The sequence below is a fragment of the Triticum dicoccoides genome, chromosome 1B (assembly GCF_002162155.2).
Source record: "Triticum dicoccoides isolate Atlit2015 ecotype Zavitan chromosome 1B, WEW_v2.0, whole genome shotgun sequence".
NCBI classification, from domain to species: Eukaryota; Viridiplantae; Streptophyta; class Magnoliopsida; order Poales; family Poaceae; genus Triticum; species Triticum dicoccoides.
Genome location: NC_041381.1, coordinates 482004475 through 482064732, shown reverse-complemented (window position 1 = coordinate 482064732; position 60258 = coordinate 482004475). Strand labels below are relative to the sequence as shown.

General features: G+C 44.9%; 2 protein-coding genes and 2 long non-coding RNA genes across 10 annotated transcripts; 3 read left to right on the top strand and 1 right to left on the bottom strand.

Moving 5' to 3' along the window:
• Positions 1–1333: 1333 nt before the first annotated feature.
• LOC119342930 lies at positions 1334–4010 on the top strand. Of its 2 annotated transcripts, XR_005165812.1 has the most exons (5): positions 1334–1535; positions 2592–2695; positions 3049–3130; positions 3303–3387; positions 3492–4010. It is a non-coding gene; the product is annotated as an uncharacterized LOC119342930 (long non-coding RNA). The 2 variants fall into 2 exon arrangements; XR_005165811.1 differs by having other exon boundaries at positions 2592–3130.
• Positions 4011–6748: 2738 nt separating this feature from the next.
• On the top strand, positions 6749–7459 carry LOC119342916 (small EDRK-rich factor 2-like). Its single transcript, XM_037614208.1, has 2 exons — positions 6749–6888; positions 7047–7459. The coding sequence occupies exons 1-2, from the start codon at positions 6882–6884 to the stop codon at positions 7241–7243; spliced, it is 204 nt and encodes a 67-aa protein (XP_037470105.1). The 5' UTR covers positions 6749–6881; the 3' UTR covers positions 7244–7459.
• Positions 7460–22634: 15175 nt separating this feature from the next.
• On the top strand, positions 22635–26504 carry LOC119342893. 6 transcript variants are annotated; one of them, XR_005165791.1, is made up of 4 exons: positions 22635–23050; positions 23186–23408; positions 23555–23632; positions 23813–25695. It is a non-coding gene; the product is annotated as an uncharacterized LOC119342893 (long non-coding RNA). The 6 variants fall into 6 exon arrangements; XR_005165790.1 differs by having other exon boundaries at positions 22648–23050; positions 23555–23938; positions 24798–25695; XR_005165798.1 differs by having other exon boundaries at positions 22648–23050; positions 23555–25013; positions 25362–25695.
• A 10648-nt stretch (positions 26505–37152) lies between these two features.
• LOC119342879 (LEC14B protein-like) lies at positions 37153–44421 on the bottom strand. The gene is made up of 10 exons (XM_037614186.1): positions 44235–44421; positions 42759–43208; positions 42529–42648; positions 41889–41966; positions 41400–41576; positions 40115–40192; positions 38982–39154; positions 38721–38876; positions 38563–38623; positions 37153–37733 (listed from the first exon to the last, which is right to left on the bottom strand). Exons 2-10 carry the CDS (start codon positions 43128–43130, stop codon positions 37569–37571), a joined length of 1380 nt encoding a protein of 459 aa, XP_037470083.1. The 5' UTR covers positions 43131–43208; positions 44235–44421; the 3' UTR covers positions 37153–37568.
• Positions 44422–60258: the final 15837 nt, after the last annotated feature.

Below are 60258 nucleotides of genomic sequence, written 5' to 3'. Positions count from 1 at the left end.
GGCAAGGAGCAGGAGCTCTCGTCAGGGCCACAGCTCTCCCATCAGCCCCCTGGGCTAAAAGCCCATCATCAGTATAGATAGATCGTCTCAAAAAAAATCCCAAAGAAGCTGGAAAAAAGGCTGTCTTGGCGGCCGCGGAAACGAACACGGAAACTCCCACGTGACGCGCACCGAGTTCGCGTCACCCGCACGCACCGCCCTATAGGCTGGATGGACGGCTCTGCTTTTATCCCCTCCTTTTATTTATTCCATTTACTAGTAAAATGTCCGTGCGTTGCTACGGTTTGGATAATAGAGAAGAGTTCCATCGAGTGCAACATGTAATTTTTAAATTAAGTAGAAAATATCAAATGCTTACATATGCTTCTCTGGTAAGTACAATGCTTCCATCCCAATGTAGCACACAAGTATGAATTCATGCAATTTTTTCCTTTGAAGTGCTAGCAAATCTATGTTGAAGCTTGTCGAAAACTGTCAATTCTTATTTATTATAGTAGCCAATAGACATCCTACAAAGAAATTAATACACTCTAAACTGTTGGTGTTCATTGGTTCAACTATCAATACTCTCTTGTGTTCAGACTTACAATCATGACACATGTGTAGCCGGTGGATCCTATGCATGGAAGCATTGCATATATATCAAACAATATTTACCCATGTAAGGCACTGAATAGAAAGAAATGAGCTAACAGAACATACAAAACACCTTATTTCACAGTTACATGCTAGAGATATTTTTTTTCAAAAAGGAGGAAATCCCCCGGCCTCTGCATCGCAATGATGCATGCAGCACAGAGACATACCAAACCTTTTCATAGTGCTGCCCCGGTGACCCTATATCTAGATTCTAGAGCTTAACTCTAGTTTGATTGTCACACTGACCATATAGTATGTTCTTCATGAAGAATTATCCTAAAATTACAATCCAAAAAATTCTTGTAAACTGGTATCTCAAGAAAATCACTTGATTCAAGAAGAAATAGATAAATAGAAATAATAAAGGAGCTTGACATATACAGATTAGTCTGAATTTTTTTGAACTCTTAGATTAGTTTGAATTAGTACTACTTAAAATGTTATCATTCCGGTAACATTAGAAGTACCGACCACAAAATTACTCCATATCCTAGTGGTTGCACGTGAGCCGTAGGATTTGCGTGAGACAGCCTGGCGACACGATGCAGTTTCCGATCGGCACAATTTGTCGTTTCCAGTCTTTTTTCCTCACTCATCAATTCGTCCCCATCCCTTTTCCTCTTTCTGCCATAGTGATAAGGTTCGTCAACACAAAATCGGCTTCCGGTGGAGGGCAAGCTGCTCGACGGCGATAAATCGCGCGACCAAGACGGGGGAGAGCGACGCCGTGCGGCGAGGAATTTCAGTCGCTGTTGCGTCGATAGCTCGTGCGACCGCGGCGGGGAAGAGATACGTCCACGCGACGAGGGAGCCTAGCCGCTCGCTGCTGACAGCTCGCGCGACTGCGGCCTGTGCAGCAGAGGCGCGTCCGCACGACTACGGAGCTAAGTCGCTAGGTGAGTCCCTCCAAAAACTACGCTCGTGTTGTCCTCCCTCTGTTTTTACCCGCTCCCTCTGTTGTCCTCCCAGTCGTGTGTGGGGTGGTGCTGGGGGAGGGTGTGGAGAGGAGAGAACTGGGAGAGGAAGAGGCACGCACATCGGGAGACATTTTTGTTCATCAATCCCGTGGTTTGAGTAGTTACATAGCAACAGCTAGGCTATGTGGATTCACGGGGAGCATTCAGATGCAATTTTCCTATCCATCAAATGGATTTCATTTATTTGATGGACAATTTTTGGGGGATTCACATAGCTAGCGACCATGGGGATATATGCAGGGATTGGGATTGAGAGGCAAACTTTTTTTGCAGACAATGGATTGGCAATTTTATTCAACATATCTGGGGCTATTTATTGATTCTGTGCATCATTGCTAGCATTTGTTAGGCAATTATATGCTAGGCAGATGATATTTTCCAAAATAACACTTCGGGGTAAGAACAAGGTTGTGTGAACTGAACTGAACAAGGCAAGACATTTCAATTATATTTTTTGTATAGTGGCCTGAGCAAGGTTGCCTGCACAATCATATATGTTGCTGCATGTAGCACTGCCTGCTGTGAAGTTTCGTTAATATTGGTATTCCTTTCAATATTGATTGAAGAATCATCGCAAAGAGTCATTGCCATGGTTCTCACATGCCTGAATCTGTATGGGAAATTTTCAGAGTTCTTAAACATGCATTAACTATGCAATTATACTTGGTATGCTGCATGTACTGGTTCGTTCTTGCAGGCCTGAATTAGTACAGGATTTTTTTTATAGAGTCCTTAACATGCATCAGTTATGCAAGTATATGTTAAACAGAGGAGGGGCATTTTATTCATCAGATGGGGGCCATTTTAATTTGGATTTGGCTGACAGAGTAGGAACTTTTTTACTGTCATTAAAACCTCCCCCCCCCCCTCTTATTTTGCGTCATCCCCCGTATACATGCCTATTTGTTCCCCTTTACCATCTGCAGGGCTAACTGGTCACGACCACTACTCTTTATTTTCACTTTTTTGTCGCAGCTGAAGGCTTACGTCCAGCACAACAATGGATGCAACCTGTTTGTGGGACTACCGGAGACTTAGAAGTTCAATTCAACAAAGCTGCCAACATCTTTCCTGCAAACGTACAAAAACTCAAACCGTCACCCCCATCTCGTTTTGGTGTCCTTTCTTTAAAGCATGGCAAAAAAATGTGTCGCCTCTGTTTTATATAGACCAATTTTTCACTGGGACAGAAATATTGCCTACAACGGCAAACTAAAGTAGCCTGTAATAGTAAACCATGTGTTGCAGAAATGCACACCATGCTGCCTGCATGGCAAAGCACAAGAAGATTGACTTGTTCCATTGGTCTAATTTTTGACAGATTTATAACTCAATCAGTTCTAAACAAAAAATATGTTGTTCAACTACAACATGACCACTTGCTAAATCCTAGATGTTATCAATAAACAATAACGCTAGATTGATTGTGCAGTTTACAGAATTGGTGAAATTTGCACTCCATCTTCCAATATCCAAAGTGGTCAAGTTTAATTAATTAGAGCTGGGTAAAGAAGGTATGTGACCTAGAAATTCAAACACTAAGTCTGGCTGACACAACTCCTTTCACTTGCGGTCATGCCGATTTCGTAGGTCTGGAGTTGTCAGTTCTGGCTGAACTTTGTTTTTTGTGTTCCTGCATACACCGACCAAGTGCCTCAATGCGGTCATGCTGATTTCTTGCACCAGGTGAGCCCGACCAAGAGGAGCTAGCCAGATATGGAGTTCTCATTGCCGCCATCCTCCGTTGCCCATCAGGCCTGGCCTTTCATAGGTGTGTGTACTGCATGTTTTCATTTTCAGGTCTGGCACCAATCTGCAGAGGAGCTTGCCAGATTTGGAGTTGTTGCCGCTAACCTATGTTGCCGCCTTCTGTAGGTGTGTACTCCAGATCATGTCGCGCCGCTGTTCTGCAGGGCCGGCCGTCCGGCTCAGGCCGGCCGGCCCTCTCCGGCTCTTCCACTCTCTCTTGGTCTCTCCCCTCCCCTCCAGCCGTCTCTCTCGGCCTCTCCCTCCCCTGCAGCAGCAGGGCGCTGGGCGGAGGAGAGACCGAGAGGGCCGGAGGCGGAAGGGAGAGTCGGAGCCCAAGGGCAGGGGAGGGAGAGCCCGAGAGAGCCGGCCGAAGGGAAGGGGAGGGACTGAGGGAGAGTGGAGGCGTGGGCAGCCGCCGGCGCGAAGAAGCCTCCTGCAGCGTGCCCTCTCCCCCTTCTATGTCACTGGATAAGATATAAGAAAGGAGCGCGGGGTTGAATTCTAAAAATTCAGGGGTTAATGTATAAAACCGAATCGTTTTTTCAGAATACCACTTAAAGAGGGACTGCGGGTTTAATTTTACAAAACATAAGGACTTTTTGTAAAATGTGCAACGACGGACGACCAGAAGCATTAGCTGCTTTATTAGTACTAGTATAGTATAGTACTAGTATAGTACTAGTACTAGTACTACTAGTACTAGTATAGTACCAGTATAGTACTAGTACTAGTATAGTATAGTACAGATGCCCGTGCGTTGCAACGGGCTAAAAATATCGTAAAACCTGCTCCGTATGACAGTACGGGCCATATCTTATATCCAGTTTTGATAAACATCGGTAATAAGTTAATAATGTTATTGCTTTTCGGAGTAATTTTTTTGGAGTTTTGTGCATTAAAAAAAAAGCGTGAACATATTTAAAAGCATGAAGGTTTGGAAAGCAAGAAAAATTCACTCTTTATCTTAAAAAAACACGTACGCTCTGTGTCCGCACTTAAAAAAAGGATTGTTAGTGCCCAGACATACTATAAAGTTGAGAAAATCGTCGGGATGTCCTTTGATGGCTTCTCCTTCATCTTGGCATTATCATCGGCATGGAAGAGGAATGATGTAAGTGTTTTTAGTGGGATATACAGATGGTGAAATTGTTTAATCCAAAAGTTTTTTCTTAGAATTTTTAAAAGATTTAAATGCAAATGAATTTATTTTGAATGGAAGAGTAGTGGTGCATTCAAATGGGATTGTTTATATACATTTTTTTTGTTGATATTCGAAAGCAAATAGGTTTTTACTATGCTGATTTTTTATAGAAAATGTTGGTTCCTAGGTTTGCAAGATTATGTTCCATTCTTTTTCATTTGCACTATTTGAACTTGGCCCAAAGATCGAACCTCACACACTCCCCATCATCAACATAAAAAGGAAAAAAATTCTAGTAAATTTTATGTGGAGGCCACGCCGTGTATGCCTTGTCTAAAATTTCACTCACTTTTCATTATTGTATCTGATAATGTGTTCATAAGATGTGGAAGGCATGAATTTATTTTTGGTGGAAGAGTAGTGGTGCATTCAAGTGAGATTGTTAATATATAATTTTTTTTGTTAATATTCAATTACTATGTTGATTTTTTTTTTAAAAATATTGGTTGCTTGGTTTTCAAGATTATGTTCTGTTAAAAAAAGGTGCTCATTCAGGATTTTATTTTTTGCAATCGGTAGCACACACACCTGGAAATATCCAGCAGCTTCTGGTCGGTGGAGCCATTAAAAAAAGCAGCACCAAAAGAATCCCCACCGAGAGTTATCCTGCGTGGAGTCCTCATTACCAGAGGAGCGCTGGCTCGTCTTCTCCGCCCCTACCCCCTTCCAATGCGCGATGTGCTGCAGCCACACACACCCTGGTGGTGCTCTGCTCCAGCCATAACCCCCTCCACAACCAATGAACACTCCTCCCTCCCGCCCTGATGATCCTCGGTGCCAGGAGAGGACGCCGGAGCTGGGCGAAGCGCCTTGCTTGGGGCCTAGCTCTGTCCTATCCGTCGAGCGAAGCGCCAGGTCCGTCGTGCAGGCCGTGCTCCCCCGGGCCGGGCACTGTCTTGTAGTCGCCTTGCTTGGGGCCTAGCTCGCGATGGTGACCATGCCCGGATTCGCTCCGTTCCCATTTTGATGCGGCTTGTTTTAATCCTCCCCATCTGCTTTTTTACAGATGTTGTTGATTCAACGGACAGACCTGCCGATCTGATTTCCCAGGCCGTCGCCTGTCGATTGATCCGATTTGGTTTGGACCTATGGCTGTTCTGTTAGCTGCTGATTGCGCGCTTATCTGATTCAGAGTTCTTCCTTCGAACTATGGATTGCGTGTATTCTCCCCTCTTTTCCCTCTTTGATTATAAGCTCCTTCGTTCTGTTCCTCCTTCACTGGTTGATTTCTGATGCGGCAAAGTCGCTCGCGTATATAAATTGATTGGATTGGATGCACATGAGCGAGGTGGGACTATTTTTGAGTTCTAATCCTCACAGAGAAGTGCGGGAGCCATGGAGGGGCGCGCTGGAGGGAGCAGCTTGGGTTCTTGCCGCCATGCTCGCCATGTCGTGCCATCTCTCGTTTCTCTCCTTTTTCTTGGTTTTCCCCTCTCTCTCTCCCCCTCATGCTTCCTCGTTTTCTTTGAGGAGCACGGCGGCGCAACCATGGCGCCACCCAGGAGAACCCCAACGCCTTGCAAGGTCCATCTGCCGCTCGCCTGGATCCGGACGCCGTCGTCGTTCCACGCATCCAACTCGTCTGCCACCACCCTGTGCAGACCTCACTCAATCGGATCAAGCGAGAGAGCCGCCTGCCGTCGTCCCACACGCTCGTTGACCCACCTCGATCCAGAGATAGGGGTGGGCCCGCCAGCGGGGTAGGCGGTGGCGACGCACGGCGGCGACCTGCGGGCACGGTGGGGGCGGGATGGGCGGCGGGCTGGAGGTGGGATCGGGAGGCAGACATGGCCGAGGAGGACGGGTCATGGCTGTTTCTTTTTTTCTTTTATCTCCCATGTACGGAGTACCAGTTTGTGTTTGTAACAAATGCAGGGGGTTTTATGCAAAAACTAAACATTTTTAGTTTGTGTTTGTAACAAATGCAGGGGGTTTTATGCAAAAACTAAACATTTTTCCAGGGTGTCACTTAAACAGGGACTGCGGGTTGATTTCAAAGAAATAGAGGGGGGTTTTCGTAAAATCGCGCGCGACGACGTACGACCAGAAGCCATCGGTGCTTTATTAGTAGGTAAAGATAAAGATAAAGAGGGAGGGAAAGATTTATTAGGCGCCGAACGTTCGAGAAGGCAGAGGCGCTTCCGGAAGCTACCCCGCGGCCCTACATATACAGCGCCACACGCCCCACCCCCGTCTCGACCTCACGATCCAAGCCAACAACAATTATACTACGACCCGACCCGACCCGACCAGCGCCCTCCCTCTTTCCATCAATCTTTCTCCCGTCCCCCAAATCTCTCGATCTCGGAGCAGCGATGACTCATATCCTTCACCGCGAATAAAATTGCCTTCTCTGTTCATCTAATTTTCGTTGATTCTTGTCTAGAATTGGCCGGATTATTACTTTATCTGTTACCGTGTGCGTGTGTGTTTTGGTTGGATCTGTACGTGTTGTTCCTTGACCTTGCTGGCGGCTGCACGCGGCGACCAGAGGGAGCGGGACAGGCAGAGGGCGCAGGCGCGGAAGCCGGGGGCCAAGGGCCGCGACGACGGGCTCACGCCGGAGCAGCGACGAGAGAGGGACGCCAAGGCGCTGCAGGAGAAGACAGCCAAGAAGGCGGCGCAAGCCACGCAGGGGGCCGACGACGCCAAGAAGAACGCCGCCGGCAAGAAATAGTAGTTCGGATCCGGATACCGGCCCAGCGGCATATTGGATCTGTTCTGTCTGTCTCGTGAATTGTCATGAAGTGGAGAGATGTTCTGATGTAGAATTTCTGTGCGATGTGGTTGCGCCCGGCTTGTAGCACAATTCTTTCGGCGCCTCCAGATCGGGCCCGTGTTGTTGATGCGTAATTCGTGAATCTTTGATGCAATGAGATTAATTTCGTCGTTACATCCTCTAAAGCTTTTCCGGAATTCCTGACCAGCGTCTTGTTCTCCTCGGTTTGACAAAGATTCTGGAATTCGACGTGGAGACGCCCCCTTCCCGCATCAGATGCCGCCGCCCGCCTCCTCAACTCATGGTGGCCGCCGAACTGCCAGATCAGGCCAGAGCGGCCCTGGATCGGGGCTGGCTCCTCTCTGGCGGCTGGTGGGCCGGGGATCGCCGGATCCGCCCGGATCTGGCCGGCGCGGCCCTGCTTCGTCGCCCGGCTAGGGTGTTCGCGGCGTGGTCTCCCTGGTGGCGGCGATGTGGGTCGTTCTCCGTGTCTTGATGGGATGTGCGCGGTGGGTGGATGCCGGGGCGGCGGCCTCGGACGGCGTGAACGGCGTGGCCTCTTGACGGGCGACGGCCGTGGGAGCTGGTGGTCCGTGACTTCGGCTGTGCGGGCGGCGAGGTCTCGGTGGACGTCTACTACGGTGGGTCGGGGTGCCCCGTCACCCGGCGTGCCTGCTACGATGAAGTCTGATGCCTTCTTCGGCTGCGGGCGCTCCCCTGGCCAGATCTTTGGTCGGGTGGTTGGGACGGGGGCGGGATCGGGGGAAACCCTTGGCCGTCGGCGGAGGCCACGACAATGGCGGCGCCTTGTGGGCGTCGGTTCCCTTCTTGGAGGCCTTGTCGAGGTCCTATCCCGTCTCTCAATGTGCTCTTCATTTGGGCGAAAGCTCTAGTTCCCCTTGCGGGCGACGGCGTCGTCCCTTCGTCGCGCTCCTTCTTGAAGGCGTAGCCTGGGGTCCCTGGAAGCACGGTGGGCTCTTCGTGGTGCGTGCGAGGTGTTTGGCGGCGGCAATGTGTGCGGCGATTTATCTATTCTACCGCTGATCTTCGTCCTGTGGTAGCGCTCCATCTGCTTGGTGATGTTCTTCTGTAGGTGGTGGTCGTCATTTGGCGTCATGGTGGCATTGATGGCGGAGGGCCTGCCAAGGATGGCACCTCAATCTGCTTGGAGATGGACCTGTGGAAGATGGTGGAGACGACACCTGTGAGTGCATCAGACCGGTTTATGCCCCAGACCCGGTATGTGGCTAGGCTAGGGATTCCGGCTTTCGGTGTTAGGTTTAGGTGAGTGGTCTGGGTAGGGGCCCAGCTAGCACCCCTTCATCATATGGATAGGAGTAGCGGCATATGTTGCCTAGTTGGTGGATTCAGGCTTATTGTTGTAACACTTTGTAAGGTCCTCGAGAATAATCAATAAAGTGGCCGTATGCATCTTCCAGATGCAGAGGCCGGGGTCATCCTCCTTTTCTAAAAAAAGGCTTTTGTCTGATGTTGTCTGGTTTGTGCAGTTTGGTCATCCCAAACTATGGTCCAAACTCTTTCCCTCCTCCGTCCCTCCGCGGTGGCTAGGGCAAACTCTTGTCTCCAAACTTCTTCGATGAGCTCGTGGATTTGCCTTCCTTGTATGCTGTTCCAGCGGCCGGTGACGGGGAGGGAAATTTCGGTGCTTCCGCTCTGGTTCGTTGTTTAGATTAGCGTTTTTTAGTCCTCGCAAATGCGGCGCTTGGATGGATGGCGGCGCTTTTTCTTAAGAGTTTGTCTAATTTTTAGTCCTCGCAAATGCGGCACTTGAATGGATGGCGGCGCTTCTTCTTAAGAGTTTGTCTTTCGGGCGACGGAGTTCCGGGGTAGGTTCTTGTCGTTTCCTTCGGACGGTGATGTTAGGGTTTCTCGTCGTATGCCGAGATTTGGTGTCTGTTGTTTCAGACTTTCTGGCTGTCAAGCACCGACAACGGCTCGTCTTGACGGTGGTAGTGATCGTTTGGTAGTTTTGATATCTTGAGGTAATTTTTATTATGTGTAGGGTGCTTTATAGTGATAATGGCTCGTCCTGGCAGTAGTAATTGTTTGATAGTTTTGATATCTTGATGTAATTTTTATTATGTGTAGGGTGCTTTGTATTTCCGGTGGACTTTTAGTAGATCCGAATCATTTAAAAAAAATGAATGCAATCCTGTATTACGCCTCCGACAACCTGACCCACCCAAACCTTCTGATGATGGAAAGGTCCCCTTGTGAGCGTGGTCCTGTGCCGCCCTCATGTCCCATCAAGGAGGAGTTGCATTCCCCGCTGCGCTACCGCGTCAAGGAGGAGCTGGCGTCACCTCACTGCCGTGGAAGGAGTCCCCCACCCCACGCAACCACGACGTCTAAATTGAACACCACGTCAAGGAAGAGCTGGAGTCGCCGGCACACAGCGTCCAAATCGGACGTCGTGTCAAGGAGCCGCCGCCGCACAACAGGTATGCCTTGATCGATAGGCCGGCGTCGCCCCCCGCCGCAACTGGCACAACTAGTTCGTCAAGGAGGAACTGCTGCCTGCGATCACAAATGAACGTGGGGCGCATCCTCCTATACGGTGCTGGTGGCGGTCCCTCTTTGTCGCGGGTCGTATAGGAGGACGAGTGGCTCGCTTTATGCCTCAGTTGATATGGATCACACGAAGGAGAAGTTTTGAAGTAGGATTGAAGACTACTCCAATAATGTGATCGTCCATTCCTGTCAGACTCAAGGCTCTCCTACCGATGGAGTGTGATAAAAAAACAATGTAACTGATGGTCCGGTCGTGTTGATCAATCCAACATTGCACCACCGAGTGGAGTGAAAATCATGGAGTATGGGCCTATCATCCAAGACCTATACAAGCAACACAATAAGAAGGGCAATGACAATCAATTAGTGGTGCACCATTGCTACAAGGAGCTAGTTGACAATGAGAAGTAGATTTGAAGGAACTACAAAACCACATCGAAGCAGGCAAGAATTAGCATCTCCGTTGATGCAAATTGCGTGGAGTACGAAAATCTTCACACTAGGACGTGTGGTGCCAAATTTGCAAAAGAGAGGAAGAAGCATGGTGCCGCAGACGCTTACTAATAGGAGCTTTGAGCTATGACCGAGAGCACGAAAGCCTTGTCGGCCGAACGAAGAGAAGAAAAGGCGACGAGGCGGAATGTACTCAAGTTCATGGAGGACAAGAAGTGAAGAGCAAAGATGGTGGATCAAGGGAGGAAGACGGATGCGGAGTAGTGTAGAATTCCACTTGAGCACGAGAGGCTTGCTAAAGAGAAGAGGGCCGAATAGCGTGCTATCATGTTCATGGACCGAGCTTGTTGGATGCCACGGCGAGGAATATTGGGAACTCAGTAACGGTCGACAGTGACGATGATAGTGGTGGCCGTGGTGATGGTGATGGTCATGGATCCGAGCTCGATGGATGCCATAGCATTATAAATTCATAGGGCTTGGTCCACGACATAAGGCATGCTATGTGGGAGCATAAGTTGGGAGCTCAAGTTACTGCTGGATGGGAACATGAGTTAGTTCAAGTAGCACGGGTTAGTCCTAGCTGGAAACACAAATTTGTTCAAAAACATTCATCGATACCTATTAACATGAGATTCGGTTTTGAAAATCTCAACAAGAGAAACACAACGTACGAAAACATTTTGTGATTTGGACGTACAACTCAAGAGATAAATAGTTTAAAATAAATAAGTAAATAATAAAAGCACGAACAAACCCACACGTGCTCCCGTACTTGAGAAAGAAACGCACAAAAACTCTAGACTGCGACAAGTGACGCATATACAGTTCACTACTTGTCACCATCAAAAAGATGAGAATGACCTTTGCAAATGATACTTTTTAACTAATCACTTCAAAAACTACCAAAAACTAAAAGAACAAACTACTCTGATCTTTTATGGGTTGGAGTGCGGAATTTTTGGGCCAAAACGTCTATAACCTGCCGTGAAACGAAGCAAAGACAACAACTACCAAAAACTTTTTAAAAAATCCTTACAAATCTTTGTGCATAAGATTTCACGACTATAGCATGGATTAAGCTATATTTACTTCTCAATCGGCCAAGAAATAGCAAACCTGATTCTGAACAGGATACTCACTATTAGGCCAACAACACAAATTAGTACTCCCTTTTTAAACTATCTAATGTTCTAAAGCGTTTTATATTAGTTTACAAAGAGAGTATTTTATTTTCATGGCAGCATGTTGCATGTATCTCTACTCTTATAAAAATCGAGTTGATGATGATGGTGTGCCTGCCATCTTATAATATAGATTGTCCGATCTATATCCGACGGATATAAAGCAAATTATGTCAATTTTGCAAAAAAATACCCGCACCTCTCTCCATAATTACAGATAAGGCCTTCCATCGTTCATCCTTATCTTTCACAACCTAATTGTTGAGCAATTAAAAAAGAAGCCTCTGGAGCAAATTGGCATGGTGGCCACTGCCGGCGTCGTCCATCCCCATGTCTCCACTCAGTCCGACCACCAATCACCACCACGCCCCACTCCTCCTCACCTTGTCTCTCATCTTTCTCGAGATATCATTAATTTTTACACATAGGATTACTCTTACATGGGTCAATCACAACAGATGTTTTGTAAAAAAATGCATTTTGATGTTCCGTGCAATGCACGATCATCTTGCTAGTGTGAGTTAAATGGACTGAGCTTTAGTCCAAAAAGAACAAGCAAAGGAGAAAAGGCGTACAACTCTATTGAATAAAAAAAGAGTCAATTTACATTGATGGTGCTAAAACTTGGCGTAAACGATCACTTTGGTGTTAGAAATTGTGTAGTACATTAAAGTGGTGCAAAAACTTTGTTTTAGTGTGCAAATAAAGTGCTTATCTTGTTTCTATACAGAATCGGCGCTGACTAGGCACATGGGGCCGCTGTCAGACAATGGACCGGAGAGAAGGGGAGTGTGGCCTGATTTTTCGAAATCATCCTTGAAATATTTTTTTCACAAAACCCCCTGTTATCTTGGAGAGGTGACATTTTTTCAACTCCATGACAAGTGGGCCCTGCCTGTCAGAAGAGAGTGCCTACTATGAATTGAAGGCACGACCTACAACTAGCAAGAAATCGGGCTAGCCACTCCACCAATTGCGTTTGCTTGTTCAACATGGATAACGATGGGTATATGTATTTAGAGCAGCTCATGTGGAAATTAAATGGGCTGCAGATAGAGCGGCCCATTTGCACCTGTTCGTTTAAAAAAAAATATTTGTAAAACGAAATTAATAAAAGTCATGTGCAAATATTTGTGTGATACAAATATTATATATAAAAATTATTATTCCTAAATAAAAATACATAAATATATACAAGTGTTTTATATAAAAATATTTACTTAATACAGATATTTAATAAAAATTAAAATACTTACAAAATATTGTTTTTAATGAATATTCATATGAAATTTTAAATTATAAATTATAAATAGTTTAAAATCTGCAAATATTGAACTATACAAACGTGTGTAGAATTATTGAAATGTTTGTATAACTAAAATGATTTTATAAAATTTAATTTTATAAATATCTTTATTATCTGAAATTATATGAACATTTCTCTAATTCATAATTATTATTTTAAATATATGAATTTTAAAATATTACGTGAACAATTTGTAAATATAAGTTATTTAGTTTTTATGTAAAATATGTACAAAAAATATTCAAAGGTTTTTTATTACTGAGATTATAATTTATATTTTTTTTAGGAAATCTGAGATTGTAATTTACATACTTTCCACAAATAAATTCGAAAATCGAACAGGTGCAAGATGGGCTGCACTGCCTGCAGCTCTTTTGTGCTCCACATGGGCCGTTATTAGTTCATAAAAGGTCATTATCTCTACTATTAAAGAAGAATCGAACGTCGTGATGGTTTAACCTCCTACTCCCACCTACAAGCGGTCCTTCCTTTCTCTCGCGCCTAAAAAAAGCAGCCCACTCCGCGTGGACGTGGCCCGGAAAATAGCCCACACTTCTTACACATCCCCGACCGAACACAGAGAGAAAAATTGTCGCTAACTCAGACTCACGTCTCCGCCTCCCCCCAACTCCCAATTTGCTCCCGATCCAGCGATCACGGAGGCGATTGATCTCCCTCCCTGGTCCTTGCTAGTCGTTCGTCTAGCCCGTACAGATCTCGCCGCCGATTCGCCGGGAGATCAGAGCATCCGCGCCTGGTCTCCTGGTCGTGCTTGCGAGCCCGTCCCCCACCATAAACCTCTCGCGTGCGTCCTAGGGCACGTGACCGTAATACACCACTACTAGGGTTTCTCGGGGCGAAGAGGATAACATGAGATATGGAGAGGGTGGCTGGGTTGCTGGAGCAGATGAAGCTTTCGGAGGAGGAGAAGAAGGGGGTGAAGATCCGATGGACGACGAGGGTGAAGGGGAAGCAAGGGGAGATCCAGGCGATTGGGAAGGTTTTGTCTGATCGGCCGTCGCACCCGGAGGCGATAAGCTTCTCGCTGGGCTGCTGCTGGTGCCCGCCGAAGGGGGTGGATTGCAAGGAATTGGGGGAGAACATATTTCTCTTCACCTTCAAGAAGGAATCTGGGAAACCGAAGGCGCTGGAGGAGGGTCCGTGGATGTTCGACAATGATTTGGTTGTTATGGTGGATTTCGTGCCAAGTAAGAGAATAGAGCAATATGTTTTTGACGAGGTTCCAATCTGGATCCGGGTGTTTGGTTTGCCACTTGGGAAGATTGATGAGGACACGGTGGAGGACATTGGCAATCTAGTGGGCAAGTTTGTGCAGATGGGCACGGGGGTTGATGGCTCGGCAATGGGGAGGTACCTACGTATCAAAGTCCGCATGCCAATCACTAGACCAATTATGCGAGGCTTTTACGTGGATGAGGAGGTCGAAAGTGATGAGGAGAGGATGGTGGAAGGAGAGAAGATGAAGGAAGAAGAGATGCATTTCTGCAGTTTTGAATATGAGTTCCTTCTAGATTTTTGCTATGTGTGTGGGATGCTGGGGCATGTGGACAAAGGCTGCTCGGTGAGACTGGAGAAGGGGGAGAAGGCTCAATATGGGAAATGGCTGTGAGCAGATATGGGGAGGCATAGGGGGGAGGAAGGGATACCTTGGAGGAGCAGTTTCCATGGTAGTGGGAGTGGCAGTGGTTCGGGCGGGGGGAGGAATTATGGAAGTGGAAGGGCAGGGGGAAGATCAAGGAGCGATAGCCTCACATGGCGTAAACCGGACTCTAGGTCAAGCGGAGGGGGAACGGAGGACGGCGAGGAGGTGACCAGCCTAAGTAAGAAGGCCATTGCTAGAGAAGGACCGGTGCAACATAAGAGATTGGAGTTCGAGGTATTGGGTAGCGGAGTGGAAGGAAGAGGTGCACGGGGGAAGGGGGAGAAGGGAAGGGAAGGAGATACTACAGGAGATAAAGCAATCGTTGTGACGGGTGCAGATACAAATGTTGCAGACCCTGCGGTTAACTTGGAGAAGGAGAGAGCGAGCCTAGACAAGGGGAAGAAGGCCAATGTGGACCGTGCAAAAAATGAAGGGAAGGAGAAGAAGGAAGGATATGTACCTAAAACCTACAAGAAAGTTCGACGAGAGGATAAGGGAGGCAGAGAGAACAAGGGGCCTACTACAAAGATCAGTGGCTAGAAGAGAGGTGGTGAGATGGTAGAGGACGAGGATGCCATGAAGAGGGGAAGGGTGGACATGGAGGGTGGATGTCAGGGGGTGATTGATGGAACAAACGCAATATCGGCCGGGCTGCAAAAGCAGCCCCGCCGGGAGCAATGAGAGTAGTAAGTTGGAACTGCCGGGGACTCGGAAACGGCCCGACAGTTCGTGGCCTCTTGGATCTCAAGAGGGCGGAGGGTCCCGATGTGGTGTTCTTGTGTGAAACGAAGCTTTTTGAGAAGGAAATGGAGAAGTATCGATGGAAGGTGGGGTTGGTGAATATGTGTGTGAGGAATCCGGACGGGAGGAGTAGAGGACTAGCTATCTTGTGGAAGCGGGGTATAAATCTCTCGCTGCGGTCTATAGGGAGGAGGCACATTGATGTCGATATCACGAAGGAGAATGGAGTGGTGTGGAGATTTACCGGGGTCTATGGGGAGTCGCAAGCTAGTAGGAAGAAGGAAACATGGAGAGCATTGCACCTCCTTCAGCAACAACACCAAGATGGACGACCCTGGTTGTGCATGGGAGACTTCAACGAGATCTTGAGTAACGAGGAGAAGAGGGGTGGAGTAGATCGGGCGGAGGGATGCATGAACTCATTCCGGGAGGCGCTAGAAGGGTACAAGATGAGTGATTTGGGATATGAAGGAGATACTTTCACGTGGCGGAACAATTGCACCAATGCGGAGGGATACATTTGCGAACGGTTGGACAGGGCGACTGCCAATATGGAGTGGTGTACGGTGTTCCCGGAGTTTCGTGTGTGAAATGAGCCGCCTAGGCATTCTGATCACATGCCCATAGTGGTGGACACGGTTGATATGGGGAGTAACAGGAGGGGAGGGAGTGGAGATTTCCGTTTTGAAGCACGATGGCTGAGAAAGGAGGGTTGTGACCTGGTGATTGAGGAAGCATGGAGAAGGGTGTGTGAGGGGGGCGAGGTGGATGTAGCTGCAGCTTTGAAGGGGGTGGCAGCTGACCTGTCGAGATGGATCAAGGAGGTGCTAGGAGACACAGAGAGGAAGCTGAAGGAAGCGAAACGTGCATTGGGAGTGTAGGAAGCGAGATATCATCCTGGAAAAGGTTGCGAAAGAAGTGAGGCTGCGCTGTCTGGTGGATCACTTGGAGGAGGTAGTAGAGATCAAATGGAGGCAACGCGCTCATGCATGGTGGTTGAAGGAGGGTGGTAGAAATATGAAGTTCTTCTTCCGCTATGCCTTGGCGAGGAGGAAAGCCAATCGGATCAGGCGGCTCACGAGGGAGGATGGAGTTGTGGTGGAAGAAGGGAGAGATCTTACTAACTATGCTCAGTCTTACCTTCAGGGCCTGTTTACTTCTAATGGTAATCACGACTATGACGAACTTCTTCGTTCGGTGCCAACAAAGGTCACACGGGCCATGAATGAATGTCTTATGGCGGAGTTCACTGACATGGAGATAAAGGCTGCCTTGGACCACATCGGGGACCTCAAGGCTCCAGGCCCGGATGGCATGCATGCTGTGGTGTTCAAGAAATATTGGCAGTTAAAGGGCAAGAATATTGCAGAGGAGGTGATGAAGGTGCTAAGGGGAGGTGAGCTTCCACATGGTGGAATGATATGAGGTGGTGCTGATACCAAAAGTCAAAAACCCCTCGAGAATAAAGGACCTGAGGCCAATTAGTCTCTGCAATGTCCTGTACAAGATCATTTCCAAGGTCCTCGCAAATCGACTCAAGCTTGTTTTGCCACAGATAATATCAGGCAATCAGAGTGCCTTTGTGCCGGGGCGAATGATCACAGACAACATCTTGATGGCGTATGAGATATCACACTTTCTGATGAACAAGAGAGCGGGCAAGGAGGAGCTGGCTGCGGTTAAGGTGGACATGAGCAAAGCCTATGACCGGGTAGAGTGGTCTTTCCTAGAAGCCATGATGATCTAATTAGGCTTTGCTAGAAGTTGGGTGAAACTCGTCATGAAGTGTGTTACAACTGTCAGGTATCGAATTAGGGTCAATGATGATCTCTCTGAACTGTTTGAACCTTCCAAGGGGCTCCGTCAAGGGGACCCCATATCGCCGTATCTCTTTGTGATCTGCGTTGAAGGGTTGTCAGCCATGCTTAATGACGCACAGAGGAGGGTGGGTGTTTAACGACATCCAAATCTGTCCAGGGGCACCTGCGATTTCGCACCTATTCTTTGCTGATGACTCGCTTTTACTCATGAAAGCCCAGGCCAGTGAAGCTGAGGAGCTACAGCGGATATTGGCAGTCTACGAGCAGTGTTTAGGACAGTGTATAAACCATGAGAAGTCAGCGATCATGTTTAGCAAGAATTGCCGAACACAGTCTAAAGACATAGTGAAAGCCACTCTTCATATTGATAGCGAGGCATACAATGAGAAATACTTGGGGCTACCGGTGTATATTGGACGATCTAAGAAGAAGGCATTTTCCTATATCAAGGACGCCATATGGACTCGCATGCAGGGCTGTAATGAGAGAACTCTCTCCAGGCAAGGGAAGGAAATCCTGGTGAAGGGAGTGGCGCAGGCCATCCCAACATTTGCTATGTCCGTCTTCTACTTGACCAAAACCTTGTGTGAGAAGATCAGCGCTATGATTGCTCGATACTGGTGGAGCCAGCAGGACAATGAGAATAAAATCCATTGGGTGGGCTGGCCAAAACTCACATGGTCGAAAGGGAGAGGTGGGCTCGGTTTTCGGGATATTCATGACTTTAACATCGCCATGCTTGCCCGTCAGGTGTGGAGATTGGTACAAGAACCTAAAAGCCTATGTGCTCAGCTTATGAAGGCCAAATACTACCCCAATAGCTCTATTCTCGAGGCAGAGGAGACTGCACACATGTCATATGCATGGAGAAGCATCTGCCATGGCATTGAGCTAGTAAAGCAAGGTGTTATATGGAGGGTAGGCAACAGTGAGAGTATACAGATATGGGAAGACCCTTGGATCCCGAGAGCCTGGTCGCGCAAAGTGATTACACCGAGAGGGGGTAGCTTGCTGACCAGAGTCTCACAGCTAATTGACCCCATCATAGGTGCATGGGACACACATAGCTTGTACATGACACTTTTTGGGAAGAGGACACAAATCTGATACTCCAAATGCCTCTGCGGGATGGCGCTGTCGACTTCATGGCTTGGCACTTTGACCCCAAGGGTATGTTCACGGTTAGACAGGCGTACAAGCTAAAAAGGGCTATCTCTGAATCTGGTGGGGAAAATGGAGGGCACCCTCAACTGGAAGCTGGCAACCTGAATGATGGTGGGCAGGACAAATGGAAGCGAATTTGGCGCATGCCTTGTCCGGGAAAAATCAAGCATTTCATTTGGAGGATGGCGCACAACACCTTAGCCACCAAGGACATCCTCTGTAGGAGGGGCATGACCATACATGATCACAAATGCTTTCTATGCAATTCACGCAGATGAGTCTGGTAAGCACCTATTTGTGGAGTGCCAGGAAGTTAAGCACGTGTGGCGAGCACTCAGGCTTGAACACGTTCGTCAGCGACTCGAGGTGTGCGACTCTGTGGAGGCAACGTTTGACACCTTGTGGAAGATTCTGGAGAAACACCATATGCTGATTGTTGTGGCATGGTGGCAATGGTGGACACAGAGGAACAAAGTGAGGGAGGGGGAGAAGCCAATGGAGCATGAGCAGTTTGCTTGCAGAGCTGCATGCACGACCGAAGAGTATGAGGGCTATTTCAGCAAAACTGCCAAACCCCATGCAACACCACAACGCTGGCTTCCCCCGCCGGCCGATGTGCTCAAGTTTAATGTGGATGGAGCCCACGTCCCAGGTGCGTAGACGGGTGCTTGGGGGGTGGTAGTCCGCGACAGCGATGGAGAGGTGGTGGCGGCTCGTGCAGGGCGGAGCGACCACGTGACAGACGCGTTTGGCACTGAACTAATAGCGGTGGAAAAGGCCTTGGACGTGGCTGCTGAGCTCGACGCTGTGCACCTCATTGTCGAGACTGGCGCCCTCCTGATGGAACAAGCGCTCAATAAACGAAGTCCAGACTTCTTTAGGCAGGCTCAAATGATTAACGACCTGAAGCTCCAAATGAACCTCTGGTTTGCATCTTGTGAAGTGATTCATTGTCGAAGGGAAGCCAACATGCCGGCTCATCATCTTGCTAAGCTAGGTTTATCTCTCCATAACGGAGGAGTTCTTGTATCGGATGTGGATGTTCCAACTCATGTAGCTGACGCTGTAATGGCCGATTTAGGCCCAACTATTGCGTAATAAAGCTATATGATTGCTATCAAAAAAAAACTTGCTCTCGATCCCGATCCCATCTCTCTCCAGGAAAAGTCACCGCCGCCGCCGCCGCCAGCTCTGCTCGTTGCCCCGCCACCTCTCCAGCCGCTGCCGCGCGCCTTCTGGATCCAGGTGAGGGATGCCTCCCGTCCCTTGCGCCCGCCTAATCACGGACAGCGGCGACGCTGGCCTAATCACGGACAGAGGAAGATGAGGTCGTGGTTCCAAAGCGTGGCGGGTCGGCGCTGTTGATTCACGGCTGTCGACTTCCTTGTTTGCTTCTGGCCGCGGGTGCGGCGCACCTTGTCTTCATGTCACCAAGAAGGTCTGCAGTCCATCACATCATCTAATAACTCCAAACGCCAGCGCGACCATCATCATTCGATGCAAACTTCAGGGCGACCACCAGAAAGATCTTGATATGCCGCCATTATGCAGGAGCAATCGGTTATGATGAGATAGAAACTCCAGAATACTTGCACTTATAGCTATACTGTGTGTCTTTTTTCTTCCGGGCTTCATATTCATTGGTTGATATGATTTCTTAGGTTAGGATAAATGGCAACATATTTGGATAATCTTGGTCTGAAAGCTTGTGCAGAAGAAAAAAATTTGCTTCCCAATCAAGCAGTTCGTCAACAACAATGCCAAGATTAAGTTCAACATGGAAGCCAAACAACTTTTTACAGTGTGCACTCTCACAAGTATTCTGGTTGGTAGTTGTTTCCCTCTCCTGATCGAATGAATTATGGATGTCTCTTGTGCTACTGATAGATTGGTTTGGTGGTTGGTGTGATTTTTCAGGCCTGGTAAACAAGAGGGCAGCCAACTGCTCATAAAGAGAAACCCGATAAGGAGATCTGGACATATAAGGTGAATATCGCTTCTCTTTGAATTCTTTCAGCATGAAACATAGATGTGCACATTCATATAACTTTTATTGTCCGTGTTGCTTCAATACGAATTTTATTATCGGTTCATCTTTCTAACTTTAACCAGTGGTATGGTTGTAGACCGGCAGCAAACTGTAGTACAATAAATCTGGCAATTAATTTGTTGTATTTCCGCATTCCGGTATCAACTACTAAGGAAAGTAGTACAATAAATGATTTTAGCTTGCATCGATTTTTCTTGTTACTATGCCTTTTTCCAAAGGACAAATTAGTTTTAAAGTTAGTTTTATTTTTCACCATTTGACATGTTAATATTTTTGCCGTGTACTGATATACTCCCTCCGTCCCAAAATAAGTGTCTTTGATTTAATATAACTTTACAAAGTTGTACTCAATCAAAGATGCTTATTTTGGGATGGAGGGAGTGCTTGCCTTGCGTTTTTCCTTTCTTTTGGTGCTAGTAAGAACAGATGTCGGTTGATATGCTCTTGTTATGACCCTGCTAAGTACAATTAACTTTGTTTTAAAAAATCACACATATATTTTGATTCATAATAGCATTGTAGGCAAACGATTCGAACACGCGGTTTCAAAATTTAGACAACAATTTTCAGTATAGTATTCTGAGGACTACTAGATGGTTTAAGGTGGCAGCTTCAGATCCGGATAGTTGTTTCATATGTTGCAGTTTTTCTTTACATGAAAATTTCACACGGGAACATTGGCTAAATTTGGTGGGCTTAGTAAATTTCTCTATGGAATATTGCATCACTTTGTGTTGATTTTTTTACACGGTCCTTAGTTGCCAGCATGTAGGTCAATCGTAGTTGTAGGCTTTTAGCGCTTAGTGTTCTTGCAGTTGTGTGATGTCAGGCCAAGCATCGTCTGCAACTTGGAATTTTAAGAAACTGAGGTAATATGATTTTTTCTATGTAGCGAAGCATCGCTTTTAGCAATCTCCGAATTGATTATTATATTTCCAAGAATGGGAATCTTTCTTGCAAATGATTTTGACTAAAAAGTTAAAGATGTTCGCAAGTAAATTCGATTTAGTTTACAAGTAAACAAGGAAAGTTGTGTTTATCTCTACCAATAGTGATCTCTACTATTCAAGGAGAATCGGATGTTATGATGGTTCGACCTCCCTCCTATCGCTAGCTATCGATACATCCACCCACCCACGTCTTCCATCGATTTTTTTTCCAATTACCATCCAGAAACCTGAGGCAAGTAAACGGGGGAACCAAGCGATGGTTCAACCTCTCCCTCGTATGATCCCATGCATAAAAAGATCGCAGGAAAAAAATACCACGTCGGCCAGCAGAAAAAAATTTGAAAAGCACGCTCTCCACCTCTTCCCATGACCTACCATATCTTCCTCACGCACCAGAACAACCCGCCGCCGTCCTCTCATTCGACCACCCGGCGCCCTCCCTCTTCCAGTTGGTCATAGCCCACGCTCCTAGGCGACGATCGTCTTGGTGTTGACTATCGTCATGAATCGAAGGAGGCGGCGCTTCGAATCCACTCTTCCATCGGCGGTTGGCTGTGATCTATTGAAGGTGGCACTGGCGACCGACGGTGTGAAGCCCATCTTCGGATCTTCCCGTCAGCGAAGTCGATCCTCCACAAGGGCTTCTCTGTGCTGGTGCGCTATCCCGTCGGCCCCCTCTCCCCTTTCCTCGGGCATGCACCGACCAATCATCACCAACGGCAGAGTGTGTGAGGAGTCTCCACACGCGCGCTATAGGTTACAACCTTAGGTTTGATCGTCTCTTCTACCTTAATTGTGTTTAGACCATTCCATTAGTGGTAGTAGTTATTAGGAGGAGCCCCTCATATCTGGATTGAGAATTTGCTACTATGAGATTTCCATCCATGTGATGCTCTGCTCAATTGGCATATTATGCAACCTGTACATGACCAAAAAAGCGCTGAGCGCCGAATCCCGTCCTTGAGCAGGCTTAGGAGTTGAAGATTCCTAGACTCCCATGAGGTGAGTGTCATCGGGTAAAGCTATGTTATGAACAGGGTCAACTCATATGAGGATGCCAAGGAGATCAACTGGATTCCTTTATTGCTATTGTTGCACGACAATATCTATTATCTACTACTACTATTAAAAGAGCAAACATTATCTTCATTAAACGCACTCCATATAATGTACACACGACAAGTCAGATCGATGAGAACCACACGTTCATACCCCGTCATTTAGATCTAATCATTGACATAACAGCCTGCCCTCACTGCAAGTGCGTCTAGCAAATCAAAAAGGCAGACGAAAACTCTGCCATACTCTGTTCAAAAAAAAAAAACTCTGCCATACCTGGTACTACGCAGGAGTGGACGAAAGGTCTTCGGAACCCACGTAATCCTACCCCTAAATTAGCGCTAACCTTCTCATCTTATCCCAAATTTAGCGCTAACCTCTTTGGCAGCAGAAATCTCCTCCAAGCAAAGTGAACGTGCGTGAGGCGGCCACCGGCGAAGGAGGCCGCCGGTGGCCGCGCGCGATCCCCCGGTGCGGCGGCGCCCGCATCCCTTGCCTCTCCAGCTGCACCGGTCTTCTCCCAGAGCACGAAGTGGGCGCGCGCGGGGTGGCCGCCGGCAAACGGGGCCGCGTGCGACCCCCCGGTGCGGCGGTACCAGCTCCCCTCGCCTCTCCGGTCGCACCTGCTCCTTCCTAAGCACGACGTGAGTGCACGCATGGCGGCCTCCGGCGAACGAGGTCGCGCGCGAGCCCGCGTCGCGGCGGCGCGGAGCCCACTGCTCCCTGCCGGTTTGAGATCCGCACGTGCTGGCGGTGCTCGCCTATCCGCGCGCCAGGGCGCCCACGCAGTCCCTCCTCTTCGCCGGCGTCGAGCGCTACCGCATCCTAGAGTGTCTTCTTTCGGTACGTACGCCCTTCGCCCACCCTGGCATATACGTCCCGCCCGTCCTCCGTTGAGCGTTCTGAGACAGATTTTGGGGCTCATAGAGTTACTGAATTAAGGGTTTTGTTTGCTGACATGTTGCTGCCGTGGTCCAGAGACTGCTGGGCAACAGATCGCGTTCACGCAAAGACTGGCAGGGGGACAGCCTCGACCGCGACGAGGATAACATTAGGATCCAACATAAGGTTCCTGGTCCACCCTTTTCGCCGCACTGAAATAGGAACGCTTGCTTTTACCTGGTGCCGATGGTTGGGGTTCTGCAGAGTGCAGACTTGGCGGAGATCGCATTTTTCCTCGGTATCACGCATCACGATTCAGGTGAGAGGAATGCATCTCTTTGTTCTTTGAGGCTTACATTTGTTGAGTGTTAGATTTTGTTAGACATACATCAGATATCTGGGTGTGTGATGAGAATTGCAAACTCAGATTCGGCATGCATCATCTTTTATGATGTTTCATGGCAGAGGTAGGCGGGTGGACCTTCTTCGTCTAATTATTAACTTGGTGGGAGCTAGCTGCTATGTCGACCACCCAGAGTGAAGGTTGGTATAACACTGATAATCGGTAGCTATTTTCACTTGAACAGTTTCCAGCACTGTAAGCAGAAAGGATTATTTGATGCAGAATGTACTTTATTGTACAGAAAGTATTAGATGATGTTTTAACCTCAGTATATTGGGGCATTCGAAACATAGATTACCTGACAAATTGCTCCCTGGTAGTGTTGATGAGCAGTTTGAAAAGGGTGTACAACTTGTAGATTCCATTGCAGAGAAACAGGCATAAAAAATTTCAGAAGAGTGCAAGCTTTTTCCTGCTGCTGTCCAAATACAATCAATTAACCAACTGTAAGTGCACCCAATTCGATGTTCTTGTCAATTGTATTATTTAGAAGCGCAGCTTCTAAGCACACATATAATTCTGAAATGGTATGAATCTATGTTGCTGTCTTCAACCCCCAGATTACAAGCAATTTCAAGAACCACCACCATTTCAGTGTGAGCTTAGAATAAATATAGTATGTGTGTTTAAAAATCTTCCCTTTATGATTGTTTAGAAATCTAGAGTATCAAGACTGTTCTATTTCTACAGGCTTTTTTAGTATCATGTATAAAGAATGGCATGCATATTTTGGAGTAATTACAGTGCATAGCTGGTTAGTTTAGTTCAGAAAGGGGAGAACCATAAGGAGTTGTTACAATTTAAATCTTTGCTCAGTTTCTTCTTTAGCTCATTTCATTTGACTTTTGTACAACCAAATCAGAAGCTTGGATGATGTCAGGTTGAATCTCGAGGTTCTCAAGCATTTTTTATGGTAGTCCCTGTAATCTAAGTAAAAAGTTTTAGATGTTTGTGATGGTCTTGAGCATAGGTCTTTACAAGGGTCTGGTAGCAGTTCTTCTGATTGGAGGCCCTTCATAAAGAACTAGCAGCATGGTTCTTTAAAATTACCGGGATAAGATAGTTATAATAATCTTTGGCAGTATCAAAACTATAATTAAAACCACACTACATTTATTTGTTTCCGCTATATTTAAATTCTTTTCTGATTCCAGCTTGTTAGTGTTGTTGCAGACTATTGGTTGTTACATATTTCAAATCACTTCGGCTAATCATGTACATATATTTCCAGCTTATGTACTTTACTATTCAATATATTTTTGTTTTAAATCACATCTAATATCCTTATATAATTGTAACCCACAGGTGCCTGTTGATAGCGTCTCCCATATCAAGAGGCTTGAAACCAATTATTCAGTTATCATACATATATTCAGTGTCAGAACGCTTTCTGAGTGAATCATTGCTATTGACTGCTCCTTATTACCATGTATAAGTAATGAAAGGTTGTACTTATACTCTGTCTTCATCGCACAGGTCCATGAGCCCAGCATAAGGAGACAACTGATACAACAAAACAAAGTGAACAACTTAATCTCTTATATGTCTAACTAAGCATATATAGATAATACAACATTTATTTGTTTTCTATAATTTTACTGAGCATATGTGTATGAGTTTATAGTCAGTGTGTTCCACACCCACTTTGTTTTCCTAGAATCCCATGCCATTTTATATTTCTACAACTTGCATGGAAGGAGTGCAGCAAATCTAAGACCATAACGACATGCATTCTAAGGAAAACATAATCAAACTCCTATCACTTAAGATACCATTACTACTAGCGGAACAATGGAACTGAGTGTACATTATCTTTCTTTCATAGCAATTATCCATGCTGATGAAATATACGGCCTTCATGTTTTGCAGAACAATTCAGTCGAATGTACAAAGTCGGTAACCTCATTATGAAAATGGATAACCTTGGATGGTAAAGAAGACTTGCTTAGTCTATTCCTTTTGCTCTGCTTACTAATGATGCCGGAAGATGCAACATACTAATTGTTTTGTTGTATGTGTGTGCAGCACTTTAGCTGCAGATGCAGACCAACATCTTTTGTTTCACTGTTATTGCTGAAAACTGGACGTGGTGAATGTCAGTCAAAATTTTATCCATTTTTCATTTTCTTCACATTTTTAGTAAAATGAGTATTCTGAAAAGCTTAGTAAATATATAAATTGGTTTCATAACGTTTGGATTTTAGAGGCTTGTCATGCACTGCAGGTTTTACATGTTGACGAGCTGCCTTGCATATCAGTGAAGTTATTGAGCCAGTGCTTGCATACATATATATGGTTTAATCGTAAGAACACTCTTCATAGTTGTTTTTCAAGGCTGAGAAGGTGTTGCTGTTGGTGACATGTGCGGAGCTTCTGTTGGTGTTTATCTTGTAATAACTCAATTTGATAGCGGAAACTGATTGAATTATCAATGTACATTTAGGCATAGAGCATGAGGATGTATGGAACTTCTGAACACTTTCAGATTGTCTATAAATTAGCAGTCTTGGCCCCTTTAGAAAAGAGAGTACAACTAAATTATTGAAAGTGCAGTTCTAGGACAAGTACTTGCTGAAATTTTCAGGTCTTGGGACAAAGTACATCTATGAACAGTATGCCTCATTTGGCTCTTGTGGGGGCAGGGATAAAATAAACCTGCCATCAGTAGGCGAGTTCAAACACTGGATGGCAACGTGTGCTAGACAGATTTTTTGAATATTTGTGCTACCCATTTGGGTACGAGTGATGCTCACGGAGGCCATTCTATGTTGCTGACTAACTGTCCTGTCTATATACTCCCTCCTTCCTGTCTATATACCCATTTTGCGTACGAGTGATGCTCACGGAGGGAGTAATTCTTTATGTAGGCGACAATTCAATCCTGAAATCCTAGAGTTCCATGGAAGAAAAATGCGTGTGCAAGAACAGTAGATTTGATCTTCTTTTAAAACTTGTAAGAACACTAAATGGTGAAACAACTTACGTTATTATCCGGCAACGCGACCACAAATCTGCAATGGTTTCTGACATTGAAAACATAACCTAGTGGACATTGCAACATTTTGTTTATAATTAATTCATATATTTTTGGAAAATTTCATATTTTTATTATATGTGCATATAATTACTTGGTTAATAATTGATACGTGCGTTGCACGTGCACGTTTACTAGTTGTCTCTATTGTTAGAAAAAATATCCCAATGTACACACTCTATTTGCCAATGTAACAGCATGACTAATCTCAATCTGGGACAATGCATTATTTTCTAAATATAGCCAAACATCACTGGATATATACTTTGAACAGTCAATGGAACATGCTACCAGCAGGAAGAAAACATGCTTACATTTTCTTAGATGGTATATAGGACCTGAATACTAATTGTTGGACTAGCGACGTACTATGTATATTGTAACAGAACTATGTGGATGATAATATCATTAGAAAAACTTGAAAGAATTAGGTGGCTGTTAATTTGCTCGAAGTGAGTATACACAACAATGCTTCTCATAGCTTTATACTTCTATAATGCAAACTTATGTATTCTTGAGTTTTTAATTTTTGCTAGGGAACTCTGAAGCATGTGGTCGAAGTAAATCTACAGTCTAAGAAAGAATTTGCATATTCCGGAGAAGGACTGCAAGCTGGTGAGACAACACAATTTGCACGACAACAGGCAAAGCTTCACTACAGAGTTCCGCATACGGATATGCTTTTTGCAAAGGCAATTGAGGTTTTTTTTTTCTGGCGATGAAGCAATACTTATTGAGCGGTATTAAAATTTGATAATTTTGTTTTAGAATCACGGTGCTAATTAGATATTCTCTTGCCTGGGTGAATCTATGCCAATAGTTCAACATCTCTTTTTTTTATCACAAGGTCCCGAAGGTACCACTCAAAATTTGCAGATGATTAATAAAGTGTCAAACACATATGGATTCCGCCATCTGGTAGATGAAACTGGAATGTAAAAATGACTACTTTATTTTCAAATGGATCCTGTTGTGTGCATATCAAGTACATGTATAAATTAGTATCATTTTGCCTGCACATTGAGCTTATAATTGTTTTCTGAATAATGTGTCATATTTTGATTCCTATCAAAATGATCATTGTTGTGCTTTATCAACATTTGTTGCCTATTTTTGTATGTTGCCTATGGCGACAATATTTTTATTTTTTGGAGGGATGTTGATGCGGAGCATCCCACATTCATCCCCATGTACACCCCGACTACTCTCCAAGCCCCAAGAGGACATATGATGAGACCTCAAACATACGTCATTGGACACAAGGTGAATTCACTCCTCTTCGAACTGTCACTTTCCACATGTGAGACATGGCTACTACCTCATGCATGGGCCTTGCATATACTCAGGTACAACCGAGACGACCATGGAGGATCCAAGGACCAAGGCCAAAAATGGAAGAGGAGAAGGAAGAAGAAGCAGGGACAAGCTTCTGGAAAGCCCGGAACTTCCGGCCTCAGCCCAGAACTTCCGGCCTACCCGGAACCTCCGGCCCCCGGAGTCTAGACCAGCCCCGAGCGCGCCAACTCTCTGGATAGCCCGAAACCCGGCCGGAACCTGCCCGAAACCTTTGGAGCCCGGAACTTCCGGCCTGCCTGCGTGCACAGACTTGGGCCGAAGCCCATGTAACCCTTTCCCACTTACCCCTTCATGTCTTAGACTATAAATATACCACCCCCTCCTCCTAGTGAGGGTTAACATTGGTTTAGCTCATTTGAGATAGAGCTTTGCTCATTCATACGGATCTCCTCCTCGTGAGAGACCGCGGCCTCTTCGGAGAAAATCCACCTGGACTCAAGACCCCTTTACGGGAAGATCCCTCGCGGATTCAAGACCTCCTCTCAGAGATGAACTACCACCACTTGTATTGTCCTTTGTTGGATTTGGACCGTGTATCTCTTTGTGTTTCTTGGATCTAGCACATGTGTGATCATATTCTCGTTGGTTGAGTGTTTTCCTCTTGTGTTTCCCCGTGATCCTCGTTCCCCTTCTCGCGTTCTTCGTGCTCCTCGTAGGGATCCTCTCCAAACGTGAAAGATCGGCCCCTAGGGTTTCGCCCTACATCATCTTGGTATCATGAGCCACGTTGATCACGTTTTTGGAGCCCCTACCCTTTGTTTTCTAGCTTGATTTTGTTGATTTCGTCCTAAATCCAAAAATCCCCACCAAAAATTGCCCCCAATTTTTTTTATGATTTGTTGGTTTTGATGATGTTTTGTTGATTTTGATCCATGGATTCACTGTCTTATGAGTGGATCTAGCATTCCTCATATTTTCCCCCATTTCCATCCACGAAATCTCCCCATTATTCCCCGAAAAATCGTGTTTTTCCGCCCCCGTTCTCAGATCTGGAATTTAGGGTTCGTCCCGGACGAAATTCCACGACCCCCGGAACTTCCGGACACCCCCGGAACTTCCGTCCCCAAAACTTCCGTCCTTGCCCGGAACTTCTGGGCTAAACAAAGAGTTTACCCAAAATCCCCCGGCTCACCGAGACTTTTTCCGCGACCCCCGGAACTTTCGGCCACCCCCGGAATTTCCGGAGCCCGGAACTTCCGGCCCTAGGCCCGGAACTTCCGGCCTAACCAGAGACATTGCACAGAATTTCAGCATCAGCCTTCTTCACCTTTTTCATCATAACTTTTCAATCCGAACTCCGATTTGAGTGTTCTTTGGCTCGTTTTGAAGCTAACGACGTGCCCGAGGTCCTCACGTTGGTTTCACCACCATTTGACTCCATCAAATTTTTGGAACTTTGACATCTTTGCCTAGGCCTTCCACCATAACATCCGCATTGCCACCACCGACTTCCGCAACCTAACCCATTTTGTTCCCCATAGCATTTGAGGTTGTTTGAGTAGTGACTTGAGTCTCCTAAGGTGTTTAGGCTACTTAGGGACGGTTGCTTCTTCATCAACCACCACCATAACTTCCGCATAGGCTTGCCCACCATACACTTCCGCCACCCCAACTTAACCCAATTTTGTTGTGTTGAGAGTTGTGTCTCCTAAGATGTTTCGGCTACTTAGGGACGTGCTTTCAACTTTGACTCCATGTATAGCTCATCATACGCTTCCACCACCATAACCCGGTTAACTTTGACTACTTGGGTTTCCACCAATACTTCCGCTTTGCCAAGTGCAAACCACCACCGCATTCTCGCTACCACCATTTTGACATTTGACGTTTGAGAGTTTGAGTTCGCGGTTTTTCCGTTTCCTAAGGTGTTTCGGCTACTTAGGGACGAGACTCCATCATCTTGGTTTCTACATCAAGAACACCGCCACTCATCATCGCCACGGACGGTAACCTCCATATCATCTTGGTATCGTGGTATCCCTCCATTGTATATTCCCCTTGCCATTGCATTGTTAACCCCTAGCCCATTTTGCGTTACTTGCCTATCGAGACTAGCCATTTGAGTATTGTCGGCAATGTTACTTGTGCACATTAGTGATCATACTTCCCATAGCATACATACCATATCATCGTGATGCATATCTTGGTATCATATCGTGTGTCACAAATTTGTTCCCGCATATACACAATTGCTCTCTTGGTTTGTGCATTGTGCAAAAGTGGCCATACAAAAAAAGAGAAAATAAAGCTTTTAAGCAAAAGAGAGAGAGTAAAGAAGCTTGTAAGCAATAGCCATAGCATCATACCACATTGCATATAAGATTGTCATATCTGATCATCTTGGATCAAACACCGGGAACCATACATATATCGCATACTTGGGATACAAAGTTTATCCATTTTGCATCTTATAGGTTGTGCACAAGTGCCGTATCCGCCTATTGAGCAATCGTGCTAGTGTCTCTCTTGAGTTGTGCAACATGAGCGCTTTCCGTGGATTCTACATTTTGTGCTCATTCCTTGGTTGCACGACCCCATTTATCTATCCGTGTGTGTGTTTCCGTGTGCCATATATTGCTATTGGTCTACTTTTTTCACTTGCGAATTTGTGAATCTCTTTCAACATTATTGACTCTTGCTAACATTTTGCATCAAATTTTTTTGTGCCACTATCCTCACCGAGCTCCTCCATAAGCCTTACTTGTGTAGGTGTGAGAACCGACAAGAATTGGTACCAATTGTGCTATTTCCTTATTACACATTTGAGTGATCATTGATCCATCTTCAACATCGGTCAAGGTACATTTGGTCTAGTTCTTCTCTTTCTCCCACTCATATTTGCTCGAGTTTTGTGATGGATAGGCAAGGCATTTCATCTCCGGTCTATGACAACAACGACGGCGTGAACAACTACATCACCAAAGCATCCATCTTCGATCTACAACGACAAATGCAAGACGCACAATCAAGATTGCAAGAGCGCATCGAGAACATCTCCATCGACATTCGTCACTTCGAAGCAAGGAAAAGGGACTACATTGACAAGAAGCTTTCCGCACATAAAGATGAGCAAGATGCAAGGATGGAGGAGATTCGGGCCTTGATCAAGTCTTCTTCCCCTTTGTCATCTTCAAGGCGGCGACATTCAAGCCACAAGTCTTCCGAGCGCGAAAATGATGCAAGCGCTATTCGTCCACGTCCACATCTACATGGCGACCACCATCACGTTCGTGATCCACATCATCATGAAGGGCAAGTCACCTCCAAGCAAGATGGGCAGCACGACGACGAACGACATCTACTACGAGCTCAAGCGCGACAACGACACCATCATCATGAAGATGCTCCACAAGCGCAAATGCACAAGTCCCAACAAGCCCTACTTCACGCCAAGTCCAAGCTTCATGAGCAAAAGCGAAGACCGCGAGACGAGCACCACCAAGACGGAGCTACGGCTACCACCACCACTTCGGCATCTTTGCCAAGTGCTATCAAGGCATCTTCGCCTTTGGATGTACGGCATCTTCGCCTACTTCCCAAGAGTACGCCTACAACGACTTCATCAAGTCCAAGGCAACCACCTACAAGTGAGGGCGACGCTTCCATCTTCGGAAGCCCCTCAAGGAAGATGGCCGAGCATGGGAAACTCCCTTCGGTCATGGAGACGAGCTACGAGGTGCCACATCATATGGGCCTCCAACACCAAGACGGTGACAAGAAGGTCGAGCAAGGGCCATCCCCTTCGACCATGGCGATAGGAGTTGAGCATGGAGACATTTGCACCAACATCTCTCTAACACCCACATATGTCGAGATGCACCAAGTGCCATGTGAGGAGAGACACTACCACACGAGTGACATGAGTGACTCCACCATATATGACATTGAGAGCATTTCCTATGAGAGGATGAGTGTGACCACCACTAGCCCCACACATGAGAGCATGCCACACAACCTATGTGAGGTTGAGCACCATTTGAGTGACTCCACCAACCATATGAGTGAGAACATCCTTGAGGGAGTGAGTGAGCCACAACACTTAGTGAGTGAGGTAGTTGACACGACACGTGAGGCCACTATGATTTCTAACGACTTAACGTCTACTCCTAGTGTGTTTTCTTCTTTGGTGCTAGGTCTCCTACATGACGACATGCCTATCCTCGACGAGTCCATCACTCCAATGGAGACGATGATTGCCATGGTGGACAATGATGCACCCCCACATGGTTCCATCAAGATGAAGATGACAACGAGTGGATCTTCAACACCTCACCTACAACACACGAGCGACGCTCCAAAGGTAACATAGGTGATGGTGCTTCTCTTGTCCCACTAGTGGACTCTCTTGACATCGATTGCTTGCATGATGTTGATCCACCTATTCCCATGCTTCATGCTAGTGTGACTTCCTCATGTCATGACTTACCAATTTATGATGAATATGATGATGAGCATGTTGAGTTGCCTAGTTGTGATGCTATGCTCCATAGGATATCATGTGAAAATTCTATTGGTCACATCATGTTTGACAATCCATTGAAATTGTCATATGCTATGAGTGAGATCTCCCATATTGCATCATTTCAATCTCAACATAGTAACTATGTATGCCCCATTAAAATAAATCCTATTTGCACTTATGGCATAGATGACGAGATGATGATCATTGGCTTTTGTTTTACATGTGATGATATTGCCATGCTTTCTTTACATGATTTGCGCACATCTACTATGCCATGCCATGATCACATTGAACCAAATATGCTTTGTTTTGGATGTTGTCAATATTCTCCATGTGATGTTGCTACTCATGCTCATGAGGAGACCCTCATAGTTTCCTCATACATATTAGGAGATCTTGATGCATTTCATACTTTGCATGATTCCCATAATTGCGTGCACCATATGCATTCCATGAATAACAATGCTCTAGATATTTCTCATGATACATTACATCCTTTGAGTCTCCATTATGTCATGCATAACAACAAACCTCTCATGATGGATGACATGTTTCTATATCGTGCATCCCATTTATTTGAGCATTGTTTTGTGCTAACCGACACATGCACGTGCGCATCATGATGGATGCTGTGTACATATACCACGCACACACAATTTTTCCTTTGCCTTTGTTTTGTGTAGGTACTCACATATACTCGTCAACCTCTCAATCCCAAGAGTTGAGAAAACGAGCTCTTGAGAGCAACGACGCTTTGGGATCCCGTGGACTATCCTTACCACCGTTCCCTTCACACAACAACTACGCGCATCTCTTCTACTTGGCTCTCACACGGCTATGGGCTATATATCACTTATCACCTTATGCTCATTTTACCGTGTTCACTTTGCATGTTATTTTTGTTCCTATGCCTTTGCCATGCAATTGTGACCCTTGCTTGCATCTACCCATGATTCACCATTCTGCTACTTCTATGTGTATTTGCATGCTTGGTGGAGATCCTTGTTGCTATTGCCATGTTTACTATGTGCTTCATGCTATTGTTGATTGTGGTGTTGGGAGAGTCATGATGCCCCATTGCTATTTACATATGGCTTCTCACCAATACATTCATGCTATTTTTCTCATCTCTTGCTTTCATACTTGTGATATGTCATGTCCATTATTCATGCACACTATTTGCACACATGACATGCTTGCCATGATTCCATCTAGTATGTTGCATCTTCGCATTACTAGCTTGCTTGACTTGATCGCTATGATTGCTTGCTATGTTGCATCACCCATGTTCCACTATTACTCGCTTTCTTGGGTTGATGACATATTTGTTCATGCCTCTCACATGATATATCTTGCTCATTGTCACTTGCCTCCATTAGTTGCCTCTCTCATATCCACTTGTATTGGGTGCAACCATACTATGCTTCTTGATCTTGGAGACTTTGACACTTTACTTGTGATGCATGCTTGTTTGTTTGAACCTATTGCCTTTGGTTGTTATCGCATCATATGCTTACATACCATGCCAAATTCCCTTGTCCTTTCTTATGATGAGCATGATGCATACACTTGTTGGGTATCTTACCTCATGAATGATAGGTGTTGCAATTGCACTAACCTCATTTGTTTTTCCGAGTGTTTGCCATGTTCTTTCGTTTTGAAGGATTCACAAGGCGAAACCATAATGAGACAACTTGGTCATGTGAAGGCATACACGATGTGTGACACCAACATTTTCGACACCCTCATAAAGGTGAACTCCTTCTCTTTGAGCCATCCTCAAATACGCATATTGGATGGGTCACTCTTTCATTGTTGTTTCCTTCCTGTTGTGTACATGTTACATCTATTGGATGGAGGAGCGGCATTGGAGATTGGCTCTATGAACCTTCAAATTGAGGAGCGCTCGCACTTATTGGATGCACCTTCGAACCTCCACTCTTGCCACGACATCGAGCATTGGTATACCAACACCTCCATATTTGTTGATTGTGCTCATACATGTCATGCTCGATGGACATATCATACTCACCACAAGTTTGCACCCCATGCATGGATTGACGCACATAATGATTGCCTTGTTGCATCTTGTATTCCCATGTCATCCATGATATTTGAGCTTGTGCATTTCCTTAGAAAATTTGTTGTGATCTTCCTTGATGGCATATTCCTACATAATGATCACATTGCCTACCATCAATTGCATGATTACATACACATGTTGAGCATCCATTGCCATATTCATGCTATTGATAAACCGTCTCACTATGACATCATTTTGCATCGTGGTTGCATTGATCATATTCACAACACATTTGTATGCACAATGATTGCATTTCCTCCCATGAATGCTTTGCATATCATTCTAGATCATCTTGATAAGCTTCATGTGCTTTGTCATGCACAATCTTGCCCAACGAACTCATTCTTACATGATGGACACTTTGTGTGCGCTAACCATTGTATTTCCGAGTGTTGTTTGTGTTTGCTCCTTTTTCATGTATATCACTCCGTCGACACCTTGGAGTACTTGGATTGTGCCATGCCTTCAACTACGTCCAACTACAAGTCCGTCCACGACAATCGTTTCCATGGTGATGAGGATCACGATCCGAGGTCGGATCTTTCCCAAGGGGGGGGGGGGGAGATGATGCGGAGCATTCCACGTTCATCCCCATGTACACTCCGACTACTCTCCAAGCCCCAAGAGGACATATGACGAGACCTCAAACATACGCCATTGGACACAAGGTGAATTCACTCCTCTTCGAACCGTCACTTTCCACATGTGAGACATGGCTACTACCTCATGCATGGGCCTTGCATATACTCGGGTACAACCGAGACGACCATGGAGGATCCAAGGACCAAGGCCAAGCATGGAAGAGGAGAAGGAAGAAGAAGCAGGGACACGCTTCTGGAAAGCCCGGAACTTCCGGCCTCAGCCCAGAACTTCCGGCCCCTGGACCTTCCGGCCTACCCGGAACCTCCGGCCTCCGGAGTCCAGACCAACCCCGAGCGCGCCAACTCTCTGGATAGCCCGGAACCTGCCCGGAACCTCCGGAGCCCGGAACTTCCGGCCTGCCTGCGTGCAAAGACTCGGGCCGAAGCCCATGTAACCCTTTCCCACTTACCCCTTCGTGTCTTAGACTATAAATAGACCACCCCCTCCTCCTAGTGAGGGTTAGCATTGGTTTAGCTCATTTGAGATAGAGCTTTGCTCATCCATACGAATCTCCTCCTCGTGAGAGACCGCGGCCTCTTCAGAGAAGATCCACCTGGATTCAAGACCCCTTTACGGGAAGATCCCTCGCGGATTCAAGACCTCCTCTCGGGGATGAACTACCACCATTTGTATCGTCCTTTGTTGGATTTGGACCGTGTATCTCTTTGTGTTTCTTGGATCTAGCACATGTGTGATCATATTCTCGTTGGTTGAGTGTTTTCCTCTTGTGTTTCCCCATGATTTCCCTCGTTCCCCTTCTCGCGTTCTTCGTTCTCCTCGTAGGGATCCTCTCCAAACGTGAAAGATCGGCCCCTAGGGTTTCGCCCTACATCAGATGTGATTGTGCTCTGTCAGATCTATGTATCTATATGGGAGTGGTTAAGGAAAACGAAGAAAGAAGCGAAATAAATAATTAATTTATCGTTATAGGAATTGAAACAATCGTGCTTCACTATGTTTTCTGTTCACCCGTAGCAACGCACGGACATTAAACTAGTCCATATTAACAAAGCGAACGATGCGGTAGTTGGGGCTAGCCGGCTTGCTTTTGCTGTCTACGTTTTGGGTTCGAGAGCTGCCGGCCGAAGTTTCTGTATTTTTTTTGTTTAATTTTCACTCTCGCCTGACATGCAGGCCCCCCTATCATATAGGTAAAAGAATGTCACCGCTCCCACATGAACGTGGACTTTTTTTGTGAAAATTCGAGGGTGTTTTTGGAAAAACCAGGCCACACGCCCCCTCCTCCCTGTCCAGTGGCTGACAGCAGGTCCCACACGTCTAATCATCGCCAGTTCTGTATACAAACGAGATAAGCATTGTATTTGCACATCAAAGCCAAGTTTTTGCACATGTACACCACAATTTCTAGCATCAAAGTGCCAAAGTTCTAGCACTACAAGTGTAATTGACTCAATAAAAAAAGGTCAATCATGGAAGTCAAACGTCCGCTATACTGTGGATCAAAGAGGCTCTGATCCATTCCAAGTTTACATGTCATCTGCTTTATATGATTATACATTACATGTCCATTGGAGAAAACATCACCTGGTTAACTGGTTTTGATATGATGAAATTATGATCCCATAGGATTCAGACGTATGGCACTTCAGTATTGTGTTTGTAGCTATCATATCATTGGAAATCCTGCGCATCAAAGAATATAGTTTAGATTGCACATGATATATCAATTCTTCTAAAATGTGCAACCCAGTAGATATCCTCTTACGCATTCAACTATAGTCACATAAGCCCATAAGATAAATTCATGTCCACTATATAAACATTCATAATATAGCAAGTTACTCATCATGAACGCCTGAATGTACAGTAACTTATTATAAGCATCCACAGAACTATAGTCACATTCAGTAAGGCGGGAAACACCTGCCAAACTTTTTATGCATCATATTTCTGCTTCAAACAGTTCTGCTGTTAAAAGGATGAAGCACAAATGCCAAACGAGAGTACAGAAACAACATAGTTGCAAATACGGAGAACATGTTGCGCGAAAAGTTTTTCCTTCCGGATTGCTTTGTTCAAGCGTCCCTACTGCTGTGCAATGACAACTTAACATACTGAAAGATAAGGAAAATACGAAACCACGACTACATCTAGCTGCGAGAAATTTCTTGCAAAGTACAGGTAGTATAGGTACAAATATACAGTGCTTTTGCTGCAACAAATTTCTCTCACGAAGTACAAACAGTTCTGCTTCTGAAAGGATGAGCTGCAACTGCTCACCGGAAGAGCAAAAACAACCAAGGACGTATACACGTATGCACCATCTAAGGATAGGTTGTTTCGTTACCTTCTCCGAAGGTGTAATGAAATACTACTACATATGCACTTGGCTTGGCTTCCATTTTATATGTACATCATAGCTAGAGTTCCTTTTCATTTTCTATTGTTTTGTCAAACCGTGCCGAGTATCCCTTTTGACCCAAGATTGCACCTGATATCGGAAGATTACAGGGCACGCGAAGTATCTGCACACTCGATTTAATCGAGTTCACAAGTATCTTGCTTGGAGCGAGTCCTGGACCATCTGGCAACCTGGCCGTCCCATGATGAACTGACAAGCATTGGATCGGACGGATGCCAGCTGCAGTCTCGAACTGCCAAATGATGATGTCCTTGCAGTTTGGCAACTTGCGACCCACTTACCTGAACATGGGAACAAGGATAATAAAATATGTTGGAAGAGCCTTTGCAAATCATGAAAAGTAAAATGAACTAGTAGTTCAATTTCTCATAAGTGAAAGGAGCAAAAGTGGATTGTTTGGTCTGCATTTGGTTGTGACTATTCATGTATGGTCGCACGGCCATGGCACCTCACTGAAAGATATATGTTAATCCAAGAGTGGCTAAAAGCTAATCCCTCTGTATCAAAATGTAAGACGTTTTTTTGACACTAAAATAGTGTCAACAAACGTCTTATATTTTGATACGGAGGGAGTACCTAGGTGTGAAGTGTCACATTTCAAATTCAAGAGGCATGTCTACACCATGTGCCTATGTATGAGATCCATACACGCACTCACGTAGTAATGTTGTCATATGGCATTCTGGTTGTAGAACAATAAAAAATTGCCACTGGATTAACATGAAAAAGTTGAATTTTGTTTGAACAGGAAAGAGAACAAGTAAAAGGAAATGCATCCAAGAAATTGTACTTCAAGTATGTTATCCATCACTTTTTACAGCCGTAGACTGTGTGCAATGAATGGTACTTCAAGTATCTTCTCCATCACTTTTTACAGCCGTAGAATGTGTGCAATCAACCTTCTAAAATTTTGATTAAGAAAATGGACATAAAAGCGTCCAGATTTGTTACATGAAATTAGCCTAAATTTCTCATCAAGAGTAGTTTCACGTCATTATGTTTAAAGAAATTGTAACATATATTTAGAGAAGAAAGTATACAGGAGATCGTGTTGATGACAAGAACAAAAGAACTTGAATGGGCTGCCATGCATGTTGAATAGAGACGTACCACATCATAGATGCAGACACTAGCATCATAAGATCCTGTATATATGTATTTCTGTCCTGTGCTGTACGAAGCACAGGGTATTAGGCCATTAGCACATATCCACTACATATAATCTGAAAAAAAATGATGCCAAGTTCCCGAGCAGTCACAGTATGTACCTATATGTGGGAGAAAAATAGCAACGAATCAATGTACGGAGAACTGAATGGCCCCGGTATGTAGCTACTGACTGGTCATGTGGATGCTTTTGTTGCTTGTACTGTTGTGGATATCTTGAATATCTGTAGTCCCAGGCAGGGACTCTGTTTTCGGAACTGTATCAAACAATAGGATCAGTATAGCTCTGCAGTAAGTCAATATGTCCAAATCCGAACAACAAAAAAGTGGACTAAGCAGACTGCCTGTTGCTTAAGACATACCCATCAGCATTGGATGTCATTTTCCGGATGTCCCACATCTTAATAGCTTGATCTTTTCCATTTGATATGAAACATCGACCATCTCCACGGCTGTCAATATGAGTAATGCCATGCAGATGTCCAGTCAAAACCCCAGCCGCTTCCCCTGTGGACAAACAACGTCTGTCCCAGACCTGAAGACAGGCTACCAGGATCACATACTACAAAGTTTCTAAAATGAAAAGAAGTTAAGAATAAATTTTTATTCGTGTTCCAGAGGAAACCTCAAACTTAGCTAACACAAAGGTTGGCACCTAATGCAAAACCACATAGGAATTCTTGACAAATGAATTATAGGTGCTTGTCCTGTTGTCCACTACTAAAATATAAACATATATGATGCCTAGGGTAAAAGGCATGTAGTAATCTCTAATTGATGATTTACTAGGTACTTGCTTCTCCGGTACTCAAGGTAACAAAAAGAATGGTGCAACCATTTTCAAACTACACGTTTGGTAGCTCAATAACAGGATTGTATCGATGCGATACAGGCAATCCCCTAAGAAATATAAACAAAATTCCCAGAAAGATAAGAAAAATAAATAAATGAATGCTTAACTAATGCTATTGCAACATCAGAACTAGTAAGAATTCAATTTGATTACTTCTTTATTTGAGAATTAAGAATCAGGGCAGCGGTACTGTGAAAAACGGTAGGTAGGCAATAATACTGGAGTAGAGTAACAAAAAATATAAGTTAGGATAATGACGTCCAACATGTTCTGTTGAACCATCTCATTTTATTTATGCACTCGCCAAAGCATATTTCCAGGTATAAGAAAAGGCCGTGAAAAAATGCTAAGGAATATTAGCCGGCACATCATCAGCTTCATGGCATGTAATCTTTTATTTCTTTATTTTTTTAGAAATCATGACAAGTGATCTGCTACTCTACTGGAAACAAAAATATCCAAGCATGTACAGTCATTCAGCAATATGGAGGGTTGCAACATAAAAAGCCTTCACACTTTATATGTTCAGATACGATCAGGAAATATGAGAATAGCAATTCAGCCAAATACGTTAATACAGAAGAAATTACATAATGTTGCCAGGAAAAAGCAATCACGTAAAAAAAAAAATTAGTAAGCTACCTTGCACAAGTTATCATCGCTTCCAGAATAAAGTAGGTTACCAGATTCATCAGCAAATGCTACTGTGTTGACATCAGACTGAAATGTAAAAAGAAAATCAATTACACTATCAACTAACATATCAAATATTTATTACACAAAGATTTCTGAGATGCAAACAATCCATAAAGGAAACAAGCAAGGATTCAATTGCATTGCTGCTATGATAATCTATATGCATCTCAAACTGTGTTCAATCTAAACTGCCAAAACGTCTTATATTTAGAAACAGAGGTAATATTAAGTTTCCAGGCTAGCTAAAATTTCCTATACATGCCTAGTTTATTTTTCGAACAAGTATTAGGAGAGTTTGTTTTTCAGAACAAAGAGCAAAACAGAGTGTGCCTGTGCCCAACAAACCAGTAGAGCAAGATGTTAAGGCTGCAAATTTTCATCTGCTCCTGATAATCCAACATGATACTTCCAAAATATATACTGTTGCCACTGGATTGCAAAAAAAAAGGAAGATTTTATCAAGTCATTATTAAAAATCCAAGGATAAATTCCCTGACTGGAGCAGAGAACTTCCTAGCTTTTTATACATGAATCATAGTAAAAAAGAATAATCAATCAGTTGACTTAGCCAAGTCAGTTTGGTATCCAAGCATAGTTTCTAGAACAAAATTTGTGAGCACACAGGTGTTGCATTTAAAAGAGCAATGCCAATGGTTTAGTTGTACGTTCTTTTAAGTTGGTAGGTAAAACCTCTTTAATAAAAAAAATGGTAACAAAATATCGTCAGAGACACATTGAAGGTACATAGTACGCTTGGTTAGGTGCAGCGACATGTCCTGTCGAAAATTGGCCAAACCATGGCGGACCCATATAAAAAGGTCAGAGATTAAATTGATGTCGGCTGATGGCTGCCAAATTTTGCAGCCCCGACAAGGAGTGCCATTTACACCTGAGAAATCAACCAAATGAGAGTTTCCACACCTTCTGCCCACCAAATATTTTTTATTAATACCATTATCCATCTTCAAAATCACCATATCATTTTTCTTTAGAGTTTAGATCAATTTTCGGGGTATAACTACCTCAGTTGTCACCCATGCCCACTTCATGGGAAATAAAAAAGAAATCATATCTGGACAAAGTATGGATGAAGTTACTTGGCTGGTAAGATAGCACAACCAACTTAAGATCATTGGACTACTAATCACTTCCAGTGAGATAAGAAACCCAAAAAATGTGATCAGGCAAAGATGAAAGAAGATACAACCCAAGAGAAAATATAACATCATACTGTATGGGCAGGCAAACGCAATGTCACTTTGTTGGCCTGAAGGTCATAGACATATATTGAATCATCATTACTGCCAGCAACAAGCTCCCGCCCATCAGTGGAAAATTTAACAGAAAAGAGTCCAAATGAATATCTAACATCTTCATGCTCTGAAAAATCTAATCCATCATGGATGTCCTGCAGAAAGACGTAAGCGGCATTAATAGTTTAACAGAAAAGTATTTGAAGTGCATATCAAGCATCTTTGTGCAGAGAACAATCCAATGCATGTGGATGTGCTACAGGACGATTAAGTAAATATTAAATCAGCAGTGGGCCTGTTGAATCACAAAGTAAACTTAAAATGCCTGAAGTCATAAAGTAGTATATTTCCATAGTACTGAAGATATCAAAAAATTATAACCATAAAATAGGACAAGGGTGGCACTATCTCAACAGAGAAAAAATGCCATTTTTCCTGCAGAAGGGCAAATCTTGATGAGAACTCACAGTGACATTAGCATATGATTCTCTTGAAGCAGTACCAACATTGACAATATGGATAATGGGTGCCAGACTAGAGTAGACCTGCAGATTGATACGTCATAAGAAAGTTCACAAATCCAACTTTGCATGCAGAAAAGGAAGATAAAGGGAACAGGTAACCGATGAAGTTAGGCTACACAATAATACCATACAGATAGAAAGAACTAACTATCCATTTTTCCAATATGTTCCAATTTAGCACTGGTAACCAGAAAGATCAGATTCGAACTAAAGCTACTGGAGTTATCTTATCAACCTATTGACAATAGCTCAGATGAAACATCAAGTGCTGTTTTCCAACCCTCACAATGTTTCCACTACTAGTACAGTAAGAACTAAAAGCACACCCGCACTAGCCTTGTTCCCCAAATCAGATACCTTATAAACTTCAGTTCATCCTCTTCGGTTCAAGGCAATTGCATGTCATGCATGCATTTCCTCTCAATAAGAATAATGAAAGAGATTGACTGCATGAATCGATAAAAGTTGTACTAGAGAACTACACGTTTCCAAAACTGAGCCCATGCATATAGAGTTAGGGGGAAATTAAGATGAACTGAAAGATAAGACAAAGATCTTACTAGTTAAGTTTTAGTTAACTTACAAGGAACCTTTGATCAGGTGATAACGCTGCATCACTAATTGTCCATCTCAAACTTCTAGCATGAATGTCCTTGTGTATTTCCCAACCTTTATCGACATCATATATTCTTATGTGGCTTCCCTGATAATGAAAACAAAAGGACGATTAGGACATCGTAAAATTTCAGGAAATTTTACCTGTGCTTATAGAGCTTAGTAAAACCTCTACTATTGCATTAGAGCATAGCATACCTGAAAACCAGCAACAAAAAGAGAACCATCGGCAGAAAACTGTGAAACATAAGCTCGTGAATCCATTGTATCCACCGTTTCAGGACCATCCACTGGAAGATAATGACCAAGAACGAATGCACGATCAACCGGAGAGAACTTTCCATTTCCTGAAGAATTAACTTCCCTTCCACGTAACAACCTAGTCACTGAGACTCTATCCATGGACTTGCGGATGCTTTCACTAGGTCCTGATCTTAGTCGAGTCATATGGAAAATATCATTGTGTAACTTTGAGAAATCATTATTCACTTCGACTGAACTAGATCCATCACTATTCAGCCCTTCAGGCTCACTGTATCCCTCATGTAGCCTACTCATGCCATAACCCATCCTTTCAACTGCTATATGTATGTCAATTCTCCTTCCGAATGCTCATTGATATGTAGCTCCAAAGCTTGCTTCTGGAGACTGAAGAAGTTCCAAAAAAAAAATGATGTGAGCGGGCGAGTAGGTAAAAGCATACACTGATAAGAGTTATATATGCTTATGGATGCAAGATTCGTATACACTGGTAAAAGCATACACTGGCGGCGGCTTAGCACACAAACACTGGCGGTGACAAGAGCGAGATATGTTTACCAATGATTATGGAATGTGCTACGAGTAACTGAAAATAACAACCCAACCCAAAGAGCACGTGCTTTCTCCCTACAATAGTTCAATTGTTCCCTTTTTAAGAAAGGAGGTACTTAACTGTCAAACAGATCTAATTAAGTTTACAAACAGCTCAGCTCGGCATTACACAGCTTGGAAGGATCGGTTTAGCAATGTCCTATGAAGGAGATATTCAGAGCTAGAAGTTGTAGCCAAAGCAACTGAGCGTGATACCATGAGTCTTATCACATAACTTATTCTGCGCGTACATGTTCTCTGCTTGGTCGAAGTTATGATCAGATAGTAAGCAAGAACAAACAATGAATCTTGCATCCGTACTACTCCCTCCGTTCCAAAATAGATGACTCAACTTTGTACTAACTTTATACTAAAGTTAGTATTAAAGTTAGTACAAAGTTGAGCCATCTATTTTGGAACGGAGGGAGTATTTCCCAATTTCGATAGTGCAAAATCAGCACACTTGAACATAAGCTCATCAGTCAAGCACTTGCGCTAAAGAAAAGCGTTGAAGCCGTCAGACCAAAATACTACTCTAAAAAAAACTGCACGTTTCTTCAGCTAAGCGTACAACAGATTCAGGAGAAGCACATGACGCCACAACAAGACACCAACAGGCAGCAGCTATTGGAGATGCTCTAATAAGCCGGCAACATCGCACAAACACTGGCGGCGGCTTAGCATATATAGCAGGAGCGGTGGCTGCTGACCTACTACCGATCCTCGTCGCGCGCTTCTCCCGCAGCGCAACCTCATCTCCTAATTCCTAAGCAACAAGAACACGGACAGAAACGACAGAGGAACTCGATGGACGGGGCTAACCGAGCAGGGACGGAGAGGGACTGGTTTGACGGGGAGGAGGATGCCGCAGAATCGAATCGAACCGGAGCGGAGCGGAATCGAGCTAGCTCGCGGTCGTTGCTCACTGGGCGCCGCTTGGGAGTTGGGGCCTGCTCTTCTCCTCCTCCGTCGTGCTTGGCAGCGAGCAGATTTTTTGCCACCCGTTTTCTCGGAGAGGGTCCCACTAGCTGACATTTTTTTTGGCTGACAACCACCGCTTGCCAACCGCCGACCCATTTCAGCCTTCACGAACGGGCCGGTCGGTGACCCTACGACTCGGGCTGCGTTGCTGGCCCGTGGGTCGCATTGGGCACGGCTCATCTCTCGTTGCTCCATGTCCAGTTTGAGGCAACAAGTGACATTCTTCAAGCTTCGCGGGGACATCCGAGCCAGATCTGGAGATCTTTAATTAAAGGCTGTGATGTGTTGAAACAGGGTCTGATCCGACAGATTGGTAACGGTGCAACTACCAATATATGGAGGAATAACTGGCTTCTGAGAAACGAGATGTTGCGACCTTATGGATGCATCTCTGGTAATCCACCGCAACTTGTTTCAGAATTGTTAGATCCATCCTCGGCCAGTTGGAAAGCAAAGGGTGAATGAGGTCTTTATGCCAATGGACGCAGTGGTCATATTGAGTATCCCTCTTTGCACACACAATATAGATGACTTCTGGTGCTGAAACTTCGAGAGTAAGGGCGTCTTTACAGTTAAGTCTGCGTACAGAATGTTATCTGAAACAAAGCAGCGCCGTGAGGCTTGGCTTGAGGGGGCTCCAGAAACTTCAACACTACAATCAGAGGAAGGGATGTGGAAGAAGCAGTGAAAAACGGACGTACCAGCCAAAGTTCGGATGTTTCTATGGCGTCTGTCAAAACACTCCCTACCCACGGAGGATGTGCATGCCCATCGTCACATGTCGGTCTCTACCAGATGTGGGTTGTGTGGAATGCCGGACTCGTGGAAACATTCACTGATGCAATGCACAATGTCCAGGTGCATATGGGTTTTGGTGGACGAAGATCTTGCACATAAAATGATGTCTGTGACCGAACAGCAAGCGAATCAGTGGCTATTTTCGCTCATTGAGACATTAACCCGTGACCACTTTGCCCTAATCTCTATCACACTATGGTCAATATGGTATGCGAGACGCAAGGCGATACACGAAGGAATCTTCCAGAGTCCCCAAGCAGTTCAGAACTTCATTACCAGGTACTGTGAGGAGCTTAAAATGCTTCAGCCTACTCGTGCACAGCCGGTCGCACGCATGGGCATAGCAGTTCCTCGTCGGCCCAAGGCACCACCGTTGGGTTTTGCAAAAATACATGTTGATGCAGCAGTCAGGCCAGGGAGAGGCGGTTCAGCCGCTGCGGTGTGCCGTGATTCAAGTGGAAATAATCTTGGGAGCTCAGCTCTTGTTTTGGAGGGAGTGGATGACCCAGCGTCATTGGAAGCGTTGGCTTGCAGAGAAGCAATATGTCTTGTAGAGGATCTTCTCATAAACAACTTCATAGTTGCATCTGATTGTAAGCAAGTTGTTGCTGACATCAACTCGGGAAGCAGAGGAAAGTATGGAGCCATTGTGTCTGAAATCAATCTTAGGTCTACTCTTTTTCAATGTTATTTTTCTTTTGAGTGTCGTGCTGTTAATTATGAAGCACATAGTCTAGCCAAATACTCTCTTAGAAGGGGTCCGGGGCGCCACGTGTGGCTTGGCGATCCCCATGACCGGTCTTGTATCCCACTCTCAGTGGACTTTGAGTAATAAAATTTGGCTTTACCCCTAAAAAAATGTCCAGTTTGAGGCGTTTCATATTTTGCCTCAAAAAAAGAAAAAGAAAACGGTGTTTCCTATTTGGGAAACATTTGTGCCGGGTGCGCTGGCCGAAGATTGGGCCGGTCGCACACGAGCCGCATGATCGATGAGGAATTGTGTGTACTAAACGCTCCCCGCTGCTTACCTTATCCTCTCATGCGTCCCCTCGCTCTTCTTCCTCACGAGAAAAAGCCCCTGCCCATCTAATTCCTCTCTCAAGCTTCTCTGTCTCGCGTGACCCTGCCATGGCGGCCGACGGCGAGCTCCTGCGGCGACAGGCGACATATGCTTGCGAGCGCAGCCGTCCAAGCCTCCTTTGCCGCCGTGAGCTGCGATGACGATGGCGGCTTGCTGGAACCACGACCATGGCGAGCTGTGACGGCCACTGCACGGCGAGATGCAACGGCGATGCTCACGGCCGCGTGATCCTGGGACTACTGGCGCCAGAAGCTGCAACCTCGTCGTGGGGAGCTACAACAGCCTACGCCGAGAGCTGCAACCTCCTGTCGACGGAGAATTAGGGCTCGTCAGCCACCATGACCACCATCAACTAGATCGGGATCACGCCAAGGCGTGAGGGTGCCGGTCCCAACGTTTTGATCAAACATGTAATACTAAATCAGTAGTAATACAAATTTAACATATGCATTCATAAAGGATAACATTTAGTTGTGATATGAGCTATGAGCGAGACATAGTTGTGCTCAATCTCGGCGTGAGACTATAAGGCAAAATCAGTTTCCCTGCTTCTCTTTGATTTTTGAAAGTAGATCAATCTATCTCTCTCTATATCCACATATATCTATAGTGGATGCTCAACAATGAGATTCTAAAAGTCAAGAAGTGTCACAGAAGCAACAATAAAAAGTAGCCATTCTTCTCACTTTTCCAGCAACGACACTTCTCAATGTTCCATAAGCTCAATACATGTCTCTACTGTCACCCGACATATGGTTCATAATCATATCTTGTTAGTTCACCCAACAAATAATAAATAAATAGAAGGTGAGGTATGTGCATAACTGAAAACCAAAAACGGTAACATTAATTGTAGGCATAGCCAAGAGTGCTTAACTTCTAATGGAATATTGTCTAATCCATAAACAAATGAACTTCTACCACATAAATCTAAAGGTAATCCGTTAGCCATGTCAAGTCAGAGAGAAGCAGCCCTTTATCCTAAAGGCACCAATGTGTTTATTTTTTATTTCTCATATGACAATGTCATTGCCTAAAGTACATTGCATTCCTAACATAGCATAAGCAAGGCTATAGTTAAAAAAAATCAGAGAATGTGTAATTGCTCAAGTACATTGCATCGTTGATGAACAGGAGAACATAGCTCTCAGATCCTTGAGAGACGCATCGTGAAAATCCTGTTCGTCGAAGTTATCATCAGCAGAAGCAACATTAAGTTATGAGAGTGAAGGAGAGGCAACTTCTTCATAGTCAATTATATCAGTCTTGACAGACTTTAAAGTGGTGAAATCCATTTCATAACCATGGTTGTACATATCACTTAGTACACAGGTCTTCTTGAATTTTGCAGGCCTTCTGACACTCAAATCTATTCTGCAAACAACGCAAGATAGTGTGGCTAAATGACAATCCCTTATTTGAGTAAAATCTATTCAGGGATGTAATAAAAGGATCCCCATAGACATAAAAAACAAGTTCTATAATCAAGTAAATGGTGCAGATAAGCATCATTATCTTAATTAGAAATGAAGTCATCTTTTAACGACAGAGACCCATATTATGATATTCATGAAAGCATCTTTTATAACTAAAGAAAATGTTTGAGGACATTGCAATTAGTTCATGCATTCTTCATAATAGAGCAGAAGAAGAAAAAAGGAGCTTAACGCAAGATTTAAAAACAGAGCATAAAAGTAAAATCTTGTAATAAACAACTCTGCTTCCAGTTGGGGAGATAGATGAAGAACATAGGACAGAATATTTGTATAGAGATGGACAAACATTGCAGCCTTTCACGAACAAAAGCCACACCCCTATGGTCGTAAAGAGGGAAAGCCTTGAAATTTGTTATCAATCTTCAACTACGGAACAACCAATAATCACGAATCCCTAAATAAAACCTAGCTTTGAGCTAAGAACCGCTACTCCAGCGTCTGTTGTCAGTCTATAACTCACTTACCGGCCTAGAATGCTAGGTTGCAAAAAATTACAAGAGTCCTAGCCATCGCAGATTCAACACAACCCATCCCGCAAAAAATAGATTCAACGCAACCCACACAGTTCTGCTACGGTTCATTTCATCAGCTCGAGATGCGGAAAAATAAACACAGATATAGATGCTGCAGGTACCTGCCTGAAGCCCCCACAGCCCTGGGTAAACAGAGGAAAAAGGCATGGGACGGTGGGTGTCGAATTCAAGGAGGGCGACCGCCCGCTCCGTTCGGGGAGGCGCCGACCTTGAGGAGGGAGGGACCAATGAAGGACAGAGGGAGTGGCGGCGGCGAACAGAGACCCCGACGTCAGAACAGGAAGCCTACTCTGCTTCTCGATTCTGGACATTGCCATGCTCGATCGGACTTCCTGCTACTGGCCACTTCGCCGGCCAGGCGGCACTGCTTCTCCGCACATTCAGGAGCGACTCAGTCGTTGCGTCGAGGCTGCTACACTCCTGCATCACCACCACAAATCACCATTGTCCTTCGGAGAGTAATCTTTAGAGCTGATGTCGACGAAATTTATAGCTCCACAGGATTTGTTCATTTCCCTCAACATGTTTACCTCTCAAAACACGAGTTAGTAAGAGCAAACTTTGCTGTTGCAGCTCACAGGATCACCATTAAGCATGTATTGTTTTATTTATCAACACTTCAATCTTCCCAGATAACCGAGTATGAAACTAATAAACCAAAATGAGAATTTGTACTAAAAGGTAACAGTACGCACAGTTTCATAATCAAGACCCTGATTGTCCTTTGGAGAGTAATCTTTAGAGCTGATGTCGACGAAATTTATAGGTCCATAGGATTTGTTTATTTCCCTCAACATGTTTACCTGTCAAAACACGAGTTAGTAAGAGCAAACTTAACTGTTGCAGCTCTCAGGATCACCAGTAAGCATGTACTGTTTTATTTACCAACACTATTAGTGAAGAAAATAAATTCAGAATTAAATGATTGATTGCGAATCAAAAAATTCATTAGTTACAAGATGGCGATGCGCATAGAGTTTGTAGCATGTCTAACCCATGTGACAGGGTCCTAAAGTATTACAGACTTAAGTTCATGGCGAGGAACTCTGGAGTAAAAACCAACTGCCTCCTAAGACACTCTTATGCTGATGAGAAATTCCAAGGAGACAAACAAAGAATGATATTTGTACATGATGATGACAGTAAAGTTTTACTGATGAACAAGAATTCATAGGAAATACCAATGTTGTTGGGACTAATTAAAATCAAAAAAGTTCACCCACATGATTAGATGGTTCAGAATCCAGGAAATAATGAGATTTATGTATCATAGCAAAACATTCTTTATAGTTGATTGAGCATCAAATGATCTAAATTGGAAAAGGGATTCAATACAATGGTATGGGAAAAGAATGATAGAAACAACATATCTCAATGGACAGTTGTGAATTGCCCTGGATATGAAATACACACAGGATATTCTATTTCTGTAACTAAGCCAAGGCAAAATCAGCTTGCAGACTCAGCACCATTTACCAGCATCACCAAACATTAGGTCATTCTCATGAAGTCATATGGCCTATCACAGTCATCAATTCCAACATCAGTTATAGCAGTGGTTGAACATGTACAAATATGCGTCCTTATTAAGCTACTTCATAGGTTCGGGCGCACTCTAAACTTTCAATTGCTGAATATAATAAGCAAGTCCCAGAAACCACGGATGATGTAATGCACCTCATGCAGGGCACCTCACGCATATAGACATTAATGTAGTGTCACTTATCAATATTGATAATTTATATAACTACAACTATTATTATCACAAGTAATAGCATTTCTAATCTAAATACAAATGATAAGCAGGCTAAAAGATAATTTTCCGTCTAATTTTCCTGATGCGAAGAAAAACACGAACATGAGCAACCAACCTGAACCGGACTAAACTGCAAGCTGCAACAACCATCAACCAGTCTTTTTGCACAACACCACTGGAAATCACATATGATATTATAAGAATATGATGTATGTAACTATCAGATATTATGGACCGTCGGAGATAGTTGTTATCTCACAACACCAGAGACAAAGACCTTGCTGTCAGGACCCCGACTCAATGCCACATCGATCTAGCATGTAACACCTCATATCACTTTGCGGCCTCACGCACGGTATTCCCACGGGTGTCACCTTACCTTTGCCCGGGACCGTTTGCGCCTTTTGGCACACGTATATGACAGTGTCGCTAGCATCCACATGATAAGGAGCCCGGGCTGACATGGCTAGTCGTAAACCCAAAGTGGCACAGACTTACAGGGACAGGCATCCATGACCCAGCATCGAACGTGTCGGTCATCAGCGAGTGAATCCAGGCTGTAGCACTGGGCTAGCAGGACTCCGGTAAACCGGGCTGTAGCGGGCTAACAGGACTCCGGTATTCATCGCGTGACATTTCCCCGAAGGGACAGACACAGGAACGAAGAAGGACACATGCCGGCCAGCCTAAGTGTTCCGGAGCAGTAGCAAGCTACCATGACTCGGTGGAAACACTAGGAGACATTTCCCCGTAAGAGAGGCTACTAAAGATAAACAAATAGATGGTCAGATCCCACACATACCAAGCATTTCAATAACATACACACAATATGCTTGATATGTGCAAATACAACATGGCATCACAACATGACTCTACGACTCAAGTAATTTATCAATAGGCTCCGAGGAGCGAGATATTACAAACAGGGGTCTCACGACCCAACATTCAGAGCATACAAATCAAAGCACAAGCGGAAGCTATCATGTCTGAGTACAGACAACTAAAAATGAAAAAGGCTGACAAGCCTGACTATCTACCAGATCCTGTCGAGGGCACAAGATCGTAGCTGAGGTAACAAGCTAAACGTCGAAGTCCACGCGAAACTACTAGTGAGACCGAAGTCTCTCTGCAAAAACATAAAATAGGCAAACGTGAGTACAAATGTACCCAGCAAGACTTACATCAGAACTAACTACATATGCATCATTATCAACAAAGGGGTGGTGGGGTTTAACTGCAGCAAGCCAGCTTTGACTCGGTGGCTATCCTAAACTACGACTGCAAGCGACTCTTTTGAGGTGGCGCACACGAGTCCACATATTCACCATATCAATACACCACTATGGATCCGCTCCCGTCTCCCTACGAGAACGCCATCCATAGCACTCACGCTTATCTTGCATATTTTAGAGTATCCATTTTCACTTGTCTACGAACTGATATAAGCAATCCAGAAGTCCTTTTCCGCGGACACGGCTATTCGAATAGATGATGTTAACCCTGCAGGGGTGTACTTCTTCACACACGCTCTCACCACTTACCGCCGTTTACACGACATGTACTCGGCAACCTTCAAGCGGAAGCCCAACGTGGGTGTCGGCCACGGCCTGCCTAAACACTCGAGTCTCTAGTCCAGGTTTATCGCCTATTCGGGTTCCATCCATGAGGAGATCCGGCCGGAGTTTCGCTCACAGCCCCAAACGATGTGAACAGGGTTCCGTGACACCAAACGGGCGCCCGGTTTACCCGGCCACGTGCCTACCGCATCACAGCCCACCCCTACGGTCAGCGCTGCGCACGGCCTCCAGCATACTACAAACACCAGAAACTACTTGCAACTCCTGGACAGAGGACAAGGGTGATTAAGAAGCCGAGAGGGTCCATTGGTTTCGGGCCCAATGCGTGGTAGTAGCTGAATCATGGATCACAAACACAGAACTCAGTTCCTGAGGACGGCTGCAATGAGACAACCCACCATGTACTCCAGATGGCCTCTCACCGCTACCTTTACCAAATCGTGTTCACACACTTAGCTCACACACAGTAGGACATATTCACACACCTCTGATTCATCCCCGATGAATCAGACCTGACTCAACTCTAAGCAGTAGCAGGCATGACAAACAAGCATGAATGAGTAGGCACAACAGGGCTCAAACAACTCCTACTCATGCTAGTGGGTTTCATCTATTTACTGTGGTAATGACAGGTCATGCAAAGGATAAAGGGGTTCAGCTACCGCAGCAAGTAACAAATATGTCGTTGTTGTCCTAATGCAGTAAAAGAGAGCAGGAGCGAGAGAGTGGGATTTTATCGGAATGAACAAGGGGGTTTTGCTTGCCTGACACTTCTGAAGATAACATTGAGTCTTCATCAGTGTCAACGATCACATCATCGGTATCACGTCTATCGAGAGGGGACAAATACCGGCAACACAGAAGGGAACACAATCAATGCAATGCACAATATGATGCATGATCATGACATGGCAAAATGAATGTGTTTTGAGCTAATGCAACTAGCAACAGATTAAATGAAGTTGGTTTGAATACAAGATTCAAATTCAAACTCCATATGTGATTATTTAAATGCCCTTTATATGATTTGTGCTAAACAGCATCTATAAGTTGTTCTAACATGCATGAAAATGGTACAGATGGATTCCTTGAATTTTTCTGATAATTTTTCATATATAAATTATTTAATTTGGAGTTACGGTTGAATTACTATGAATTTTTGACGTTTTGAACATTTTCTGGAATTTCCTGAATATTTAGAATTAAAATAATTCCAGAAAATGATTTATGGCGTCAGCACCACGTCACTGTGACGTTAGCAGAGTCAACTGGGCTGGCTCGGGTCAAACCTGACGTGTGGGGACCACACGTCAGTGACACAGTTAACCAACCTAAGTTTAATTAGAGCCTGGGCCCGCATGTCAGTGTCAGCAGGGGGGGGTAATTAGTTTAACTAATTCGATTAGTGCTAATCCTAATTAGCTAACAGGGCTGGGCCCACCTGTCATTGAGTCAGGGGCGTCCAACTGGGGTCAAACTCGCCGGACTTGGTCCACGGCTCGTCGCCGGTGAAGCCCGAGACGGCGGAGGGGGTCGGAATTCCTCCTCCGGCGACCAAATGGCCGGCGGAGGGCAGCTACGTGACGCTGAAGATCCCGCGCGTCGAGTGGTGCGGTCAGTTATGCCGGGGGCGGCCTATATCGACGACGGCGAGCTCAAAGGCGGCGGCCGGAGTTCGGGCAACCGCGGAGATGGCGCTATAGGGCATGGCAGGGAGCACCCGTGGGTGTTTCGGGTTCGCAGGAGCGCGGTGAGCACGCTGGTGATGCTCGGGCGAGCGGCCGAGCTCACGAGCGCGGAGCTCGTTGACCATGGCGGCGGCGAGCCTCGGCGGAGGTGGGGAAGCTAGCTAGGGGAGGGGAACGACGGGGATTCCAGGGGGAAAATGGAGAGTGGCTCACGTAGGGACTAGCAGAGTCGACGACGAGGTCGGGGAAGTGCCGGAGCCCGCGAATCAACTGCGAAGTCACCGGCGGCCGGAGGTTGAAGATGAGGCCGGGGATGACGTTGCAGGGCTCCCCTGGTCGCATGCGTCAGTGTGTAGCTCCACGGCGTCGTGGTGGAGCTTTTCGCCGTGCTGGTTGGGCGGGTGGTGGCCTATGGCCACGGCTACAGCGGCGGCGTGCTCTCGGGGCTCACAGGGAAGAGAGGGGAAGAGGGAGCCAGAGGAGGGGGAGCAATCCAGAGGGAGAGGGAAAGTGAGAGGGGGGTCGGGGAGGCGCGTGGCGTCACCGGGGCGTCGAGGAGGAAGCAGGAGGTGGCCGGGGAAGCAGGAGGTGGCCGGGGCAGCGTCGGCGCCCGCCACGCACCTGTTCGTCCTCCTGGCTGAGGAGGAAGATGACAAGGGGGAGGAGGTGGGCTGGGCCGGCCAGATGGGCTGGCCAGCTGTTGGGCTGCGGGTGGGCTGCCAGGTAAGCTGAGGTAGGTTCTCTCTCTCTGCTTTTATTTATTGTTTTCTATTTTGTTCTGTTTTGTTTTGGTTTAGTAAAAATACTAAACCATTTTATAAAATCCTGAAAATAATTATGTGGCTAGAACTAAAATATACCAAACCACATAAAATGTTCCAGTAATTATTGGACATATATTATTTATATATAATATATATATCCAATGCAAATAGCTATTTATTTAATCCAAAGGCCCAAAATAATTAACTCTGAGATACCAAAAATATTGTTTTGAGTTCTACCTCTTTGCAATATTTTCAGAGACTAAGAGGAACATTTTCTTGGACTTCTTTGAGGAGATTTTAATGTTGATCATTTTTAGAAGGTTTCTGAGGCTTTAAAAATTCCTCAATTCAAATTTCATTTGAATTAAAACATGATGCTCACATGAGGTCTAGCCTAGTGCATAACAGGACCAGGGATGTGACAACTCACCCCCACTAAACAAAAATCTCGTCCCGAGATTCAAGCGTAGGGTAAGGTGAAGGGGGAACGCAACTAGTACAATCTTCACGATCCAGGTTGCACTTCATAGGAACGTTGATTCGATCACCATTATTGTCTTGAAGTCTTGCTCTGAGAAATCCTGCCAACATGACCTGGAGAGAAGGAGACTCTAGAAGGGTCGATCTCCTCGAAGATCGAACAACTCAGGATTAACTCACGGAATGAGACATAGAACCATCTCTCGGTTGAGACACGAGATACACATCAAGAGGGGTGGAAAGAAACGGATGACGAAGGTTCACTAGGTAGACAACAATTCCACACCTAAGAAGGTGGTAAACGATTGTCAACGTAGCGAGGAGTTGAGTTGCCATGATACCACGACGAAACATCCTGGAGTAGGGTGATTCGTAGATTATTACCTTAAGTGGCAAAAAGAATTACTTTTGATTCAGAGATCATTGAAACTCTTCATACCAGCCTAAGGCAATCCACAACGATCGTTTGGAGGGGGTCAGTAGAATGGCATACTCGGACTTGGATGATGTGGATTACCTTGTTGAAGACAACGCAATGGATGAATTTGCTTATCACCGGAAATGGAAGAGACCCATGGTAGAATGGTACATTGGCGGTGTAAACTGGGAACAAAATGCAAATGATGGGAATGATTCTAGTAACTGGGGAGAGGCTCAACAATAGAGAGTTATCCCACTATTGGAATGGTTATAGCATAACCGAGGAAACTGAGAGCGCTATACAGTTAATGCCGACGATCAAACCTAGCACTTGCGCGTGCTCTCAAGAACTTGAGCAATTCCATAATCATTAAGGTTTTACCAACATCCATGTCAAGGGTCCGGTAACACAACTTACTACCATGATGAATGGTGATGGAGGATGCAGATGCAAAGGAAGATAACACCTTCTCAGATTTCACCCTTGGCGGGGCCAAGGAAATAAAATCTGGATGATCGACCGAGAGACATTTAGCACTCTGCTTCTAATGTTCTCCTTGATGTGCTAGTGTAACCCATTCATAGATATGGTTTGATATCTAGAACATCAAGTAAAAGGTCGGACTTCGGGATCTCAGAAATCCATAGGGGCAACTAGGGAGTAAATCCTACGAAATCCCTATGGGGGGGGGGTGGCCAACTTCATCAATCAAGATATTATAATAACAGGTCTTCCGGCTGGGTGTGTTGGCCACGACATCCACTTTACCGGTTATCGCGCGACCAATATTATAATTCTTGGGAAATATTCCAACCATCATATCTGCCTGAGATTCAGATCTGGTTGGTGTCAGGATATTCCAGACTCATCGAGTCTAGGAAGAAAAACGGAAGTTTGCAACACGAATCGACGAGATGACGTTGCGAGATTCTCGGGGAATGAACTACGATAGCAAGCTCCAAAACATGAGCTGGTTCTGCTACACACATGTGAACACGCTGTCTCAGACAGGCATGACCACATAGTAGTCTTATAATAAAACACTACCGAGTTAAGGTGGGGAACCATCATCGATGATAGCGAAGTCTCCACGCGTGGAAGTCCAAAGAGTTCACCTTAGACAGACTCCTTATCTCCGAACAACTCAATCAGTGGCTTGGTGTGCTAGGGATACATATGGAATGAAGGTTGCAAGTCTCCAAACCACAGAATTCTTCGCACGTATGCATAATTGATTTGGGATGATTCCAAAGGGAGCAACATTGACTTTCTCGAATCCACGGCGGCAACTTGCATCAGATGCACATGTATAAGAGTAAGTCACTTCTTTCATCCGAACATATGCTTCATGAACGGAACACGAAGATAATGCATATATAAGTTTCCAACACTAGCTTAATGTTCAACAAAATTATGGACAAGATAAAAATGTTGCTCATGGACTCAACAACAATTCATCCAGGTTTCCATATAAGTGGAATTCCACAATTATGTGAACAAGGTGATAGCATTGGTCAGGCCCAAAAGATATAATGGTGTATGCTCAAAGAAACAACTACGAGTAAGACAACATTACGAATATCGTTGGTTCTGATTTGATTTGACGATAGCCCATACTCAAATCAAAGATGGGGTAGGACAATAGGTCCAACAACTGATCACAAGGACTAATTGATGAACATATCATCTTTCTTCAACACACACTACACAAGAATATTCCTTTGGAACGAACTAAGTTAGGCAAGCTTTTATCTTCCAACTCTCCAAGTTGTTGTCTAGCTTAACCAACTAGCTCCGGGATATCCAACACAGATTCTTGGAGAAAGGGTGGTTGACAAGAACCCGACTTGATCACGAGCTCAACATAGCAGTCAGGTGACAACCTGGTAATACTTCCGAGAAGATAATTGAAACATCACGAACCATCGGTATGTTACTAAGCTCGAGAACAATCTTACTTTTCAGGGCAAGACGATATGATCAAATAAGCAAGGATTGGCACTATCCTAACTCACTAATCGGAGAGTGCACCAGAAATAAGGACTAGGTAGCACAATCAACCTTAGGGTGACGATTCAATAATCAACACGCTAAGAATGAGGTTATCGTCCATTTAACTACCAAGCAATGGAGTTGCTAGCAGTATTGATTTCACACGCCATGATTCATTTGTCGGCATTCCGGTTACAATAACATGGAAACCGAGAAATTATCAATGATGATCAGAAGTATTACTGCGTCAAGAATTCATAAGATGGTGTGCAATTCCCATGATATTCCTGATATAAAGATGGTAATACTTCAAAGTAGAACAGACCAGAAGCTGGATTGGCATTTTGATCTGCGGAATACAATTGCTTTGACCCAATCCTAGATATGGATGAGATTCTGGAGTTTGTTTCTCCTATTCATTCTGAAATAGAATGGCTTGGCGGACCACAAGGGTAATAGGCATCGACGAACGAATGCACGCATACTCTTGACTATCAATTGATAGGCGAGGGTCGGAAACAACTAAGATGGGACAACTCAAAAGAACATATGATTTTCTGAGTTGTGGATGCATGGATTAGCATGTCGAACGAAGTTCAACATATTTCTTCCGGATAACCCATGCAGAAAGGTAGAACTGGCAGAGCCACAATATATAATGGAGAACTCATCAAGAATAATCCTGTTGTGATATTTCAGTTCAACGAGGAACTTCTGCCATAAGTAGTTCATGGTATTTGGAAGAAGAAGATACCACGGACTTCAAGGACTATCGCAAAGGTTACTAATATCCTAAAGGCACTAGCAATTACTATCAACATGAAGTAGGTAGAGTGAATCTCGGGTTCAAGAACCCAGGAACAGAATACCTATTACTAAGTAGCATCACGGGATGCTTTCGAGAATGATGGCCAGAATCATCACACTGGGAACACAAATCATGGTTAAATTACTAGGTGACTCCCTAGAACACCTAGGTTCATAATAATAACTCCAACATATATGTCGAGGTAAAAGAATACCTCAACTCAGCAATTAGTGTGATTAACCTGGCCCAAAGGAACATAAACACCAGAGGGAAAGGATTTGCAAGTGCATCAGATTGTTTAGAAACCTGGGATGACTCGGACAGCATAACGGCTGTAAATGCTCAAAATGATTTGAGACATCCTGCAAAATAGTGGCATGACCACTCAACATCACAATATCAAGGTTCTGAGATCAACTAACAACACACTGAAGTAGTAGGAACTGAACTGGGGCTTGAAACCAACAATCCTATAAGTCTATGGATTAGTAACACGTCATCCTGATAGATAGATGAGAAGACCTAGTTCTTAATCCCCGTAGAAGAGAAGAGGTTGACTCAGATCAGAAGGCCATGAGGTATAAGGAGTAAAACGAGCCTTACGTTCCCTTCCCCAATCAATTCCCTTACATAACTATAGTATTTCTAGACACAACTTCGACCAGTTTGGCTTGGTAATCCTACAGGCAGTCAAGCTCTGATACCAACGCTGTCAGGACCCCGACTCAATGCCACATCGATCTAGCATGTAACACCTCATATCACTTTGCGGCCTCACGCACGGTATTCCCACGGGTGTCGCCTTACCTTTGCCCGGGACCGTTTGCGCCTTTTGGCACACGTATATGACAGTGTCACTAGCATCCACATGATAAGGAGCCCGGGCTGACATGGCTAGTCGTAAACCCAAAGTGGCACAGACTTACAGGGACAGGCATCCATGACCCAGCATCGAACGTGTCGGTCATCAGCGAGTGAATCCAGGCTGTAGCACTGGGCTAGCAGGACTCCGGTAAACCGGGCTGTAGCGGGCTAACAGGACTCCGGTATTCATCGCGTGACATTTCCCCGAAGGGACAGACACAGGAACGAAGAAGGACACATGCCGGCCAGCCTAAGTGTTCCGGAGCAGTAGCAAGCTACCATGACTCGGTGGAAACACTAGGAGACATTTCCCCGTAAGAGAGGCTACTAAAGATAAACAACTAGATGGTCAGATCCCACACATACCAAGCATTTCAATAACATACACACAATATGCTTGATATGTGCAAATACAACATGGCATCACAACATGACTCTACGACTCAAGTAATTTATCAATAGGCTCCGAGGAGCGAGATATTACAAACAGGGGTCTCACGACCCAACATTCAGAGCATACAAATCAAAGCACAAGCGGAAGCTATCATGTCTGAGTACAGACAACTAAAAATGAAAAAGGCTGAGAAGCCTGACTATCTACCAGATCCTGTCGAGGGCACAAGATCGTAGCTGAGGTAACAAGCTAAACATCGAAGTCCACGCGAAACTACTAGTGAGACCGAAGTCTCTCTGCAAAAACATAAAATAGGCAAACGTGAGTACAAATGTACCCAGCAAGACTTACATCAGAACTAACTACATATGCATCATTATCAACAAAGGGGTGGTGGGGTTTAATTGCAGCAAGCCAGCTTTGACTCGGTGACTATCCTAAACTACGACTGCAAGCGACTCTTTTGAGGTGGCGCACACGAGTCCACATATTCACCATATCAATACACCACTATGGATCCGCTCCCGTCTCCCTACGAGAACGCCATCCATAGCACTCACGCTTATCTTGCGTATTTTAGAGTATCCATTTTCACTTGTCTACGAACTGATATAAGCAATCCAGAAGTCCTTTTCCGTGGACACGGCTATTCGAATAGATGATGTTAACCCTGCAGGGGTGTACTTCTTCACACACGCTCTCACCACTTACCGCCATTTACACGACATGTACTCGGCAACCTTCAAGCGGAAGCCCAACGTGGGTGTCGGCCACGGCCTGCCTAAACACTCGAGTCTCTAGTCCAGGTTTATCGCCTATTCGGGTTCCATCCATGAGGAGATCCGGCCGGAGTTTCGCTCACAGCCCCAAACGATGTGAACAGGGTTCCGTGACACCAAACGGGCACCCGGTTTACCCGGCCACGTGCCTACCGCATCACAGCCCACCCCTACGGTCAGCGCTGCGCACGGCCTCCAGCATACTACAAACACCAGAAACTACTTGCAACTCCTGGACAGAGGACAAGGGTGATTAAGAAGCCGAGAGGGTCCATTGGTTTCGGGCCCAATGCGTGGTAGTAGCTGAATCATGGATCACAAACACAGAACTCAGTTCCTGAGGACGGCTGCAATGAGACAACCCACCATGTACTCCTACATGGCCTCTCACCGCTACCTTTACCAAATCGTGTTCACACACTTAGCTCACA

Excerpts from the sequence above, each read along its gene's own strand:
- LOC119342879 (XM_037614186.1), bottom strand. The coding sequence starts at position 43,130 with ATGGGTTATGGCATGAGTAGGCTACATGAGGGATACAGTGAGCCTGAA. Across the intron at positions 41,967-42,528 it reads CACCTGATCAAAGGTTCCTT|GTCTACTCTAGTCTGGCACC; the intron begins GTAAGTTAACTA and ends ATCAATCTGCAG. Across the intron at positions 38,624-38,720 it reads TATTTTTCTCCCACATATAG|CACAGGACAGAAATACATAT; the intron begins GTACATACTGTG and ends TGCTTCGTACAG.